This window comes from Somniosus microcephalus, chromosome 3 (assembly GCF_052327205.1).
Source record: "Somniosus microcephalus isolate GS21.2 chromosome 3, FLI_Smic_1.0, whole genome shotgun sequence".
NCBI lineage: Eukaryota > Metazoa > Chordata > Chondrichthyes > Squaliformes > Somniosidae > Somniosus > Somniosus microcephalus.
The window spans coordinates 174,563,732-174,635,820 of NC_140989.1; the positions used below are offsets into that span (position 1 = coordinate 174,563,732).

The 72,089-nt window shown below is 46.0% G+C and overlaps 1 protein-coding gene across 3 annotated transcripts; it reads left to right on the forward strand.

Moving 5' to 3' along the window:
• The first annotated feature begins 896 nt into the window (after nt 1–896).
• On the forward strand, nt 897–53,709 carry LOC147121590 (solute carrier family 22 member 3-like). Of its 3 annotated transcripts, XM_085981951.1 has the most exons (11): nt 915–1,484; nt 8,076–8,179; nt 8,263–8,417; nt 17,939–18,107; nt 18,212–18,329; nt 28,122–28,228; nt 36,571–36,785; nt 41,760–41,868; nt 43,140–43,252; nt 52,639–52,738; nt 52,832–53,709. In XM_085981951.1, exons 1-11 carry the CDS (start codon nt 1,074–1,076, stop codon nt 52,890–52,892), a joined length of 1,662 nt encoding a protein of 553 aa, XP_085838077.1. In that variant the 5' UTR covers nt 915–1,073; the 3' UTR covers nt 52,893–53,709. The 3 variants fall into 3 exon arrangements, 2 of the variants coding, with proteins under 2 accessions (XP_085838079.1, XP_085838077.1); XR_015077577.1 differs by lacking the exon at nt 43,140–43,252 and having other exon boundaries at nt 897–1,484; XM_085981953.1 differs by lacking the exons at nt 41,760–41,868; nt 43,140–43,252 and having other exon boundaries at nt 906–1,484.
• Nucleotides 53,710–72,089: the final 18,380 nt, after the last annotated feature.

A 72,089-nucleotide genomic window follows, 5' to 3' on the forward strand; every position in this document is an offset into this window, starting at 1 on the left:
ACTTACAGCACAAATGGCAATATAAAGTTGGCCATGGTCCCTTTAAGGAAACCGGCTGATGACGCGTCATGAAATGACGTCACCAGACCCGCTTCCTCTAATTGGCCCGGGAAACGCACTGGGTGGGCTTAACAAGCTCCATCAAGGGAAAATCATTTCACAGAGCGGGATGGAGCCAGCAGCGGGGTCGGGACCCGCTACCGACGTCGCCCGCCATGGACCCGCCAAGGTAAGTAAAATCGCGGCCTCCGTTTCTATGTCCCACTGCACTCTCAATGTAACTACTTGTTGTCACATCATTGACATGGCTTTTGGGTTTCAGTTTTCACAGAAGAATGAAGCAAATTGTGAAATGTGGTCCCCAAATTGAAGGTAAAAATTTTGAAATTCAATGTAACAAAAACTGAATTTAACTTATCCACCGGCTTAAACATCCATTCCCTCCACCATTGGCGTACCATGGCTGCAGTGTGTACTATCTACAGAATGCAGTGTAGCGACTCACCAATGCTCCTTCGGCAGCACCTCCCAAACCCGTGACCTTCACCACCTATAAGTTAAAGGGCAGCAGGTCCATGGGAACACTATCCCCTCCAAATTCCTGCTCAAGTCACACATCATCCCAACTTGGAATATATTGCCGTTCCTTCATCATCGCTGGGTCAAAATCCTGGAACACCCTCCCTAACAGCACTGCGGGAGCACCTTCACCACATGGACTGCAGCTTCAAGAAGGCGGCTGACTATCACCTTCTCAAGGCCAGCTAGGGATGGGCAAGAAATGCTGGCCTTGCCAGAGATGCCACATCCCGATAATTAACATTTTAAACAGCTTGGTGCAGTGGACTATATTCAAGGCTGTTTCTGAATTTTGATTGCTTTTCTGAGTTGTCAGCTGTTTTTGAAGCTATTCATCAGAGTTTTCTAAGATGGTGTGCATGTGTACTCTGCACTAGTTTCACTCTGTACCAATGAACCGTGACAGCCCATGACAAGGAACGTGACCCTGCAAAGCTGGCGAGCAGTAAATCTTTGTCTCTTCACACAAGACACTCTGCTACACAGCCAGCATAATGTTAACATTTGATGACGTTTTCAAGGACATCGGAGAGTTTGGAAGATGTCAGAAGTGGATTATCCTGCTTTTGTCTTTAAATGGGGTAACATTTTCATTCCTGATTGTTGTTTTTGTTTTTCTGGGAGTGATTCCAAATCACTGGTGCAGGGGCCCTCCTGGCACTTTGGAGCTAAGAGAAGAGTGTGGGTGGTCTCTGGAAGAGGAAAGGAATTACACGGTGCCTGTGGAAAAACCTGGCAGCTCCTCATACAGTCGGTGTGAAAGATATGATATAGACTGGAATGCGACTTTTCTCAGCTGTGAATACCCAGTGTCATTAATCACAAATAGTTCTGGTGATGTACTACGCACAACTTGTAAGAATGGTTGGTTTTTTGATGGTTCACGTACAACAATCGTAAGCGAGGTAAATAAGATCACATTTGCTTCACTAATGTATGGCAGGATGTACATTATTATACTGGTAATATTCTCGCTTGTTCCTTACAGTCCATATATGGTTAATCATGAAAGTGCACCTTTCTAAGGCTGACTAAAACTAAATATAATAGGAAACTTCATAGAATCATAGAATTTTACAACACAGAAGGCTATTCAGCCCGTTGTGCCTGTGCCGGCTCTGTGAAAGAGCTGTCCAATTTAGTCCCACACCACAGCTTTTTCCCCATAGCCCTGCAAATTAGTCATCTTCAAGCTCATGTCCAATTGCAATTTGAAAGTTCCTCTGGACTCTGCTTCCACCATTCTTTCAGGTAGTGCATTCCAGATCTTAACAACACTCTGTGAAAAAATTCTCATGTTCCCTCTGGTTCTTTTGCCAATTATTTTAAATATGTGACCTCTGGTTACCAACTCACTTCCAGAGAAAACAGTTTCTTCCTACTTGCTCTAACCAAACCCCTCATAATTTTGAATACCTCTATTAGGTCGCCTCTTAACAATCTCTGCTCTAAGGAGAAAAATCACAGCTTCTCAAATCTCTCCACATAACTGAAGTCCATCATCCCTGGTATCACCCTGGTAAACCATTGACAGTAGGTCCTGAAAAAAAGTATAAGTAACAAAGACTGTCCATTTTTCCTTCTGGTGTGAGATAATACTTACAGTCTCATTTACAACTGTGAATAATTTATAGAAATCCCAATAAACCATCATAACTCATACACTCTGCAATCTGTACGTGCTATTTCCCAAGCCATGGAAAGTAGCTGTCCTTTTGTCCCCACTTCTGGTTAGGTAGAAGAAAAGTACAGAGTGCAGATCCTTCAACTTTCTCCTGACAATAAACAGTCTTGGGTAACTTTATTACCCTGGCAGAGTTCCAATGAGTTGTTTTCTTCTCTTTTTATACTGAGTCCTACAGTAGAATTCTGGCTGTGATTGATTCTCATTCATGTTTAGTTCTCTCCTCCCTTTCTATCTGATATCCTGCATTTTGCAGAAATCTTGGGAAGACTTTGTAATCTAAATTGTGACTGAGAATGAGAATGAAAAAGGATGGATCAGTAGGTGTGTATCCAGCTGTGCAAACACCATTGCCTAGATTGGCTAGTTGACCTTTAAAGACTCCATCCTCTGTCTAAGATTGCTAGCGGCAAATAACCAGCTAAATTAATGAATTTTCTTTAAAAGGATTAGCTAGTTACAGACTTAACCCTTAGGAACATCAGTTACTGACTCCTTGCCAAAGATGTCTCCCATAATGGCTCTGAATCCTCCTCTCCATTTTAGTGGTACAGTTGCTAACTCTCTTGAAGAGAAAGTTGGTCTTTTTTGGCTCACAGTTCCTCTCCAATTTATTTTAATGATCTTGGTAAAGAACCTTTCTCCATTGCTCCATTCTGTTTAGTCCAACAATCTTCAGCTACTTTATTAATGGCTTTCCCTCATAATAATATCATGAGTGGGGCTGTTCGCTGACAATTCCACGGTGTTCAGTTTCATTCACGACTCCTTTGAGAATGAAGCAGCTCATTGCGGCCTACAACAGGACCTGAATAACTTCCATGCTTGTGCTGATAAGTAGCAGGTACCATTCACACCATCTCGAAAAGGAGAAAGCAGAGTCCTCCCCCTGACCTTCCATGGCACCATCTAATTCACCACCATGAACATTTTTGGGATCACCACTGGCCAGCCATATTAAAACTGTGGCTCCAAGAGCAGGGCAGAGGCTGAGTACTCTTATCATAAAGATCAAGAGTGGGCAGCAAGTACTATTTCTGATGCATATACATACCCACAGTATATGGTTCTTTATCCATCCTGTAATGTGCTATTCCATTCGCTTCACACATAAGGCCAGATTTAGTTTCATAGGAAATGCAGACTTGCTTGTTGAAACTGACTTTTGCAGTGAGGGTATAGGGAGATGAGCTTGAATAGTAACACGGGGTAATGGCTGTGCGAGCTTTCTATAGGATGGGGCACAGGCCACAGGGTTCTGGATGAGATGGAGTTTATGCAGGTGGGGAGATTGACAAATATGGCTTTGGAAACATTGAGGTGACAAAAACGTAGAATCAAAGAATTCTACAGCACAGACGGAAGCTTTTCAGCCCATCATTTCTGCACTGGCTCTCTGAAAGAGCTCTCCACTTAGTCACGCTCCCCTGTCCTTTCCTTACACCCTTTTAAAATTCTCTTTTTCAAATATTTATCCACTCCCCTTTTAAAAGCTAGTATGGATTCTGCTTCCACTGTTGTTTCTGGTAGGGCATTCAATGTCCTAACAACCCACACATAGAGGAGTCAGCCTTGGCTAAGTTGGTAGCACCCTCACATTTGAATTAGAAGGTTGTGGGTTCAAGTCCTACTCCAGAGATTTTGACCATAAAAATCTAGGCTGACATTCCAGTGCAGTGCTGAGGGAGCGCTGCACTGTCAGAGGTGCTGCCTTTTGGATGAGATGTTAAACTGAGGCCCTGTCTGCCCTCTCAGGTAGGTGAAAAAGATCCCATGGCACTATTCGAAGAAGAGCAGGAGAGTTTTCCCCAAAGTCCTGGCCAATATTTATACCTCAACTAACATCACTAAAATAGATTATCTGGTCATTATGTTTGTGGGAGCTTGCTGTGCACAAATTGGCCACCGTATTTCCTACATCACAACAGTGACTACACTTCAAAAGTACTTCATTGGCTGTAAAGCGCTTTGGGACTTCCGATGGTCGTGAAAAGTGTTATATAAATGCAAGTCTTTCTTTTTTGTGTAAAAAAAAATTTCTCCTAACCTCTCCCTTCATTCCTTTGTTGATGATCTTACAGTTATGCCATCACTGACCAGTGGAAATCATTTTTTTCCCTGTTTACTTTATTGCAACTCTTCATTATTGATGGATGAGGGATTTGGCAATGGCAGGGGAAAGTAGGGGTATAAGCGGGCAAAATTCCAGAGAAGCTCTTGAGGTGCAAGCAAGTGATCTCGGCGCGGAGTTTGAAGCTCAGCTCATTGACCCTATGTTTATGGATCATGCTGCTGAGGGACAGCAAATAGGGGAGGAGCAGGATGGTGTTGAAGATGGGGGTGACACTTGGGACCTGCTGGAGGTGACACAGCAGACAAAGCTGTTGAAAGTCATGTACTGATTATGTTCAAACTCAGAGCTAGGTCAAGCAGCAAGTAGTAAGTGTCATAGAGGTTATTCATCTGATAAGCGGTTGGAGGTTGAAGATAGCAAGGCAACCACAGTGTTTGGATTGGAGAGTGGGGACTGGGAACATTAGGACGGAAGCAGCTGCCCGTGTCCTAACTCGCACTAAGCCCCATTCCCCCATCACCCCTGTGCTCACTGACCTACATTGACTCCCGGTTCACAAAGCCTCAATTTTAAAATTCTCATCCTTGTCTTCAAATCCCTCCATGGCCTTGCCCCTCCGTATCTCTGTAACCTCCTGCAGCCCTACAAGCCTTTGAGGTCTCTACGCTCCTCCAATTCTGGTCTCTTGCGCATTCTCGATTTAAATTTCTCCACCATTGGTGACCGTGCCTTCTGTTGCCTAGGCCCTAGGCTCTAGAATTCCCTCCCTAAACCTCTCCACCTCACTACCTCTCTCTCCTCCTTTAAGTTGCTCCTTAAAAGCTCTCTCGTCATCTGTCCTAATATCACCTTTTGTGGCTCGGTGTTAAATTTTGTCTGACAACACTCTTGTGAAGCGCCTTGGGATATTTTACGATGTTAAAACTTGCTATATAAATGCAAGCCGTTGTTGAACAGATAATCTCAATTTTGAGAGACAGAGTCCATGAGCCCCTCACATCGGATGTCAGAGGGGAGGATGGAGGAGGTGGGAAAGAGGTTCAGAGGAGACGATTTGTGGTGTCCTTTCCCTCCAAGGTGACCCTGGAGTAGTTGGAGGTTTTGACTGCAGAGAGGGAGAAGTGATACAGCTATAGTTGATCCAAGGTGATGTAGGCCCAGATTTTGCTAGAGTGGGGAATCTAGCGGCGTGTCCTGTTAGATTTGTTCATGCATGTTTAGATTTTAACAATTTTTGCTCACAAAATTGCTGGAAGTGCGAGCTGATAACGGTGCAGCGTGGGAAACAGGGCATCTGGGACCTTGGTGAACAACAGGATAAACTGTATCTCCTTAACCAATGAGATTTAAGGATTAAGAAATAAACAAAGGACTGAGAAGGAGGGTGAACTAGAGTGGGTGAATTCAATGTAAAATCAGATACAGAAAGAGAAATAAAGTGAGGGAAAGTAAGCGTGAATTAAGAGAGAGAAATAAGACTGAAATGAAAAGTAAGAAAAAAATGTAAAATTTAAAATTTGACATTTTTGTAATCTCCGACAATTCACAACCTGAAGGAAAGAGACTCCACATTTATAATTGTTCACTTTCTGGGCAAAAGAAGTTGATTGACAGTCATTAATAATTATCACGCTGTTAATTACTAGACTTGACTTTCAGTGTCAAGTTTAATGGGCAATGAATGGGCAACTGCAGAAACTTCATGAAATCACGTGGAGGTTACGGGCAAAATGCTGTTTTCATGAAGCAAATTGTCCAGCAACTTGTGCTGAATTGCAATTCACAGGGTATCTCTTCCTCGCCACAAGTTGCTGGCCGATTTGCACATTACTAACAGACGCCGTTATTTTTTCAGCATAATTTGGGCTTTAGTGATGGACTGTCAGGCTGGTCTTGAGCTGTGTACGCAGCATAAGATAATTGCCAAAAGACCAGAGGGGAAATGAGGAGAATTTTATTTTACGCAGTGAGTTGTTATGATCTGGGATGCACTGCCTGAATTGGTGGTGGAAGCAGATTCAATAGTAACTTTATAAAGGGAATTGGATAAATACTTGAAAAGGAAACATTTCAGGGCTATGGGGGAAGAGCAGGAGAGTGGGACTAACTGGATAGCTCTTTCAAAGAGCTGGTACATTCACGATGGGCTGAGTGGCCTCCTTCTGTGTTGCATGATTCTATGATTTCTAAGCCTGCAATTGATTTGAGGTTGCAGACTTAAAGAATTGACCCTCAATCAACATCTCTCAGCACATGAAAGAAGAAAGAACTCCCATTTATATAGCGCTTTTCAGATCCCCAGGACATCCCAAAGCATTTCATGGCCAATGAATTAGCTTTGGGGTGTAGTCAAGGTTGCTCTGACACAAATGTGGCAGCCAATTTGCACATCAAGGTAAGATAAATAACCAGTTAATCTTTATTTTCTGATGGTATTAGGTTTGCGATGAATGTTGACCAAGAAACCTGACTAGAACTTTGTGCTCTTCGTCAAATAGTACCATGGAATCTTTTACCCCTACCTGAAAAAATAGATGGAACCTTGGTTTAATGTGTCACCTGAAAGACATGGGAATAAAATTATATTTCATGCCTTGATTTTAAAAGGTTATTTGATAAAGTTCCATACAAGGGACTTCTGGCTGAAAGGGATTCAAGGAAGAAGCTGTCAATTAGTTAAACTATTTGGATGGATAATGGGAAACAGTGTTAATAATTCTAATTGTGTGACTATAACTGACTGAGTCCTTAGGTATTGCTCATTCATAATAGACTAATAATTGCTGTGGGGAATTTCAGTGGATGAACAATGAATATGCTCAAATGACATTCCTCTTTTTGCTCTTTATCACAGGTATTAACTTGTTTAGCCTATGCTAAAGGAATGACATTAAGCATACATTAAGGCCTAGAAATTGGGTTTTGGCGCAGCGACGGCTTTAGCGCCGGAAGTTAGTGCCGGAGCTAAGTCACGCTGGGCGGGCCAAAAATTCACTACTTCTGCGCCCAAACGGCTGCCGGCGCTGCTGAAAGCTGTTAGCGCCTGAAAACTGGCGCTATGCGCTGAATTTCGGCGCTATTCCGGCGCTGCGGCGCCCGCTGCGGTGCGGCAGGTTTGGGAAGTGCAGGCCTCCTCCTTCCCTTAAGGAGGAGCTGCCTGCACCCGGCCGTGGCCCGCGATAATCTTTTTAAAAATGAGCCCGGCACCTCGGACAAGTGCCGGGCTTGCTTCTGTTCCGGGGGGGGGGGGGGGGGAAGTCCGGGGAGGGAGCTGCGGCCAGGCGGGCGGCGGGAAAGCGGCCGGCCGCCGCGGGGCCTTTAATGCGCCGGCGCAACGTTCTGTAAGGCACCTCTGCCAGAACGTTGCTTGCGGCTGCCACGGGCGAGGCGGCCGCAACTCAATTTCCGAGTTCGGGCGGGTTACCATGGCAACCGGGACGCTGCGCACACCGATGACGTCATCGGTGCCGGCGCAGCGCTACCGGCCTAACGCCGATTTAGGGCCCCTGTCAATTTCAAAACTGGCCATAACTTCGCCGCTAGGCCCTCTAGCGCCTCAAAAGCGGCGCTAAGGCCAGTGAATTTCTAGGCCTAAGTGTTTATCTGCTAATATCACCAACAGTAATTTCTAGACTTATGTGTACTGTATTTATAACTCCTGAGACTTGTAAAGGCATTGAAAACCCATACAATTAATAAACCATCTCCTTTGTCTCCCTGTATTTACTTCTTCCAAAGTATGAACTTGTATGTGAAGATGCCTGGAAGGTGGATATGTCTCAAGCCTGTATTGAAATAGGCTTTTTCCTTGGAGCACTGATCACAGGCTATGCTGCAGATAGGTACGTGACAGCCACAGTCTGATCATTCAATTGTCTTCTTGACTCCTTCCTTGCCTAAGCGAAAAAATTCTTTCCATTTGCAGGTTTGGCCGAAAGCTTTGTTTACTGGCTTGTCTGGTTGGAACAGGAGTTGCTGGGATTGTTGTCGCAGTTGCACCAGTTTACCCAGTGTTTGTGATTTTTCGAATCCTGCAGGGCTTGTTTGGAAGAGGGATATGCGTGATCAATGCTGTCATTGGTAAGTCTTAAACCAGAATGTGACTTAATGTAGCGAATGCCTTTTAAAGAAACAATTTTGCGTTCGTGATTGCACACACAATGCTATTCAGAATTCTTAAAGCCGTAATAGCCTTTCTACTGGACCGTATAAATTATTCAAAAAGAAAATGTCCTCTAAATCAACAATATTCCATTCATTTTTTTCCTCGTCAAATGTTATTTAAGTGCATTGATCCAGGTACAGGAAACTTTGGTTTATCTGGAGGTTGTATGTCCGGAAACCTCGATCTAACGGCAGAAATCAGCAGCCGTTTTGGTTAGGTTTTTTTTCTTCTCCTAGCATTTTTTTAACAGTCAGGCTCTGGAAAGCATCTCTGTAGCTTAGCAACAGCTTCAGAGATGCTTCCAAGGTACAGGCCGAGTGTTTACAAGCTGTTGCTAAGCAACAGTGTTTGTTGTCAGATACGGAGATGAAAACCTCCGTATCCTTCAACATTAGCGCTGGTCTATCCGGAAGTTTTGATAGATCAGCAGCAGCTCGGTTCCGTCGGTGCTGGATATCGCGAAGTTTCCTGTACTACCACATAGAAGGCTGATTAACAAAATTGAGGCTCATGGAATAGGTGGGTCAGTGGCACCTTGGATAAGGAATTGGCTTAAGGACAGAAAACAGTGAGTTGTGGTAAATGGCTGTTTTTCAGACTGGAGGATGGTAGACAGTGGTGTTCCCCAAGGGTCAGTGCTGGGGCCACTGCTTTTTTTGATATATATAAATGACCTGGATATTGGAATACAGAGTAGAATTTCTAAGTTTGCCAATGACACCAAACTTGGGGGTGTGGCAAACAGTGAGGATGATACCAAACGACTGCAACAGGACATAGACAGGCTAGTAGAGTGGGCAGACAAGTGGCAGATGGAATTTAATACAGAGAAGTGTGAGGTGATGCATTTTGGCAGAAGAAACAGGGAGAGGCAATATACACTTAATGGCACAGTTTTAAAGAGTGTGCAGGGACAGAGGGACCTGGGAGTTAATGTGCATAGGTCCCTGAAGGTGGCGGGATATATTGAGAGAGTAGTCAGCAAAGCATATGGGATCTTGGGCTTCATAAATAGAGGTATTGAGTAAAAAAGTAGAGAAGTTATGCTGAACCTTTATAAAGCGCTGGTTAGGCCACAACTGGAATACTGCATCCAGTTCTGGTCACCACACTTTAGGAAGGATGTGAAGGCACTTGAGAGGGTGCAGAGCAGATTTACTAGAATGGTTCTGGGGATGGGGGATCTTAGCTACAAGGACAGGTTGGAGAAGCTGGATTTGTTTTCATTAGAGCAAAGGAGGTTGAGGGGTGATTTGATAGAGGTGTACAAGATTATGACGGGTTTGGATAGGCTAGACAGGGAAAGGCTGTTCCCACTAGTTGATGGTACAAGGACTAGGGGACACAGATTTAAGGTTTTGGGCAAGAGATACGGGGGGGGTGGATGTGAGGAAAAAAAAATTTACGCTGCAAGTGGTGATGACCTGGAACTCGCTACCGACGGAAGTGGTGGAAGCGGAAACACTCAATGCTTTCAAGGGGAGACTGGATAGGCACTTGAGGGAAATAAACTTGTAGGGCTACAGGGATAGAACGGGGGAATGGGACTGACTGGAATGCTCTACAGAGAGCCAGCACAGACTCGATGGGCCAAATGGCCTCCTTCTATGCCGTTATGACTCTATGACTCTAGCCAGTCAGCATAAAATCACAGCAATTATCAGATGATGGAGGAGAAACTAGCATGCGTTGCACCTGTTTTTTGGGTGCCTTCAAATTCCGGCACATTCTGGCCTTGTAAAACGGGCCCAGACAAAAATCTACCCATTGTTACTGCCGGACTCGATGACTGCTCCAGTGTATTCCACTCACCATCTTTGATAATGATTGACCCCATTGACCAGGGGAATATGGCGATGGGTGAATCTAGTGCCATATTTTGGCTCTTCATGGCTCAAGAGTATTTATGAATAAAAGGTTTTGGTGGTGACAACTCACCATATTTGAAAACAGCTTCACACCATAAGAACATAAGAATTAGGAGCAAAAGTAGGCCATACAGCCCTTTGAGCCTGCTCCGCCATTCGATAAGATCATGGCTGATCTTCGACCTCAATTCCACTTTCCCACCCAATCCCCATATCCCTTGATTCCCCTAGAGTCCAAAAATCTATCTATCTCAGCCTTGAATATACTCAACGATTCAGCATCCACAACCCTCTGGGGCAGAGAATTCCAAAGATTCACAATCCTCTGAGTGAAGAAATTCCTCCTCATCTCAGTCCTAAATGGCCAACCCCTTATCCTGAGACTATGCCCCCTAGTTCTAGTCTCTCCAGCCAGGGGAAACAACCTCTCAGCAGCTACCCTGTCAATCCCCCTCAGAATCGTATATATTTCAATGAGATCACCTCTCATTCTTCTAAAGTCCAAAGAGCATAGGTACAATCTACTCAATCTCTCCTCATAGGAAAACCTCTCATCCCAGGGATCAATCTAGTGAACCTTTGTTGCACCGCCTCTAAGGCAAGTATATCCTTTCTCAGATAAGGAGACCAAAACTGTGCACAGTACTCCAGGTGTAGTCTCACCAAAGCCCTGTACAATTGTAGCAAGACTTCCTTACTCGTACTCCAACCCCCTTGCAATAAAAGCCAACATGCCATTTACCTTCCTAATTGCTTGTTGTACCTGCTTGCTAACTTTCTGTGTTTCCTGTACGAGGACACTTAAATCTCTCTGAACACCAACATTTAATAGTTTTTCACCATTTAAAAAAGTGAATAACCTCACATTTCCCCACATTATACTCCATCTGCCACCTTATTGCCCACTCACTTAACCTGTCTATATCCCTTTGCAGGCTTTTATGTCCTCCTTGCAGCTTACTTTCCCACCTAGCTTTGTATCGTCAGCAAACTTGGATACATTGCACTCGGTCCCTTCATCTAAGTCATTAATATAGATTGTAAATAGCTGAGGCCCAAGCACTGATCTATAAAGTAACAGTGGCAACTTAAAATAAAACATGAGGGTACATCAGTAGATACATACTGATCAAGACAATGATACTCATTACATTTTTCATTTTTTTACGCTACATATTCTCCTTCGGCTGAGCATCATTGATAACTCCTGTAAATGAACCTCATGTCCCCTCTGAACCAGAGTGCATCTTTACTTGCCCAATATCTAGTAATTCAACAACACCTGGGGGGGTGGAGCAGAGAACCCTTGCTACTATATTCTGACTTAGTGGAATATGTGTCAGCCGTGGCTCAGTGGGTATCACTCTCGCCTCTGAGTCAAAAGGTTATAAGTTTAAGTCCCACTCCAGGGACTTGAGCACAAAAACCTAGGCCGACAATCCAGTGCAGTGCTGAGGGAGTGCTGCACTGTCGGAGGTGCCGTCTTTCAGATGCGACGTCAAAACGAGGCCCTGTCTGCTCACTCAGGTGGATGCAAAAGATCTTATGGCACTATTTTGAAGAAGAGCAGGGGAGTTATCCCCGATGTCCTGGCCAATATTTATCCCTCAACCAACATAACAAAAACATATTGTCTGGTTATCACATTACTGTTTGTGGGACCTTGCTGTGTGCAAATTAGCTGCTGCGTTTCCTACATTACAACTGTGACTACACTTCAAAAGTACTTCATTGGCTGTAAAGCGTCCTGAGATCGTGAAAGGCGCTATATAAATGCAAGTCTTTTTTTTCTTTTTTATATCACGCCACCACATGATCTCACCTTCAGCAGTCGGGAAAGTATAAAGGAGGAATTTCCTCTTGAATTATCTAAATAGGCTGGGATCAGCAGTGCAACTGTTGGGCAGTGGATTCATGAGCAATGTATCTGGAGTGCCAGAAAATTATGCCAATGTGCTAACCTGACACAATCCAAAGAGGTCAGCTTTTTGTGCCAGTGGTGATCTTCCACGTTATCAGCACCATAAGATAATGCAATGCTGACCCAACTAACCTGTGGGTCTGCAGCTTTGGAAAGGATGATTATTGGTGCTGTTACATCATGGGTGGATACATCCTAGATCAGAACACCAATAAGCACCCAGATAGCCTTTAACATACTGTTTTACATTATGTTAAAGGTTATCTAGGTGGTGTTTGAGGTTATGCTGAAAACTTGTTTGTCAAATGTAGGCAAATACATACAAATTAATAAAGCCCTTCTATTAATTTTTGTAAGCATCATAATTGGGTCCCCAAGGAAAATAATACAATAGAAGTGTATAAGCAGTTTGTGATATACACAAACTAAACGTGGAGTTAAACTTTGCAAGTAGACCTGAAGCTCCATGTTTTGCACCCATATGGTCTATGAAGACAAAGATTTTGGACACTCTGAATATGGATTGAGTACTAGGACAAGGATGGGATAAAAATGAACCACATGGGTTTTAAAGGTGGGCTTAAATGACAGGATAACTTGCATCATATTGCCTTTTCCAGGATGCCGAAGGTTCCTTTGCTCCTGTGCCTTTGTGTACCTCATTGTACTTGTGCTCAGTGGTGTCAGGACCCAGGGTTAGAGATCCTAACCATGATCACTCAAAAGCTAGCCATGCATTTGGTCACCTCTTTCAAAAAGACAAGGTACAGCAAACAATCGCAAGGTGGAAGGACCAGGTATTGAACACCAGAAATTTGCCATTACCTGCTGAATATCAATTTGAATGTTTCATAACTTTCTCATTCCTGAGGTTTATTTTATGGTCTCATGTGCCAGCGATCCTACTTTGTAAGAATTTGTGAGAGGGCCATTCAGCTTCCTGGCTTGAAATATCATCAAGGTCTTGTTGCAGGAGCTGAACCGGCCATTTTAATTCTTTTTCTAACCCCTCCCCCCCCTGTTGAGCCAAGAATTAGTTTAATTCCCTTTTGAATACTTCAACAGCTCCACAGTATTCATTGAGTTAGTGCCAATCTATTCCATAAGTCAATTGCTTTAAATGTGAAGATGTTATCCCCTATGTTTACTCTGTAGCTTCATCAGCTTACAGTTCCACATTCCAGTTCTGTTAAAATTGTATAAAATATCTGTTGTATAAAGTGGGCTTTGTATAAAATATCTGTCGTCATTCACATTATCAATTCCCCATATTGTTTAAAAAGCTTGGATCGTGATCCTTCCAATCTTGTTTTTTTCCAACACAAATAGGGTAGTTCCTTAATTTCTCTTCAGGCTCAGGGTATCAAATGCTTTCACAATAACATAATGTTAAAACTCTTGTTAATCTTTAGCAATACTGTTTCGCATTATGTTAAAGACTATCTAGGTGGTGTTTGAGATTATGCTGAAAACTTGTTTGTCAAATGTAGGCAAGTACATACAAATGAATAAAGCCCTTCTATTAATTTTTGTAAGCATCATAATTGGGTCCCCAAGGAAAATAATGCAATAGAAGGGTATAACAGAACTTTTGGCTTGTTGGTTTGACTCAAGCAATTTTGTAATGTTGGTTATTAGTTAAACAGAATAAAATGTTAAAAATGTGCTGATTCAAACAATATGAAAATGTTTGTAATTTATTCTTATTGCTGTTTCCACTGATTCTTTGGCCAGGATGATGAAGTGGGGGAGGTGGGTGAAGTTGGAGCTATTGATGCGCACTGTAAATGTGAGGTGTGAGTAAAGGGCTCTGATCCAATTCTGCGATGTCTCAGGGTGTAAGGTGTGAGTAAAGGGCTTTCATCCATTTGCAGAATGCCTTCCCAAAGGACATTTTCACAAGCATGGGGAGAAAGATGCCCCACTCTGCACATTTGAATGCTTTCTCTGCTTGATCTGAGAGCATGTGAGTGGAGGTTCAGTGTCACTGTAGTGGAGGACCATGATAAATAGCTGCCTGGTGTTTCTTGATTAGACAACTACCCGAAGCCCATTTCATCTGGGTAGATGTGGGACCATAAATTTTTGTCTGTATTTTATAGTTGTTACTGAGGAGGGATATGGGTCTGTTGAAAAGACATGAAGTGGACGTTTCCCTTTCTTGTGTATTAATGTGGCTGCCTTGAACATGCCTGCGAGGGATGCTTTCACCTCATATGTTGTGGAAAAGTTTCAGTAGTACAGCCCTACCCACTTAATCTTGAGCCTGTTTATTTCAACATTCCATTTATGTTGATAATAAAGAGTCCCATTCCCTTTGTGCACTTAAATGTCAACATCGACATAAACTCTGACCCTCTTGGCGACAAATTTTTAAAGTCCCGAACAGCATTAAAGGATTATGTCACTTACTGCTTCTGTCAACACCATGTTCAATGACTGGTAGTGTTCTTGTGAGAGCGAGATTCACTAGCTGGTGCTTGGTTTCTTGTTGAATGGCTAGGATCCTGAGGTATACAGTGAGTGATAGATACCCGATTGATTAAGGTGGTATCAGAGGTTAGGCTACTATTTGCATGTAAATGGATTTTCCGCCAAAGTTACGGCAGTGGAGCAGGAGAAGCCACGAGAAAATTCACCCCTAAGACACCTTACCTTGGCCAATGCAAACTTAAACACTAAAACTGGAATGCCTCTCTGAGCCAATTTGATTCTTTGTGAAATCAAAATACAATTCCACAGACTTTTTTCGATACCCAAAAGAACTGAAGCTACAGTATATAATATTAACACCGTTAATTCTATTATATGATATAAATATAATGGATTCTAGTATATGATATTGACATAAATCGAGTATATGATATTAACACTATGATTTCAAGTATATTGTGGCGGAGCCACCAAAGGACTCAGAGCAGTTGTACATAATTCCTTTAACAGCAATGTAGTTACTGTCTGTGCCTGTACCTTTAATTACACTGTTTGACTGAACAATGCCTAGTTACCTTTACAGCACGGTTTCAACGTGATGACGTCATGCCGTGAGTCACGTGATGCCCCAATGGCGGGAAGAATGTGATGACGTCATGACGTCACTCTCCTGATCAGGGGATCAGTCCTCATGGAGCCCTCAAGGAGAGCAGACCTGTTATTGATGTGTTCTAGCAGTTTCCAGTTTAAACTCGTTTGTTTTCATTAAAGTTCATTAATTTAATTACCTGAGTCGAACTCAGTCTTTTTGCTAGGAACCTCCGTTCCTACAATATTATTAAATTAACACCCATAAATTCTAGTATATTTATAGTAACACCATGGATTCTAGTATACAACAACAGCAATTTGCATTTATATAGCGCCTTTAATGTAGTAAAATGTCCCAAGATGCTTCACAAGGGCATTATCAGGCAAAATTTGACACTGAGCCACATAAGAAGATATTAGGACAGGTGACCAAAAGCTTGGTAGGTTTTAAGGTGTGTCTTAAAAGAGGAGAGAGAGGTAGAGAGACGGAGAGGTTTAGGAAGGAAATTCCAGAGCTTAGGACCGAGGCAGTTGAAGGCACAGCCGTCAATGGTGGAGCAGTGAAAATTGGGGATGCACAAGAGGCCAGAATTGGAGGAGCGCAGAGATCACGGGGTGTTGTAGGGCTGGAGGAGGTTACAGAGATAGGGAGGGGTGAGGCCATGGAAGCATTTGAAACAAGGATGAGAATTTTAAACTAAAGGCATTGCCGGAGTGGGAGTCAATGTAGGTCAACAAGCACAGGGGTGTTGGGTGAATGGGACTTGGTGCAAGTTAGGTCACGGGCAACAACGTTTTGGATGAGCTCAAGTTTATGAAGGGTGCAAGGTGGGAGGCCGGCCAGGAGTGCGTTGGAATAGTCGAGTCTGGAGGTAACAAAGGTATGGATGAGGGTTTCAGCAGCAGATAGGCTGAGGCTGGGGCAGAGGCAGGTGATGTTACGGAGACGGAAGTAGCCGGTCTTGGTGATTCAGCTGATTTGGGGTCGGAAGCTCATCTCAGGGTCAAATAGAACACCAAGGTTGTGAACGGTGTGGTTCAGCCTCAGAGGCTGGCCAGGGAGTGGATTGAAGTCAGATGGAATATATAGTAACACCCATAAATTCTAGTATATAGTAACACCCATAAATTCTAGTATATAGTAACACCCATAAATTCTAGTATATAGTAACACACATAAATTCTAGTATATAGTAACACCCATGAATTCTAGTATATAGTAACACCCATAAATTCTAGTATATAGTAACACCCATAAATTCTAGTATATAGTAACACCCATAAATTCTAGTATATAGTAACACCCATAAATTCTAGTATATAGTAACACCCATAAATTCTAGTATATAGTAACACCCATAAATTCTAGTATATATTAACACCCATAAATTCTAGTATATATTAACACCCATAAATTCTAATATATATTAACACCCATAAATTCTAGTATATAGTAACACCCATAAATTCTAGTATATATTAACACCCATAAATTCTAGTATATAGTAACACCCATAAATTCTAGTATATAGTAACACCCATAAATTCTAGTATATAGTAACACCCATAAATTCTAGTATATATTAACACCCATAAATTCTAGTATATATTAACACCCATAAATTCTAATATATATTAACACCCATAAATTCTAATATATATTAACACCCATAAATTCTAGTATATATTAACACCCATAAATTCTAGTATATAGTAACACCCATAAATTCTAGTATATATTAACACCCATAAATTCTAATATATATTAACACCCATAAATTCTAATGAATTTATAGTAACACCCATGAATTCCAGTATATATTAACACCCATGAATTCTAGTATATATTAACACCCATGAATTCTAGTATATATTAACACCCATGAATTCTAATATATATTAACACCCATGAATTCTAGTATATGATATTAACACCCATGAATTCTAGTATATATTAACACCCATGAATTCTAGTATATATTAACACCCATAAATTCTAATGAATTTATAGTAACACCCATGAATTCTAGTATATATTAACACCCATAAATTCTAATGAATTTATAGTAACACCCATGAATTCTAGTATATGATAGTAACACCCATGAATTCTAGTATATATTAACACCCATAAATTCTAATGAATTTATAGTAACACCCATGAATTCTAGTATATGATATTAACACCCATGAATTCTAGTATATATTAACACCCATGAGTTCTAGTTTATGATATTAACACCCATGTATTCTACTTTATGATATCAACACCCATGTATTCTAGTATATGATATTAACACCCATGAATTCTAATGTATGATATTAACACCATGAATTCTTGTGGTGCTGCAGCATTGAACAGGGTTTTTCTAAGTGTAGCAAAAGTGGTGCATTTTCCATACACAAATCCCTTCCTGCTGACGTAATAACGCAACCAAGTTTCACTCATCCCTCAGATGGGCTACCATGAACAGAAGTCTTCTACCATGCTTCTGTCATTGGCAGCCCTAAGGACAACCTCCTTCAGTTATTGTCAAATGCAAATAACCATACATATTTGATGTTTTATTGTGTACCTACCATTATAATCTTTGGAGCAAATTACACTGTTATCTCTTTTCAGCCACAGAACTGGTTGGGTCAAGATACAGACGAGTTGTTATTGTTGTAACACAAGCGGTTTTCTCGTTGGGTATAATGTTACTTCCTGGTTTTGCATACTTGATTAAATCCTGGAAAGGAATCCAAATGGCCATTACCGTCCCAAACTTTGTCTTGCTGCTTTACTGCTGGTAATTTAAATTTACTGCAAACTTTCCCATTGATTAATACTGTACAGCACTCACTTACTGCATGGCAGAATTAATTTTACAAATTTGGCCCTTTCCACTTTTAGCTTAATCCCAGAATCTCCTCGGTGGTTGTTATCTCGCAAGAAAATCAAAGAAGCATTGAAAATTGCTCAGGATATTGCAGAACAGAATGGAAAGTGTCTCCCATCAACTTACAAAGAGGTAATAGATTGTGTTTGATACTAGGAATATTGGAAAGCCATCACTGGATTTCAAATGCCCCAATGTTGATGCTATTTAGAACATAAACTCTACAAGGTTAAAGGTTTTGGGACACATGTATGTAAAAAAAGTTTACCTTTTGGTTGTAGTTTGAATGAGGAAACATGAGTTTGAATGAGAAAGAACTCTTGTATCCAATTAACAAATGTTATAATGAAACAAACCCAATACCGAATGAAACTTTCAGCATGGGCATGTCTGGCCTTGAATACACTTTGGGGGATATTTTGGTGTCGCTACTGCTCTGTTTCCATCTAAAAATGATCAGTAGTGGGACCAAAATACCGAGTAGAGTTGAAGCACTGACTTACCACTTAGTGACACCCCACCCCCCTCCCTTTCCAATTTTTGGGTGACTTCAATCTAGGTGGCTGGAGCTCCAAGCGTGGGGTCTCATGAATATCTGGTCATCAGGGTCGATGATGTCTCTGCCTGTGTGGCTACCACCAGTTCCTGCTCCCACCCACCAAACATGGGTGGTTGAAGTTGGGAGGCAGCCATTTTGAGCATCCATTAAAGAGATCCTTAGCAGTCAGTTAAGCTGCAAACAGCATTGGCACTCATTTTTACTGCAGTCGCTCATGGGTTTTGTGTTTTAAAGCTAAAGGGATCAAGGGATATGGGGAGAAAGCAGGGACAGGGTACTGAATTTGGATGATCAGCCATGATCTCATTAAATGGCGGAACAGGCTCGAGGGGCCGAATGGCCTACTCCTGCTCCTATCTTCTATGTTTGTATGTTTCAAAAGGCTTCTGATAGTTCATCTCCATGCTGCTTTGAGGCAGCAAAGAGTTTGTCTGGTGTTGAAAACTGCTGCTCCCTTTCACACCTGATGCTTCCATTCCTTATAGGGTGTTGCTGCAGGACCATCAAAATCATCCGCCTCACCAGGTTTCCCATCCCCAGATCAGCAAGCTGCCTTTAAGAAATGCTTTTCACACCGTCAGCTCACCAGATTAATGCAAATGAGGACCGAACACAAAAATGGATCAGGGCCAACACTGGCACCTTCAGGCGGGCGCAGGGCACATCTTGCCAATGCCCAGCTGAGTTACAATGAAACCAAAAATTGCCCCCTTTATGGTCCGACAATTCCCACCATTTTGTCTTCCATCAAGGCACATAGAGCGGAGATAAGGGGAAACCTTAGAGCAAGAGTGGAATGGGGTACTCCAAGTCACGTAGAGCGGAGGTGATGGGACACACCAAGTCACACAGAGCGGAGATGATGGGACACTCCAAGTCACACAGAGCGGAGATGATGGGACACTCCAAGGCACATAGAGCAGAGATGATGGGACACTCCAAGTCACATAGAGCAGAGATGATGGGACACTCCAAGTCACATAGAGCAGAGATGATGTGACATACTAAGTCACGTAGAGAGATGATGGGACACTCCAAGTCACACAGAGCGGGGATGATGGGACACTCCAAGTCACATAGAGTGGAGATGATGGGACACTCCAAGTCACATAGAGCAGAGATGATGTGACATACTAAGTCACGTAGAGAGATGATGGGACACTCCAAGTCACACAGAGCGGGGATGATGGGACACTCCAAGTCACACAGAGCGGAGATGATGGGACACTCCAAGTCACACAGAGCGGAGATGATGTGACACTCCAAGTCACAGAGCGGAGATGATGGGACACTCCAAGTCACACAGAGCGAAGATGATGTGACACTCCAAGTCATAGAGCGGAGATGATGTGACACTCCAAGTCATAGAGCGGAGATGATGAGACACTCCAAGTCACAGAGCGGAGATGATGGGACGCTCCAAGTCACACAGAGCGGAGATAATGGGACACTCCAAGGCACATGGAGAGCTGAGATGATGGGACACTCCAAGTCACACAGAGCGGAGATGATGGGACACTCCAAGTCACATAGAGCGGAGATAATGTGGCACTCCAAGTCACATAGAGCGGAGATGATGGGACTCTCCAAGCTACATAGAGCGGAGATAATGGGACACTCCAAGTCACACAGAGCGGAGATGATGGGACATGCTAAGTCACGTAGAGAGATGATGAGACACTCCAAGTCATAGAGCGGAGATTGTCAAAGTCTCAACTTCCGAGTAAGACTCTTTAAACACAAAGTATCGTCAAAGGAAGACTTTATTAGTTCTTGTATACAAGGGAAGCGGACATGTAGACAATGGCTACGCTGACCACTTCTAAGATCATAGGCAAAAGGTAACATATTTATAGTTGAAGCTAGCCTTCAGAATCACATGATCGAAGTCTGAGATCATAATTAGTAACAAGAAAAATATAGTGTTAGTAAAACTGTAATCAAGGATAAAAAGGACTGGAACAAAAAAAGGAATGCCTATAGATAGGGTTATCTAATCAATAAGTTCTGTTCTTCTTTGACTCCCTATCCTGGTTTATACATGACTCAAGGACTCTCTTCATCTAGCTATGAGAAAGAGATAGGGAGGCTTACAGTATGTACCTTTGAAGGTCTTTGTTCTAATTAACAGTTGAGGTCATTTTGTTAATTGGAGAGTTCTGCTTTTTCAGCAGAACTAGCAATTACTAATCTATGGAAGCCATTTTGTGTTTTCTATTCTGTACCTTGTGAAGCCATTTTGTAGACTAAAAGTACACTTCCTCATTATGATGTGACACTCCAAGTCATAGAGCGGAGATGATGAGGCACTCCAAGTCACACAGAGCGGAGATAATGGGACACTCCAAGGCACATGGAGAGCTGAGATGATGGGACACTCCAAGTCACATAGAGCGGAGATAATGGGACACTCCAAGTCACGTAGAGTGGAGATGATGTGACACTCCAAGTCACATAGAGTGGAGATGACGGGACACTCCAAGTCACATAGAGTGGAGATGGTGAGACACTCCAAGTCACATAGAGCGGAGATGATGGGACACTCCAAGTCACACAGAGCGGAGATGACGGGACACTCCAAGTCACAGAGCGGAGATAATGGGACACTCCAAGTCACATAGAGCAGAGATGATGGGACACTCCAAGTCACATAGAGTGGAGATGATGTGACACGCCAAGTCACATAGAGCGGAGATGATGAGACACTCCAAGTCACGTGGACAGCGGAGATGTTGAGACACTCTGAGTCACGTAGAGTGGAGATGATGAGACACTCCAAGTCACACAGAGCGGAGATGATGAGACACTCCAAGACACATAGAGTGGAGATGATGAGACACTCCAAGACACATAGAGTGGAGATGATGAGACACTCCAAGTCACACAGAGCGGAGATGATGGGACACTCCAAGACACATAGAGCGGAGATGATGAGACACGCCAAGTCACACAGAGCGGAGATGATGGGACACTCCAAGACACATAGAGCGGAGATGATGAGACACGCCAAGTCACATAGAGCGGAGATGATGGGACACGCCAAGTCACGTGGACAGCGGAGATGTTGAGACACTCTGAGTCACGTAGAGTGGAGATGATGAGACACTCCAAGTCACATAGAGTGGAGATGATGTGACATGCTAAGTCACGTAGAGAGATGATGAAACACTCCAAGTCAAAGAGCGGAGATGATGGAACACTCCAAGTCACATAGAGCGGAGATGATGGGACACTCCAAGACACATAGAGCGGAGATGCTGAGACACTCCAAGTCACATAGGGCGGAGATGATGGGACACTCCAAGTCACATAGAGCGGAGATGATGGGACACTCCAAGTCACATAGAGCGGAGATGATGAGACACTCCAAGTCACATAGAGCGGAGATGATGAGACACGCCAAGTCACACAGAGCGGAGATGATGGGATACTACAAGTCACATAGAGCGGAAATGATGAGACACTCCAGGGGAAAAAATTCGGTTGCTTTGCGCCTCCCGTTAGCACCCTAAGAGGGCACTAATGGAGCGCAAAGCAACTAGCGCCTGGGCACGGCGAGGTTTGCTCCGCTCGCAAAATTGACCAGACATTTTGTGGCGGCGTTAAACACTACCGCCATGATCTCCTGCGCCCGCAGATTGTGACATCAGTCGAGCGTGCAATGCCCCGGTAGCGGGTGATGCCCCCTGTCTTACCGCCTGCCGCTAGCAATGACAGGTTGAGGGGAGCATTTTGCAGTCAGGAAGGGACTGGGGGAGCGCTATTTAAAGGTGACGGCTTCCTGCCTTTTTTTGTCGGTGACATTTTTGCACCACGCATTCTGAGAGAGAGACTTCTGGAGAGAGTCAATGTGTGTGAAGGAGTTTTGAGCACTGAGCAGCACTTTGAAGTTTCTTTTTGATTTGACCTTCGTTGCATCGATTTAGAAGAGACTATGGGGGCTGCACGCTGAACTCTTTCCGTGGGCCTCTCTGTTGTTCTTTCCAGCAGGTTTGATGTACAGATCTCTCCAGGCCGAGATTCAAGGCTGCAATGAGCAGAGTGTGGACAGCAAGATCCACCCTCCCCTTTAAGAACAGGCCGACGCCAGTGTGTCTGTGTTTCATTGCTGACTGACATCACATGAGCTTCGTCGGCCCTCTGAGGAAGCGCCTCGCTCCTCGCCGTTCGAACCTTAAGAGAGGTGTGTAGCGGCTGATTTAGCGCTCCATTCACCGCCAGGGGCGATAGAAGCCAAGTTTGCAGTTGGAGGCGATAATTAGCGCCAGGTGTTAAACCTTGCGCCCGGCCGATAATTGCCCTCCAATCGGAGCGATACTGAATTTCTCCCCCTCCAAGTCACATAGAGCGGAGGTGATGAGACGCTCCAAGTCACATAGAGCAGAGGTGATGAGACACTCCAAGTCATATAGAGCGGAGAATATGAGAAATGCTAAGTCACATAGAGCGGAGATGACGGGACATTCTAAGTCACATAGAGCGGAGATGATGGGACACTCCAAGTCATATAGAGCGGAGAATATGAGAAATGCTAAGACACATAGAGCGGAGATGACGGGACACTCCAAGTCATATAGAGCGGAGAATATGAGAAACGCTAAGTCACATAGAGCGGAGATGATGGGACACTCCAAGTCACAGAGTGGAGATGATGGGACACTCCAAGTCACACAGAGCGGAGATGATGGGACACGCCAAGTCATATAGAGCGGAGAATATGAGAAATGCTAAGTCACATAGAGCGGAGATGACGGGACATTCTAAGTCACAGAGCGGAGATGACGGGACATTCTAAGTCACATAGAGCGGTGATGACGGGACATTCTAAGTCAGAGTGGAGATGATGGGACATTCTAAGTCACATAGAGCGGAGCTGACGGGACATTCTAAGTCACATAGAGCGGTGATGATGGGACATTCTAAGTCACATAGAGCGGTGATGACGGGACATTCTAAGTCACATAGAGCGGAGATGACGGGACATTCTAAGTCACATAGAGCGGAGATGACGGGACATTCTAAGTCACATAGAGCGGTGATGACGGGACATTCTAAGTCACATAGAGCGGAGATGACGGGACATTCTAAGTCACAGAGCGGAGATGACGGGACATTCTAAGTCACATAGAGCGGAGATGACGGGACATTCTAAGTCACAGAGCGGAGATGACGGAACATTCTAAGTCACATAGAGCGGAGATGACGGAACATTCTAAGTCACATAGAGCGGAGATGACGGGACATTCTAAGTCACACAGCAGAGATGACGGGACATTCTAAGTCATAGAGCGGTGATGACGGGACATTCTAAGTCACAGAGCGGAGATGACGGGACATTCTAAGTCACAGAGCGGAGATGACGGGACATTCTAAGTCACATAGAGCGGCGATGACGGGACATTCTAAGTCACAGAGCGGAGATGACGGGACATGCTAAGTCACATAGAGCGGCGATGACGGGACATTCTAAGTCACAGAGCGGTGATGATGGGACATGCTAAGTCACATAGAGCGGCAATGATGGGACATTCTAAGTCACAGAGCGGTGATGACGGGACATTCTAAGTCACATAGAGCGGTGATGATGGGACATTCTAAGTCACAGAGCGGAGATGACGGGACATTCTAAGTCACACAGAGCGGTGATGACGGGACATTCTAAGTCAGATAGAGCGGTGATGACGGGACATTCTAAGTCACATAGAGCGGAGATGATGGGACATTCTAAGTCACAGAGCGGAGATGACGGGACATTCTAAGTCACATAGAGTGGAGATGACGGGACATTCTAAGTCACATAGAGCGGAGATGACGGGACATTCTAAGTCACAGAGCGGAGATGACGGGACATTCTAAGTCACAGAGTGGAGATGACGGGACATTCTAAGTCACAGAGCGGAGATGACGGGATATTCTAAGTCACATAGAGCGGAGATGACGGGACATTCTAAGTCACATAGAGCGGTGATGACAGGACATTCTAAGTCACAGAGCGGAGATGACGGGACATTCGAAGTCACAGAGCAGAGATGACGGGACATTCTAAATCACATAGAGCGGTGATGACAGGACATTCTAAGTCACAGAGCGGAGATGATGGGACATTCTAAGTCACATAGAGCAGAGATGACGGGACATTCTAAGTCACATAGAGTGGAGATGATGGGACATTCTAAGTCACATAGAGCGGAGATGACGGGACATTCTAAGTCACATAGAGCGGAGATGACGGGACATTCTAAGTCACAGAGCGGAGATGACGGGACATTCTAAGTCACATAGTGCGGAGATGACGGGACATTCTAAGTCACATAGTGCGGAGATGACGGGACATTCTAAGTCATAGAGTGGAGATGACGGGACATTCTAAGTCACATAGAGCGGAGATGACGGGACATTCTAAGTCACATAGAGTGGAGATGACGGGACATTCTAAGTCATAGAGCGGTGATGACGGGACATTCTAAGTCACAGAGCGGAGATGACGGGACATTCTAAGTCACAGAGCGGAGATGACGGGACATTCTAAGTCACATAGAGCGGCGATGACGGGACATTCTAAGTCACAGAGCGGAGATGACGGGACATGCTAAGTCACATAGAGCGGCGATGACGGGACATTCTAAGTCACACAGAGCGGAGATGATGGGACATGCTAAGTCACATAGAGCGGCAATGATGGGACATTCTAAGTCACAGAGCGGTGATGACGGGACATTCTAAGTCACATAGAGCGGTGATGATGGGACATTCTAAGTCACAGAGCGGAGATGACGGGACATTCTAAGTCACACAGAGCGGTGATGACGGGACATTCTAAGTCAGATAGAGCGGTGATGACGGGACATTCTAAGTCACATAGAGCGGAGATGATGGGACATTCTAAGTCACAGAGCGGAGATGACGGGACATTCTAAGTCACATAGAGTGGAGATGACGGGACATTCTAAGTCACATAGAGCGGAGATGACGGGACATTCTAAGTCACAGAGCGGAGATGACGGGACATTCTAAGTCACAGAGTGGAGATGACGGGACATTCTAAGTCACAGAGCGGAGATGACGGGACATTCTAAGTCACATAGAGCGGAGATGACGGGACATTCTAAGTCACATAGAGCGGAGATGACGGGACATTCTAAGTCACATAGAGCGGTGATGACAGGACATTCTAAGTCACAGAGCGGAGATGACGGGACATTCGAAGTCACAGAGCAGAGATGACGGGACATTCTAAGTCACATAAAGCGGTGATGACAGGACATTCTAAGTCACATAGAGCGGAGATGACGGGACATTCTAAGTCACATAGAGCGGAGATGACGGGACATTCTAAGTCACATAGAGCGGTGATGACGGGACATTCTAAGTCACATAGAGCGGTGATGACGGGACATTCTAAGTCACATAGAGCGGTGATGACGGGACATTCTAAGTCACATACTGCGGTGATGACGGGACATTCTAAGTCACATAGAGGGGACGTGGTGGGAAACCCTAAGTCACGTAGAATGAATGGGCAAGGAAAGTTAGAGGCATACAATATGGGGAAGAGAGTATACATAAACACACTTTATGTATGCATGTATGCTTATAAGTATGTTGAGAGCAAGGGGAGAACCCATGCAGGGAGCTGGGAAGCGGATTCTGAGGTATATAAAACTGATGCTGTTTGGGGGATCAGAGGTATGCACTGAGAGGGGAACTGGAAAAGGAGGTGTCAGGGACATGGTTAGAGGGAGAGGGAAGAGATCAGAGTCATACAGCAGAAAATATTACAGCAACATGTTTTTCCTAATTAATTAATTCATAGGAAGAATTCCCCTGCTCTTCTTCTAAAACATGCTATGGGGTCTTTCACGTCCACCTGATTAAGCTGACAAAGCCTCAGTTTAACATCTCATCTGAAGGATGACATCATTGAAAGGACAAGTTGATAAAGTTGTCAAAAAAGCATCCTTGCAATTGTGTCCAATTCTGGGCACCACAGTTTAGAAAGGATGTCAAGGCCTCAAAGAGGGTGCAGAGAGATTTACCCAAATGGCACAAGGGATGAGAGAATTCAGTTATTTGGAGAGACTGAAGAAGCTGGGCTTGTTCTCCTTCGAGCAGAGAAGGTTAAGAGGAGATTTAATAGAGGTGTTCAAAATTATCGAGTAGATAGGGAGAAACTGTTTCCACTGACAGGAGGTTCAGTAACCAAAGGACACAGATTTAAGATAATTGGCAAAAAAAGCCAAGGGTGGGGAGGGGGGTGGGATGAGGAGAATTGTTTTAAATCAGTGAGTGGTTGTGATCTGGAATGTATTGCCTGAAAGGGTGGTGGAAGCAGATTCAATAGTAACTTTCAAAAGGGAATTGGATACATACTTAAAAATGAAAAAATTACAAGGCTATGGGGACAGAGTAGGAGAGTAGAACTAATTGGTAGCTTTTTCAGAGAGTTGGCACAGGCATGATCACCTCCTTCTGTGCTGTGTGATTCTATCTCTGGCAATGCAGCACTCCCTCAGTACTGCATTGAAGTGTCAGCCTAGATTATGTGCTAAAGTCTCTGGAGTGGGGTTTGAAGCTAAAAGCTTCTAATTTAGAGGCGAGAGTGCTACCAACCAGAGCCAAACTGACACTTGTAGGAAAAAGGGGCAATGGTTTGGGGTGTGTCAATAACCCTGAAATTCCATGGGAGCTCTCCCAATCTCCCACCATAACTCCAGATTGGCGGAACCTCCAAAAAAATGAAGACGTAGTGTAACTCGTTTATGCTGTATCTCCGCCATTTTTTGGGGGTTCTACTGCAGAGATATGGCAGATCATCAGAAGAATCCCTGCAGAATTTATAGGCCAATTGATCAATAGCTACTTAGTTGAGATACAGAAAATGCAATACTCCCTGTGGACCCTACCCAGACCTTCCCTCCCCCCACCCCCAAGAGTACCAGGAATCAGATGAGCATGCTAAAATGTTCAGTATCTGCATCAACTAGAAAGAGCAAAAATGTATGCCTTTATAATAGTAGCTGCTGCAAGAAAACATCTTGCTGATTTAAACCAGACTCTAATTTCTCTCCACGGATGTTGCCTGGCCTGATGAGTTTTTCCAGCATTTTCTGTTGTTATTTCGGATTTCCAGCATCTGCAGTATTTTGCTATCGTTAAACCAGAGTGTGTTCGTTATCACTCAGATCTACTCAGAACTGGTATTTCGTTGCCTCGGAATCTCCTTATGTAAAACTGGTAGTCGGGCAGCAAACTGCACTGCAGGCGATAAGTGTGGAATTTTGTAGTATTTGTCTCACAACTACAAATCACCGCCCTATGTAAAACTAAGTTTTATTCCAATGACATGACTTTCTGGTGTTTTTCAGATGATAATAGGAGAGAACAGTTCTGTGAAGGTAAAGAATCCTTCCTTACTGGATTTGTTTAGGAGACCACAGATGAGAAAGCACACACTTATTTTAATGTACACCTGGTAAGATCACAAATTAAGACTATATGTGGTTAAGTTGAATGTATTACTGGATGTTTAAGACACTTTGGATCTCTTAAGTACAACAGTGCTCTAGCTTTGTATACTATTTGTATAATCCTTGGACTTGGATCACTTTGAACACCATTGAATAAAAAAACCCATGCCACGTTCAGCTCCAAGACTTCTCAATTTACCATTGCAGGAGGGTTAGGCAGTGGAAAATCAGCCAGTCTCCACTCTTGATCACTAAACAATGGCCCAGAAATTTGGGTCTCCACGGGTGAGTACGTACGGGGTACTCACCCGTAGGCCGAATGGAAGTGCCGGTTTTCTGCATGCACTGCGCATGCGCGGGAAACCGGCACTTCCGATCCTCTGAACGAAGGGGTTCAGAGGTCGAACGCACGCACAGGAGAGGCTGCGTGTGCGCTTTGAACTTAGTTTTTTTTTACAGGTTTTCCCAGGAGGGTAAGCCTACAGGATTTACACATTTAAAAAGCAGGCGTAAGGCCTGCTTTTTGCAAGGTAAGTGGTCAATTAATTAAAATTAAAACATTTTTTCCACAGGTTTATTATTTTTAAATATTTTAAGGTAAGTTTATTTTTAGCCCCGTTAGAATATAAAATAATTTTTTCAAAAATTTAAATTACTGTTTAAAATAGTTATTTAATGTAATTTATAGTTTAATTTAAAAAGTGTGATTTAAAAAAAAAATTATTTGAAGGTTTACTGCTATTTTGGGGCCCGTAGTATTTATAAGTTTTGACAGGTCTGCCTGTCAATCTTATGAATGGGCTTTTCCCTCCTCCGATTGGCTGCCCATGGCTCACGTGATCCCAGGGGACGCATCGCACTAACTGCGCCCCTGGGACACGCAAGCACAGCGCGGCGGCAGCTGGGCCAGGCCCCGGAGCGTAATTCCACGGGGCCCTACAGCTCAACTGCCGGCGCGCAAGGTAAGTGCAGGTCGGGGGCTTACACCCGCGGGAAGCCCCCGACCCGAATTTCTGGGCCATTGTATCCTGTTGGAAGTGTACATGTGTGGATGTTGGGGAGGACAGAATCAAGCTGTGGTGAGTGAGCAATCTTGATAATATCAACACATTGGATTTGATTGGAGTCCAATCAGTATTGATGAAATTAAAATAAATGGGACGGGAGGAATATTATTGAATACGAACAAGTGAAGATGTTTCTCAATCATGCATGCAGAAATATTTGTGTAGATATTCGATTAAAATAAATGTGTGGATAGCTCTGATCAGGTAATTTGCATATCATGCAAAAGAGTGCAATTTGTTACTGGAAACCATTTATCTATTCAGGTGTTATTGTATGATATCTATGTGGCTTACTGCAGTGTGACTCTTTTTACCACTCAATTTTGGGTGGTTTTGCGGTGGTAAAGCTTATCACCACAATCTTGCCCCAAAATAGTGTTACACCAGAATTCTCCTGGTGAAAGATTGCCAGTCCAGTTAGCACCCGCCCAGCCGTAACTGGACATGACCTTGCTTTCTGGATCATATCCCCCAATTAGTGTCTCCAAACTTGACCTCTGAGAACACCACCACTACATAAGAGACTATATGAGCAGCACACTGCTATCCCTGAGGCAGATAGCACATTGAGGAGACATTTCTTGGTTGTGATAAAGCTTTGCTGTTTGGTGCTTTGGAGCTTCTCTGAAGACTTCTACTGCCATTCACAATGAGCACTGGAGAAAGCTAATATTTTGGACCGGGGGAAATGCCATTCCCAATGGGAATCCCTCTCTTCCTGTGTTATGAAGAGGAAGAAATTGAAGAGGATAGGTTGGAGGAATTAGAGTGAGGCATCACAAAATACATTTATTTCCAACATATAAATACCTACTCCACAGGGTTTACAGATCTAGAAGGTTTTATTTAGATTTCTCTGCCCATTGACACCTCAGAAGGCTATGCTTCCCCCAGGGGCTATTGGAGAGTTATACCAGCTCTAGCTGAAGACCTGCAACCCCTTCCATTAAGAAAATAACACTGTCAATAGCAGTGAAAGAGACCACTGCTTTAATTTTTTTTTGCCACTGGCTCCTTTCCAGGTGGTCTTGGGGCACCTCCGTCACATCAGTCAAGCTTGAAGAGCTGCGGACTGCCTAGTTTGGAATGATTTTTTATATTTTTTCAGAAGGCAGTTCAACTTTTAAGAGAATTTGTGGTATTTGTAGCTTTAAGGAAATTTGGGCCTCCTGCAGAGGGTACAGCCTGTCATCAGCGCAATAGTCGCTGGGCTGTACGCTAAAATCATTTAAATTAGGAGGCAGTACCAAATTGGTGTGCTCCCGGCGCTTCCTAAATGGGTGCAAGTCTTGTATCACGGTGTCCACGACCATTTTCGGGCCTTATCGAATTTCCCAGCCTTTCAGTCAATAAATGTCCAGCCAGGGTGTGACGCCAATAACCTTATCATGAATATTAATACCTAGGAAGCTGTCATGATACTTTCTACCATACAGTCTTGGTGACTCAGAATCATGCTTAGGATGGTTAACTGGTGATTAGGGTTTACCCCTCCCTTCGTGGCTTATGACTCCAGTAAGGCATCAGCAGATAAATATGGACCAACAGATGAAGATGGAAAACGTCGTCTATGCCCACATCAGGAGGAAGATGCGAGGGAAGGAGAGGAGGTGGAGCAAGAGAGTCATCAACCTTCAACCAGAGAAAGGAGCCTGAAACTTATAGCTCAGTGTTATCAGTAAATAAACATTAACTAACCAAATAACCACCCCCCCACCCCTGCTGTTGCTCCTCCATTCCCAACTGTTTCACAAAGATCTGCATTCCCAAAGGCTTCTGTAGCTTGCCTCTACAATAAAGAAGTCGCACTCTCATGTCATCATCCAAGTCTGCTAAATTGCAAACATCTGCAGAAATGAATTCTAAAGCATATGTCCAGAACAAAATTCAATAAAGGATTCTAATAATTTCCTACACTCTAACTGTAACTATTTCTTACCACCATGTCAACCCTTTGTGCCAGCTTCTTATTTGCTCTAGCTTCTAATGCCCTCCTTGTAAGAGGTGCTCCGTGAGTGATACAATATTAAGAAGTGGGTAACTGGGAAGATTCCTCTAGAACCTTTCAGGGCTGAGGTGACTCTTTTCTCAATTAAGTTGATGTTCCTGAGGGATCTGCTTCTGTCAATGGGTACTGGGCCCAGTCTGAAGCTCAAGGAAGTGGGCTTATGGTCATTGTCATGAGAAACAGCAACATCTGTTGCGACTCATTGCAGCCCACTGGTGCAGTACACAGGCTCAGCTATGCTTACTGGTCAGTGGCATTGCAGACCGAATAGTGCCAGTCAAGTCTTGCAAGTGCTGTGAAAGTTTCATGTTCAAGCTCACCCTCAAAGCATCGCTAGCTGCCACTCTGGAATCCACCAATATCCTTAGAACCTCCTTTTGCTGCCTTGTTTTACTGCTTCTTCTCTTTGTCTACAAGTTGACAAGCTTCCTCCTTGTGCGTACTCAAAATTTTCAGGATACTTGTTCCTGTCAAAGCCTTCTGCATAAAACTATGCATACACAACAAAGTTGTCAATATTTCCACATAAATTTCTTCCTCTAATTGCAGTTCTTTGGAGCTGCTTAAGCTGCCCATTTCCTTGTGACGAGAGAAGTGTTGGAGGAATCTGATTGCCATTCATGCTTCTTTTCAGAGAGGTGTCTGCATGCATCCCATAATTTTAATGCTTGCTGGTGCTGGCTCCCTTTAAACGCCTCTCCTTCCGCAGTAGCACTACCACTTCATGCCAGGCAATATTTTCACGGTGGTTTGAGTTAACATAGTGCACTGTTGTTTCCAGAGGTGTCCTGTGAATAGGTCAATTTTTTGCCACTCAGGTAATGACACCAGGAGGGCATGAGCAGGGGAAGACTGGGTCCCCCGAAAGGTAAAAGGGGCTTGCCAATAACACATCGCTATGGAACCATTCGTGGGGGCACTTTCTCAAGATTTCCCATTTGGCCATTCTGCCATGAGAGATAAGGTGGTGAGTCATGTGCCTATCATTCCTACAGGAAGTGCATGGTAAGTGCCTTCACTTACTTTGGCCAACCTTGAAAGGACATTGGTCCACTTCCTATGTTGGCTGGCAGTTCTTTGGGCGTTGGAGGTTGCACGAACGGCCTCTGCCACCTCCCTCCAGAGTCTGGACCACCCTCTTGTGGGCCTTCCTGCCTCAGTCCCCAGGACTCTTTCTATTCTGAATCTTATTTCTGCTAGAAGGGCTTCCAACACAGCATCAGTAAATCCTACTGATGATGCCCCCAATATTGCTCATTCCTCACTCATTGCTGCACTGTTCTGCTGCCTCCTGTCAAAAAATGTGTGCCCCTTTAATCTGCAACATTTTAAACACTGCAACACCGCTGAATTTCCTTACCCACCCCCCCCCACCCGCCCAAGTGGCAGTCAACCAATTGGCCAGTCCAGGAAATTTGAGCAGTTTAGTAGTGAACTCACGGGGAGAGGTGGAAATCTTATGCCGCCTGCCAACAGGAGAATAATCCAGCCTTCGGACCCTCGCTGGTTCGTTTGTTAAGTTTAAGCATGATATAATTGCCAATCTCCTCTGTGTCCAGTGTTGAGAAGTTCACTAAGCTTCTGATCAGCAGCCACTTCCCAAAACTCTCTCCAAGACTGTCACATATGTCACAAGGTGACTTGGAATATTTTCATCCCTCCCTAGTATGAGCAGAAAAAAAGTCAGTGTGGGCCTAATCCAGAAAAACCCATTTTATACTGGCATTGACTTTTTTTTACTCACATTAGCAATTGGGGCAAAAGTATCCTGAGAATAAAGAGTCCAAGTTCTACACCAGATTAATTGTGAGAGAACCTCCAGAGAGTTATGTCACTCAACAGTTCCATTCTTCCAAGTTTCTGCCCAATCTGCAAAAGTTATTACAAAACTTCAGAATTTCTATGCATCTCTATATCTCCCCCCCCATTTAATCCTAGCTGGTTGCTTTCCATATACGATATTCATTGGCCAGTGACCAAAATCGTCATGTTATATGGGATCAATGATTACGTTTGTCCATAATTATCTCCATGTGACTGAGCGGTACTTGAATGTATGCTCCTGAACTATTCAGTGTTAACGTGACAATAACAATTAAAAAGAACTTGTATTATGGGTTCTCTTTATTCTTATACAGAAACCAAGGTGATGCGCCAGTCTCTATAGTACAGGACAGCCCCAAAGTTGGAAAGAGGATGAGGTTAATCGGGAAGTAATAATTAGGTGATGCCAAGATTGGGTCTTAATCGCACGCAGACTGTAGGGGATGGGGCAGACTTTGGGAGGTAAAGAGTTCCATGATGTTCTTCTTCTCTTCTTCTTAGGCAGTCCCTCGGAACCGAGGGTGACTTGCTTCTACATTAAAAATGAGCTCGCAGGTGACTGATTAGTCCAATGCAGGACCTACAGTCTCTGTCACAGGTGGGGCAGATGGTGGTTGAAGGAGCGGGTGGGTGGGGTGCTTGGGTTGACGTGCGCTCCTTGCGCTGCCTGCGCTTGGCTTCCGCTTGCTCCCGGCGAAGAGACTCGAGGTGTTCGGCGCCTTCCCGGAGGCTTCTCCTCCACTGTGTGTGGTCTTGGGCCAGGGATTCCCAGGTGTCGGTGGGGATGTTACACTTTTTCAAGGAGGCTTTGAGGGTGTCCTTGAAACGTTTCCTCTGCTCACCTGGGGCTCTCTTGTCGTGCCGGAGCTCCGAGTAAAGCGCTTGCTTTGGGAGTCTCGTATCGGGCATGCGGACATGTGACCCATCCATCGGAGCTGACTGAGCGTGGTCAGAGCTTTGATGCTGGGGATGTTGGCCTGAGCAAGAGCACTGATGTTGGTACGCCTATCCTGCCAATGGATTTGCAGGATCTTGTGGAGGCAGCGTTGGTGGTACCTCTCCAGTGCTTTGAGGTGCCTGCTGTACATGGTCCATGTCTCTGAGGCATACAGCAGGGCAGGTATCACTGCTGCCCTGTAGACCATGAGCTTAGTGCCGGGTTTGAGGTCCTGGTCTTCAAACACTCTCTTCCTCAGGCGACCGAAGGCTGCACTGGCACACTGAAGGCGGTGTTGGACTTCATCGTCAACGTCTGCCCTTGTTGACAGTAGGCTCCCAAGGTATGGAAAGTGATCCACGTTGTCTAAGGCCTTGTCATGGATTTTGATCATCGGGGGGCAGCACTGTGTGGCGGGGGCAGGTTGGTAGAGGACCTTTGTCTTACGGATGTTTAGTGTAAGGCCCATGCTCTCGTATGCTTCGGTGAAGGTGTTTACGATGATTTGGAGTTCGACCTCCGAGTGAGTGCAGACGCAAGCATCGTCTGCATACTGTAATTCGACGACAGGGGATGGGACTGGAGGCGACGGAGGTTGAACAGTTTCCCGTTTGTTCTGTAAATTAGCTCCACTCCAGTGGGGAGCTTACTGAGGGTGAGATGGAGCATTGCAGCAAGGAAGATTGAGAAGAGCGTTGGTGCGATGACACAGCCCTGCTTGACCTCGGTTCGTACGTGAATTGGGTCTGTGGTGGAACCGTTGGTCAGGATCACGGCTTGCATGTCGTCGTGAAGCAGGCGGAGGATAGTGACAAACTTTTGAGGGCAGCCGAATTTGAGGAGGACACTCCATAATCCCTCACGGTTGACAGTGTTGAAGGCCTTTGTGAGATCAAAGAAGGTTCGACGAGAATGACCAGGAGATCCAGGAGCTAATAAGCCGCAAGCGCAAGGCATTTCTGATCTGGAAACAGCAACAGAACTCGAGAGCAAGAAAGCAGCTCTACAGAAGCCTGAAGGCCGAGGTCCAACAAAAAAATTGCGACCTAAAGAACAGATGGTGGGTGGAGAAAGCGCAGGAGATCCAGCAGCTAGCCGACAACCACGACGTGTGTGGATTCTTTAGCGCAGTCAAGACCATCTACGGCCCAAGCACCCAAGGCCCTTCCCCACTGCGGGCCAAGAACAGAGAGGTACTCATTAAGGACAGGGAAGCAGTCAGTGCCCACTGGAAGGAGCACTTCGAAGATCTCCTTAACCACGACTCTGTCTTCGACACGAGTGTCCTCAACTCCATCCTACAGCATGCTACCCGCCACCATCTCAGCACTACCCCAGCCCGACATGAGGTTGAAAAGGCCATCCGACAACTGAAGAACAACAAGGCCTCAGGAGCAGATGGAATCCCCGCCGAGGCACTAAAGCATGGCAGAGAAGCACTACTGGTGCGAATTCATTAACTCATTTCTCTTATCTGGAAGGTGGAGAGCATGCCAGGGGATCTCAGAGATGCCGTAATTGTGACCATCTTCAAGAAAGGTGACAAGTCCGATTGCGGTAATTACAGAGGAGTTTCCCTGCTATCTGCCACAGGGAAAGTCATCGCAAGAATCCTCCTCAATCGCCTTCTCCCAGTGGCCGAAGAGCTCCTCCCAGAGTCGCAATGTGGATTCCGCCCACTAAGGGGCACAATGGACATGATCTTCACTGCACATCAATTACAAGAGAAATGCAGGGAACAGCACCAACCACTGTACATGGCCCGGGAAAGAATTCCCAGTTAGAGAAGGAAACACCGGGGAAGATTTTGGTCTCCGAGCAGTAAATGGGCAGGAGCTGAACGGGACGAGAGAGGCAACCGCCCAGCGGACTTGGCGAGAGACCCGTCCCAGTTTCTGGCTCGCAACACATGCGGATGATTGGGGCAGGCGGCCAGTGCCAAACAAACTCCCCATCAGCGGCTCACCAAAGGCAGGGGGTCAGACGCTGCAGCAAGTTCTTCAGAGCCAGCAGTAGCAACCACTGCGAGTACTTTCAAACCCTTTAAGGTCAAAACAACATGCAAGCTACGTCGAGAATTTCCCACCTAAAAAAAAAGCCCGATCCAACTTTACCTGAGAGCAGCCGAGGGGCCCATGAACTATCGCTCAAAATGGCCGGCCGCCTGTGGCCTTCCGCCCTCGGTCGATGAGTTGGTGCTGAGGGGGGGGTGGGGGGGGGCGGAAATGGCGCTAGGGGTCTAACTGACCCCCTTATTTACATTAATTCCTGGGGTTCCCACTGTTTCAGACAGAGGCTCTGGAGGCCAGCGTTAATGACCCTCTAAATATAAGGGGATAAATGGGCAGGACAAAGAGCCGCTTTATTTTCCGCCATCATTGAGTGTAAATGGGGGCTTTAAAGAGCTGAAAAATCACCGCCCTGCCCCGGTCCAGCCGTTGTGTGTGGGGCCTGGGCGGACGGAGAGACGCGGCTACCGCGGTTTCTTTGATGGTGTTCCCTTTCTTTCAGGTTGACGAGCAGTGTGGTGTACCTTGGGCTTATCTTGCGTCTGGGAATCCAGGGCGGGGACAGTCACACTGATATTTTCGTAGCTGGGGCGGTGGAGCTGCCAGCAACGATTCTCAGCATCCTGCTAGTCGACCGTGTGGGACGGCGCAGTCCCTTTGCGGTCTCCAACGTCCTGGCGGGAGCGCTTTGTCTCCTGGCCGCCTGTATTCCAGAAGGTAAGTGCTGATCTGTTCTCTCTGGGGGCAGAACCCAGCCCGGTAACCGGTGAGAGAAAGGTTGAGTCTGAACTCTGGCCAAAATCTGGCTCCCCTCGCTGGTGGGTCCCAACCCCGCTGCCGGCTCTGGCTCCAGCTCCAGCCCGCTGTCCAAATTGATCTGACGTTGATTGGGCTTGTTAAGCCCCGCCCAGCGCGTTTCCCGGCCAATTAAAGGAAGCAGGCTTGGTGACGTCATTTGACGCGTCATCAGCCGGTTTCCTTCAAGGGACCATGCGCAAATTGATTTTGACATTTGTGCTGTCAGTGTTCTACAGCATTCAGGTGCTGCAAACACTGACCAGAGGTGCACAGCTGCACCCAGGCTCACCCATGACTCCCTCCATATGCTTATGGAAGGAGTCACAGCCCGCAGGGAGGTTCTCTTCCCTTCCCATGGGCGGAACAGACCTCCCCAGGAGCCCAAAGCAGCCTGGTTGCACATTGCACAGGAGGGCACAAGCAGAGATGTGGTCAGGAAGACCAGGCTGCAGTGGCGCAAACCTTTCAATGGTCTCAGTAGATCACGAAACATTACTACAAAGCCACACTCATCCTGCTGTGCCTCTCATCACATCCCCATCATTCTGCCTTCCCCACCCTACTCCTGCACATCCGTACACCAACTTACCTTGCACCTCCACCCATCCCTCTCTTTCTACATTATCACTTCCCCATCCCACTAGGCACCCCTCACGCTCGCCCTCATCCTAGTGCAATCATAGAAACATAGAAGATTGGAGCAGGAGCAGGCCATTCGGCCCCTCGAGCCTGTTCTGCCATTTAATGAGATCATGGCTGATCATTCAAATTCAGTACCCTGTCCCTGCTTTCGCCCCATATCCCTTGATCCCTTTAGCCTTAAGAAATATATCCAACTCCTTCTTGAATATATTTAATGAATTGGCCTCAACTGCCTTCTGTGGTAGAGAATTCCACAGGTTCACCACTCTCTGGGTGAAGAAATTCCTCCTCATCTCAGTCCTAAATGGCTTACCCCTTATCCTTAGACTGTGACCCCTGGTTCTGGACTCCCCCGCCATCGGGAACATCCTTCCTGCAACTAGTCTGTCTAGTCCTGTTAGAATTTTATAAGTTTCAATGAGATGCCCTCTCACTCTTCTAAACTCTAGCGAATATAAGCCTAATCGACCCAATCTCTCCCCATACATCATTCCTGCCATCCCAGGTATCAGTCTGGTGAATCTTCGCTGCACTCTCTCCATGGCAAGAACATCCTTCCTCAGATAAGGTGACCAAAGCTCAAGGTGTGGTCTCACCAAGACCCTGTACAACTGCAGCAAGACATCCTTGCTCCTGTACTCGAATCCTCTCGCTATGAAGACCAACATACCATTTGCCTTCTTAACCGCCTGCATGCTTACCTTCAGTGACTGGTGCACAAGGACACCCAGGTCTCATTGCACTTCCCCTTTTCCCAATTTATTGCCGTTCAGATAATAATCTGTCTTCCTGTTTTTGCCACCAAAGTGGATAACCTCGCATTTATCCACGTTATGCTGCATCTGCCATGCATCTGCCCAATCACCCAACCTGTCGAAATCATACTGGAGTTTCTCTGCATCCTCCTCACAGCACACACGCCCACCCAGCTTTGTGTCATCTGCAAACTTGGAGATATTACATCTAGTTCCCTCGTCTAGATCATTAACATATATTGTGAATAGCTGGGATCCTAGCACCGATCCCTGTGGTGCCCCGCTAGTCACTGCCTGCCACTCATAAAAAGACCCGTTTATTCCAACTCTTTGCTTCCTGTCTGCCAACCAGTTCACTATCCAAGTCAGTACTTTACCCCCAATCTCGTGTGCCTTAATTTTGCAAGCTAATCTCTTATGCGGGACCTTATTGAAAGCCTTCTGAAAGTCCAAATACACGACATCCACTGGTTCTCCCTTATCTATTGTACCAGTTACATCAATTCCAGTAGATTAGTCAAGCATGATTTACCTTTTGTAAATCCATGTTGACTTCGTCCAATCCTGTCACTGTTTTCCAAGTGCTCTGCTATTACATAATGGACTCTAGCATTTTCCCCACTACCGATGTCAGGCTTACCGGTCTATAATTCCCCGTTTTCTCTCTACCACCTTTTTTAAATAGTGGGGTTACATTAGCTATCCTCCAATCTAGGGGCACTGTTCCAGAGTCTATAGAATTTCGGAAGATGACCAGCAATGCATCTACTATTTCTAGGGCCACTTCCTTAAGTACCCTAGGATGTAGATCATCAGGCCCTGGGGATTTATCGGCCTTCAATCCCATCAATTTCCCTAACACCATTTCCCTACAAGTACAATCATACCAAGTAACAAGACACAAGGGTAGGCATTTGGGTGTTTTAGCCAATGTTCATGTGAAGTTTCTGTTAATGTGCTGTCAAACATTGAAATCTTTATTTTCAACACTTTGCGTTCTTGGACAGATTGCGCACCTTTGGAAGTGGCTTAGTGAGTTGCAGTGAATGGTGACACATAACAGTACCCCCCGCAATGGTGATGAGTGTGAAAGGAATGGCTTGGGCATTGTAGGGATGCTTTATGGTGTTGGTGTGAGGTGGTGCCAACCTGGTGCATCACGTGGCAGCCAGGCAGGGGTTTGGGGACCCACTAACAGATGCCAATCTCTCTCTGCTGGTATGGATTGTCTTTTCCTTCAAAAAGAACACAAAAAGTGAGAAGAACCCCTGGTTGCCAATCAGGTGCCAACAAGTAAAGTATAATGGGGATAATGACAGTTGTAGGGACCAATCAATGGCATTTCATGTGAAGCTTTTAGTGCAGTCAAAACATACAAGGATGTGAGTAAGGGAATGCTTGCAGGTGAAGGCTGATCTGTAAAGGACTTGCATTACCTCATGGACATTGATGGTTAAACTACTCGAGCACGTTAACAATGACAGACATGGTTAGTTCCATGCATTCTTGGAAAATATGGCTGACTCCTCTTACTGTGCCAGATCTGGTAAGGTGATTAAACTTTTTCGGGCACTGAGTTGTTGGCGCATGGGGTTGTATAGTTGGCTCTGTCTGCCCTGGCCACCTTCCTGTCACTGATACCCTGCTGCTTTCCTTGCAGGACAATGGTGCAGGTTTCCAAACAATGCCTCCATCTTTTGCCTAACTGTACTGACAGGCACTTCTACAGTCTCACTGGTGTACCTGTTAAAATCCAAGATTTTTGTCATGCAGGCCTTTAAATCTTGCAGCAGCTAGCAGCTTTCCACCCCACCGACCCCCCTAAATAGTGAGTTCCTGATAAGTGGTGTTCCTAATACTAGGAGCTAGCTGTCATTATGTTAATTTGCTTGATAACAGGATCTCTGGTGGGATCAACCTACTTCTCACGGGCAGATGCCAATCTCATTCTGTTATTTTTCTGTTTGATGTTTTTGTCTGAATGGAAAATTTTGACTTCTTAGTCTAAATCAGCTTTTCGAAAATCTCTTGGTCAAAATTCTCTAAAATGTATCAATGTAGAATGTGGCTGCTACATGAGAATGGAGTATAAAAGTAGGGAAGTCCTGTTACAACTGCACAGGGCGTTGGTGAGACCACACCTGGAGTACTGCGTACAGTTTTGGTCTCCTTATTTAAGGAAGGATATACTTACATTGGAGGCAGTTCAGAGAAGGTTCATGAGGTTGATTCCGGAGATGAAGGGGCTGTCTTATGAAGAAAGGTTGAGCAGTTTGGGCCTATACTTATTGGAGTTTAGAAGAATGAGAGGGGATCTTATTGAAACATATAAGATTCTGAAGGAGCTTGACAGAGTAGATGCAGAGAGGCTGTTTCCCCTAATATAATATAAAATAACAGAAAATGTTGAACTGATGAAGGGTCCCAGACCTGAAACGTTAACTCTGTTTCTCTCTCCACAGATGCTGCCTGGCCTGCTGAGTATTTCCAGCATTTTCTGTTGTTATTTCAGATTTCCAGCATCTGCAGTATTTTGCTATTATATGGCTGTTTCCCCTCGTGGGGGAATCTAGAACTAGGGGGCATAATTTCAGAATAAGGGGGCACCCATTTAAAATGGAAATGAGGAGGAATTTCTTCTCTGAGGGTCGTGAATCTTTGGAATTCTCTTCCCCAGAGAGCTGTGGAGGTTGGGTCATTGAATATATTTAAGGTGGAGATAGACAGATTTTTGAATGATAAGGGACTCCAGGGTTATGGGGAGCAGGCAGGGAAGTGGAGTTGAGGCAAAGATCAGATCAGCCATGGTCTTATTGAATGGCGGAGCAGGCTCGAGGGGCCAAATGACCTACTCCTGTTCCTACATCTTATGTTCTTATGCTGAGGTAAAGTGAATTCTGGTTATTAAGGGGTAAAGCCAGCTCCTGGTACATGCTGGGAGTGCACATTGGCAAACTGCACACTCCCAGCCCAGTGCCATGTTGCTGAGTACAAGCCTCACTTTTCTCAGGACCTGCTACTTCAGTCTCTTGTAACTGTTTAAGTACAATAAATAATTAGATGAAAATAGTGGATATATTTCCTGTAGGAAAACTTCCAGGTTTGTTCATTGTAGGGCCTAGAGTTGCTATATTTTGCTGAGTCCAAAACCAGGCAGAAGGCAGGTTAGGGTTGGGCCACTTGACTTCCTGTCATCTTTGCTGCTGATGAAAATTAATCAAAAACCTAGTGATTAATGTCTCCACCGCATGCAACAAAAAACTAAGTGGGAAGAAAACTGACTACTTTTTAAAAATCAGACATTTTGGTGGTTGGTTTACCTTTTTGAAATTTATTGACTGTCCAGTCTAGGGGTATCCCTTTAAAGGCATGACCTGATTTAAAGCGTGGGTTTAGTATTTGGTGGAAGTCTTGTACCAGATGCAAGTGATTGCTCTCCTATGTTAGTATTCTGTATGTCTGCACCTTACATTAGCTTTGTTTTCTCCTCTCAAAGATATGCACTGGCTCAAAACTGCTGTCGCCACATTGGGCAGATTTGGAATAACTATGTCACTCAGTATACTTTTTCTTGTGACCAATGAGCTGCATCCCACATCAATAAGGTAACTAATAAAACATTTTCAATGATCTTAAATCATATGAAGAGAGGGTGGATCTACCATCCCAGTACCAATGATGGCTGGTAATTACTCTGAAGAACCCATCACTGACATTACCATGGAAACAATTGAAGATTATCAGATTGATGGTAGTTTATTGGCATGAATCGTAATATCTTATGGCACAGAAGGAGGCCACTCAGCCCATCGTGTCTGTGCTGGTTCTTTTGAAAGAGCTATCCAATTAGTCCCACTCCCCTGCTCTTTCTCCATAGCCCTGCAAATTTTTACTTTTCAAGAATTTATCCAATTCCCTTATGAAAGTTGCCATTGAATCTGCTTGTACCACCCTTTCAGGCAGTGCATTCCAGATCATAACAGCCCCCTGATTCTTTTGCCAATTAATTTCCATCTGTGTCCTCCTGTTACTGCCTCTCCTGCCAGTGGAAACATTTTCTTCCTATCTACTCTATCAAGTAGAGAGAGAGCAAAAGCTGGACAGAGAGGGAAACAGAAGGTGTCTGTGAGACAAGCAGAAGAGAACAGAGACAGAAAGAACAAGAGGAGGAAGGAGAGTAAGAGAACCAGCAACATAAAGATGGCAGAGACAGGTGAAGGCAGAGAGTATACAACTCTGACTTACCATGATCAAAACAGGTCCTCTTATTTAAAAATAAAGTTAATCTATTGTACCCATCTATTAATATTCTAAACTGTACTCCTACCTTATTTCCTTTTTTCCCCAGCAAAATCTCAAACTCGTCCCTTGCCTCTCCCCCACCACACTCCACTGTGCCCCCGCCACCCCCCACCCCCCCTCGACCCTCAGATTTACCCTAGGAGATCCGTTAGTTACAAATGATATTATATGTGGTTCTGCCCCCACCACAAATATGCTCTGAACACATCCATTATGTTGTATTTACTGTTCTTTTTTATCTCCGATGCTACATTCTGTTGATTCACTTCAGTTATGTGGAGAGACCAGAGAAGCTGGGATTGTTCTCCATAGAGCAGAGAAGGTTAAGGGGAGATTTAAAAAGGTGTTCAAAATCATGAGGGGTTTTGATAGAGTAGATAGGGAGACACTGTTTCCACTGGCAGGAGGGGCAGTAACTAAAGGACACGGATGTAAATTAATTGGCAAAAGAACCAGGGGAAGATGAGGAGAGTTACGATCTGTAATGCACTGCCTTGTTCTTTTGTCTGCTCTATCTTCTTTTCTCAGTGGATGGCGTAAGTGCCAGTTAGTGAATTAATCTTTTTTTTAACAGGACTTTTGGCGTCTCGGTATGTTCATCCTTGAGTGACATTGGTGGGATTGCAGCACCATTTGTGCTCTTCAGGTTAACAACCATTTGGACTGAACTTCCTCTGGTAATTTTTGGTGAGTTTTTAAAAGCACTTAAATGAATACGTGAAAAATATATATTTTATCCACCCCTTGGAGAATAGTACTATTGAATTATTTTTTTCCTGACAAGTTATATTTAAAGAAACAGCACTGAGGTGCCCCCAAAAAGCTGCTGAGGCTCGGTCAATTGAAAATTTCAAAACTGAGATTGATAGATTTTTGTTAAGCAAGGGTATTAAGGGTTACGGAACCGGGGTGGGTAGATGGAGTTAAAATACAGATCAGCCATGATGTAATTGAATAGCGGAACAGGATCCAGGGGCTGAATGGCCTGCTGCTGTTCCTATGTACTTGGGGGCTGAAATTCCAGTCTGGGCACATTTTCCACTTGCAGTGGGTGGCTGTGCAGCTGCAGGAGTGCCCTTTGTCCCAGCACACAGCACTAGCCCAATACCAAGGGCACAATATTTAGACAGATTAAATCCCGGTTGTGTTGGTGATTTTGTTCAGATTTTGTAAGCTTAATGGATGTAAACATAATGGATGTGTCGTAACCAGGCAGTATCGTTAGTTCAAATCTCCCAGTGGCAATTTTCAACATCACCAGTTGGGCAGTACCCTAGTGGAATGGATCACCCACACATTGTAGAACCTGCTTGATTGACCTCAACGTAACAACATCGGCAGGTTCTGTAAAGGGCTGGCGAAGGTGAAAATGACCCCTCGTTAAAGTGTCCATTCACTTCAATTCCCATCGAACTTCTATAGTTTCTGTCATTCTGACGTCACAATTTTAACACCACACGAGCATACTATATTTGAACACATGGGGTACAATAAGAACATAAGAACATAAGAAATAGGAGCAGGAGTAGGTCAATCGGCCCCTCGAGCCTGCTCCACCATTCAATAAGATCATGGCTGATCTGATCCTAACCTCAAATCTACTATCACTCTACATCCCTCCTGAACCCATGTGATCTCCTGGGAGAGGCGAAAAACCAGATAAAAAACCCAATGGCCAATTTGGGAGAAAAAAATCTGGGAAATTCCTCTCCGACCCATCTAGGCGATCGAAACTCGTCCAGGAGATCACTGCTCCTATATTTTCTACAGTACTTACCTTCTGTAAAAGGTGATCTCTGCCCTAGCCAGGAACAGGAATAGAACCATCTCCTGAAATCTAACACATAATTAGAACACAAGAAGTAGGAGCAGAACCAGGCTACACGGCCCCTGGGCCCGCTCCGTTACCCACAGGGCCATGACCGTTCCGAACATAGACTCATGTCCAATTTCCTGCCCACTCCCCGTAACCCCTAATTCCCTTTACTTCTAAGAAACTGTCTATTTCTGTTTTAAATTTATTTAATGATGTAGCTTCCACAGCTTTCTGGGGCAGCAAATTCCACAGACCTACTACCCTCTGAGTGAAGAAGTTTCTCCTCATCTCAGTTTTGAAAGAGCAGCCCCTTATTCTAAGATTATGCCCCCAAGTTCTAGTTTCACCCATCATTGGGAACATCCTTACCGCATCCACTCGATCAAGCCCCTTCACAATCTTATATGTTTCAATAAGATCGCCTCTCATTCTTCTGAACTCCAATGAGTAGAGTCCCAATCTACTCAACCTCTCCTCATATGTCCACCCCCTCATTTCCAGGATTAACCGAGTGAACCTTCTTTGTACTGACTCGAGAGCAAGTATGTCTTTTCTTAAGTATGGACACCAAAACTGTATGCAGTATTCCAGGTGCGGTCTCACCAATACCTTGTACAACTGCAACAATACCTCCCTGTTTTTATATTCTATCCCCCTAGCAATAAAAGCCAACATTCCATTGGCCTTCTTGATCACTTGCTGCACCTGCATACTAACTTTTTGAGTTTCGTGCACCAGGACCCCCAGATCCCTTTGTACTACAGTACTTTCCAGTTTCTTGCCATTAAGATAATAACTTGCTCTATGATTTTTCCTGCCAAAGTGCATAACCTCACACTTTCCAGTATTGTATTCCATCTGCCAAATCTCTGCCCACTTACTTAGCCTGTCTATGTCCCTTTGCAGGATTTTTATGTCCTCCTTACTCACTACTTTCCTTCCCATCTTTGTATCATCTGCAAACTTTGATATGTTACACTCGGTCCCCTCCTCCAAATCATTAATATAGATTGTAAAGAGTTGGGGACCCAGCACTGACCCCTGCAGAACACCACTAGTTACTGATTGCCAGTCTGAGAACGAACCATTTATCCCAATGCTCTGCTTTCTGTTAGATAGCCAATCCTCCACCCATGCCAGAATATTACCCCCAATCCCATGATTTTTTATCTTGAGCAATAATCTTTTGTGTGGCACCTTGTCAAATGCCTTTTGGAAGTCTAAATACACTACGTCCACTGGTTCCCCTTTATCCACCCTGTATGTTACTTCCTCAAAGAACTCAAGCAAATTTGTCAAACATGACTTCCCCTTCATAAAACCATGCTGACTTTGTCCTATTAAATTATGTTTATCCAAATGTCCCGTTACTGTCTCCTTAATAATGGACTCTAAAATTTTACCAACCACAGATGTTAGGCTAACAGGTCTATAGTTTCCAGCCTTCTGCCTACTACCCTTTTTAAATAAGGGTGTTACATTAGCAGTTTTCCAATCTGCCGGGACCTTTGCTGAGTCCAGGGAGTTTTGGAAAATTATTACCAATGCATCCACAATCCCTACCGCCACTTCCCTCAAGACCCTAGGATGTAAGCCATCAGGTCCAGGGGATTTATCCGCCTTGAGTCCCATTATTTTACCAAGTGCCACTTCCTTAGTGATTTTAATCGTATTTAGCTCCTCCCCCCCTAGAGCACCCTGTTTGTCCAGTGTTGGAATATTCTTAGTGTCCTCTACCGTAAAGACTGACACAAAATAATTGTTCAGCGTTTTTGCCATCTCCATGTTTCCCACCATTAATTTCCCGGTCTCATCCTCTAAGGGACCAACATTTACTTTAGCCACCCTTTTTCTTTTTATATAACACAGAAACTTTTGCTATCTGTTTTTATATTTTTTGCGAATTTACTTTCATAATCTATCTTCCCTTTCTTAATCAATCTTTTAGTTATTTTTTGCTGTCTTTTAAAGACTTCCCAATCTTCTATCCTCCCACTAGATTTGGCTACCTTATATGCCCTTGTTTTTAGTCGGATACTATCCTTAATTACTTTACTTAGCCACGGATGGCTGTCTTTTCTTTTACACCCTTTTTTCCTCAGTGGAATATATATTTTTTGGAAGTTGTAAAATAACTCCTTAAATGTACACCACTGATCATGTACCGTCTTACCCTTTAATCTATTTTCCCAGTCCACTCTCATCAATTCCGCTCTCATACCTTCATGGTCTCCTTTATTCAAGCTCAGCACGCTTGTTTGAGGTCCAACCTTCTCACCCTCTAATTGAATATGGAATTCAACCATGTTATGGTCACTCATTCCAAGGGGATCCTTTATGAGGACATTTTTAATTAACCCTGTCTCATTACACAGGACCAAATCTAATGTTGTTTGCCCCCTGGTCGGTTCAGTTACATACTGCTCAAGAAACCCATCCCTAATACACTCAATGAACTCATCCTCAAGGCTGCCCTGCCCAATTTGATTTGTCCAGTTAATATGATAGTTAAAATCCCCCATAATTATAGCTGTTCCCTTATTACAAGCCTCAACTATTTCCTGATTAATACTCTGCCCAACAGAGTTGCAACTGTTTGGAGGCCTATAGACTACTCCCACTAGTGTTTTTTTCCCCTTATTATTCTGTATCTCCACCCAAACTGTTTCACTATCCTGATCCTTTGACCCAATATCATTTCTCTGTATTACAGTGATTCCTTCCTTTATTAACATAGCCACCCCACCTCCCCTTCCTTCCTGCCTGTCCTTCCTGATTGTTAAATAACCTGGTATATTTAATTCCCAGTCATGGTCACCCTGCAGCCATGTTTCTGTAATGGCCACAAGACCATACCCATATGTAGTTATTTGTGCTGTTAACTCGTCCATTTTGTTACGAATGCTACGTGCATTCAGATAAAGAACTTTCAAATATGTTTTGTGACACTTAGTTCCTGCTTTTTCCCCTTTTACTACTTTACCTTTTACTCCATACCTTCTGTCCCTTCCTGACACGCTCTGTTTTTTAATTCCCCCACTGCTACCTAAGTCTATGACCTTCTCCGTAGTCATTTTTATTATTTGTTCTCTAGAAACCTCCCCCCCACTAATTAGTTTAAAGCCCTCTCTACAGCCCTAGTTATATGATTCGCCAGGATTCTAGTCCCAGCACTGGCCAAGTGAAGTCCGTCCCAACGGAACAGCTCCCTCTTGTCCCAGTACTGGTGCCTGTGTCCCAAGAAGGAAAACCCATTTTTCCCACACCAGTCTTGGAGCCACGCATTTAACTCTCTAATTTTATTTATCCGAGCCAAATTCGCTCGTGGCTCAGAGATTATTACCCTTGAGGTTCTGTTTTTTAATTTGACCCCTAGCTGTTCATACTCCTTTAACAGAACCTTCTTCCTTGTCCTATCTACGTCGTTTGTACCAACATGGACCACGACAACTGGATCCTCCCCCTCCCGCTCCAAGTTTCTTTCTGGCCCAGAAGAGATGTCCTTAACCCTGGCACCGGGCAGATAACACAGCCTTCGGGACTCCCGCTCTCGACTGCGGAGAACCCTATCTATCCCCCTAATGATACTATCCCCTACCACTACAACATTTCTTTTTAATCCCCCCACTTGAATGGCCCCCTGTTCCATGGTGCTGTGGCCAGGTTGCTCATCCTCCCTGCAGTCCCCGCTCCCGCCCTCACAGGGAGAAAGAATCTCAAAACTGTTTGACAAGAGCAAGGGCTGCGGCTCCTCCAACACTACCTCCTGGTTCCCCGTACCTGCCTCACTCATAGTCACACCGTCCTGTCCCTGACCACGGACTACATCTGAATTAATTAATTTCATAGGTGTGACTACCTCCTGAAACATAGAGTCCAGGAACTTCTCCCCCTCCCTGGTGTGTCGCAGTGTCTGAAGCTCAGTCTCAAGCACCTCAATATGGAGCCGGAGTTCCTCTAGCAGCAAACACTTGTCGCAGACGTAATCACCGTGAGCCTCAATAGGGTCCACCGGCTCCCACATCTCGCAACAGTAACACATCACCTGCTCCATTCTATATAATTAATTAAATTTCTTATTATTAGTTATGAAGACCCTGCCCGGATAGCGATGATAATATCACACCACTATTCAATAGGACTTACCAACTTAAAGGTATAAAAGAGAAGGAAGAAAACCTACCAACCAGCTGATCACCAACCTCCTCTTTGAATACTGTCTGTGGGGCCTGTTTGGTTGATTTAAAAGAATTAATTCCCTTCATTTTCTCCTTTTTTTTTTACTTTCACTGCATCACGCACAGTTCCCCAAATGAGAGTCTGTAAGAGGTGTCGCCCTAGATTTAGTAATGAGTAATTAACCAGTCTTAGTTAATAATCTAACAGTGAAGCAATATTTATATAACAGTGATCATAATATGATCGAATTCAATGTTAGGTTTGAAAAGGAGAAATGTATCACAGGTACTAAGATTCTAGATTTTGGTGAGGTTAACTTTAACAGGATGAGACAGAGACTGATGACAGCAAACTGTTCGAAACTTTTTGATTATTGGGTAAAACTACAGATGAACAGTGGGAGGTGTTCAAAAAAGAATTTTGCTTAATACAGGACCAGTGTATACCCCTAAGGGGCAAGAGCTCTACTTATACCAAATAAAACAGCATTGGTCGACAAAAGAGGTGAGAGAGAACATAAAACTAAAGGAAAGAGCATTTAAAAGTGCAAAGAATGGTGTAGATCCAGAGAACTGGGAGAGGTATAAAGAACAGCAAAAGAAGACAAAAAAGATAGTAAGAGCTGCAAAAAGGAATACGAAAAGAAACTTGCGAGGGATATCAAGATTAACACAACATTTTTACAATTATGTTAGAAGAAAAAGGGTAGTCAAGGGTAATGTGGGCCCTTTAAAAACAAATGGGGGTAATATTGCAAATGAAAATAGGAAATGGCAGACTTGTTGATTAATTACTTTGTGTCAGCCTTCACAGTATAGGAAGAGGATAATATACCTGACATTCCAGGGAAATTAATAATGAATCAAGGACCCAACTCACTAAAATTAATATAAGCAGGAAAACAGCATTAGAAAAAGTAATGGCACTAAAGACTGACAAATCCCCAGACCTGATGGTTTCCACCCCAGGGTTTTAAAGGAAATAGGTGAGGAAATTGCAGATGCTTCAGCCATAATTTTCCAAAGCGCTCTCGCTTCAGGAATTGCCCCATTAGATTGGTAAATTGCAAATCCAATATTGAAGAAGGGTGAGAGTGAGAAACCAGGAAATTATAGACCTGCTAGTCTAACATCTGGTGTGCGGAAGTTATTATAATCTATAATTAGGACAGAGGGACTGTGCACTTAGAGAAATTTGAGAGAGATAGCATAGATTTGTAAAGGGTAGGTCATGTCTAATGAACCTAATCAAGTTTTTGAGGAAGTAACTTAAGTAGTGGACAGGGGGCTGTCTATGGATGTAGTTTATCTGGACTTCCAGAGGGCATTCGATAAGGTTCCATATAAGAGACTGTAGCTAAAATTAAAGCTCATGGAATTGAAGGCAAATTATTGACCTGGCTAGGAGATTGGTTAAACAGTAGAAATCAGAGAGTAGGGATAATGGGTATGTACTCGAATTGGAAGGAAGTGACTAGTGATGTCTCACAAGGATTTATGCTGGGGCCTCAACTATTTTTGACTTGGATACCACAATAGAGAGCCATATACCATGTTTGCTGATGACACGAAGATTGGTGGCATGGTAAGTAGTGTAGACAGGAGCATAAAATTACAAAGAGACATTGATAGATTAAGGCCGGAATTTTGCCGGTGCTCAGGGGGCGGGTTTGGAGGCAGGACATCTGGCAAAATCACAAAGATTGACAGTGGGTCAGAAACCAGCTGTCATCCCGCCTCCAATCAATCTTCCTGGGTGTCGGGTCCCCGATTTGCACATGGACCCGACAGCTAGCGACAGGGAGAGGGTTATAGGCACTTAACTGCTTGTTAACAGGTTGTTAACAGGCAGTTAAGAGGCTTTTTGTAATTTTGACAGATCTACTGCCGGCTTCCCGACGTCTGGACACCACGCCAGGGTAAGTGTGGCATGCTGTGGGTCTACTGTAATGTTTCTTCATTGATGACAGCTACAGAAGTGGTGTGAAGGATCCAATTGTACACTGGTGAGTTTCAGAGGTAAGAAAATGTTGGGAAAATCATTTTTAATGCATTTAGACTTTTATGTAGGTAACAAGTTTTGAAATGTTTGGGAGAACCTCTCTCACCAGTGACAGATCGCTTCTGTAATCTCACCTGCAGCTGCCATTTGTTCTAGTCTAAGGAGGGAGTCACTGGAGAGCCTGGGTGCAAGGACTCCCCTTTGTATAGTGATTGTCAGTGTTTGCAGCACCTCAATGCTGTCAAACACTGAAAAATCACCTGTAAAAAAAAAATTGATCATGGCCCCTTTAAGAAAACCGGCAGATGACGCGTCATCAACTGACGTCATCTGACACCGGCTTTCTACTAATTGGCCGGCAAGCCCGCAGGGTAGGCTTAACAAGGCCAATTGACGCAAAATAGCGTCTGGACGTCGTTGGGGGCGGGATCGGAACCCGGGAGGAAGCTGTCCCGCCCCTAGGCCGCACCGAAAGGTAAAATCCAGCCCTTAGTGAGTGGGCAAATCTGTGGCAGATGGATTTCATTTTGGGCTAATAAAGGATAGATTCGAGTATTTTTTAAATGATGAAAAGCTAGCAACAGTGGAGGTCTAAAGAGATTTAAAATGTCGTGGTCAGGTACAAAAATTAATCGGAAAGGCTAATGGAATGTTGGCCTTTATATCTAGATGGCTAGAATATAAAGGGGAGGAGGTTTTCCTACAGATATACTGGTTAGACAACATCTGGAGTACTGTGTTCATTTCTGGGCACTGTACCCGAGAAAGGACATACTGGCCTTGGAAGGAGTGCAGTGTAGATTCACCAGAATGTTACCAGGGCTCCAAGGATTAAATTATGAGGAAAGATTACATAAACTGGGATTATATTCCCTGGAGTATATAAGGTTAAAGGGTGATTTGATTGAGTTTTTTAGGATTTTGAAAGGAATTGATAGGGTAGGTAGAGAGAATCTCTTTCCGCTGGTGGAGGAGTCTAGGACAAGGGGACATAACCTTAAAATCAGAACCAGGCCATTCAGGAGAGAAGTTAGGAAACACGTCTTCACACACAGGGTGGTAGAAGTGTGGAACTCTCTCTCAAAAAGCAGTAGATGCTAACTCAATTAATAATTTTAAATCTGAGATTGGATAGATTTTTGCTAGCCAAGGGTATTAAGAGATATGGAGCCAAGGTGGGTGGATGGAGTTAAGATACAGATCAGCCATGGTCTCATTGAATGGCAGAACAGGCTCAAGGGGCTGAATGGCCTCCTCCTGCTCCTAAGTCCCAGCCCTCCACTAATAACTGGCTGCAATACAGGAAAGAACAGCGTGGGCTGACATACCTCTTCCTTCTCCCTCTCGACCCAGTTCACATCCTGAATACACTGCTTGGAGCATACCAGGAGAAAGCTTCATCTCACATCCCACAGTACACCACAAAGTCCCGACAGCATCTTCTATACAAATGCAAACAATAAGAATAAGGCACATAATGCCCATAAAAGATTTACAAAGTATTGAGATCAAAATAAAAAAAGACTAATTTTAGAAATCTGAAATGAAAGCAGAAATTGGTGGAAACATCCAACGTGTCAGACAGCATCTGAAACACATGAGATAATCCACAGTGGTGCTGTCTACTGTGGCTGATGGCTAATGTTTCAGGTGGGACACACAGAAGGGTTCCGCACAAACTGGGGGCTGCATGTTATTCTTTATTCATTCTTGGGCTCTGGGTGTCACTGGCAAGCCTGGCATTTATTGCCCATCCCTAGTTGCCCTGAGAAGGTGGTGGTGAGCCACCTTCTTCTTGAACCTCTGCAATTGTTTTGATACAACTGTCTGGCTTGCTAGGCCACTTCAGAGGACAGTTAAGAGTCAGCCATGTTGACCCATTTCCATCATTTTCTGTTGTTACCTGCAATGTATACTTTATTTAACCTGTGACAGCCAAGGTTAGGTTTGCATCTTCTGTACATTCAACTTGTCAATAAATGATGGAAGTTTCCTAACCTAGGCCTGACCAATTATGGTCAATGGAGAATACTGTAGCAAATAAAGTGCATTGTAATTGTTCTCTATTTTGCTCTAGGTGTACTTGCTCTCATAGCTGGTGGCTTGGTGCTGCTTTTGCCTGAAACAAGGGGCATGAGGTTACCGGAAACGGTGGACGATGTGGAAAACATTATGAGGTAACTGAATGCAGAGCCTGTACTGAGCAGGTAGCTGTGCTTCCTTTCAAACTGTGACAAAGTTTCACACTCTGTTCCACTTTATATCTGCAGGCTTTATGAACATGACCGGGGTGAATGTAAAGAGATGATCAACCTCCGCACTTCGACCTAGGGAATGGCAAGAAACGTATCGGAGAAAGAAGCAGTGGCCTTGGTATGCCGGTTCTGATATTGTTGAGTTCTGAATCAGGGCCTTGAACCAAAAACAAACATACTTAATCATATTACAACCAATTATCTTCATTCAGGTGGTAGAGTTTCGTGTGAAGAGAAAATTGAAGGAATAATAGGCATAATTTTCAACTTTTTAATGTAGCAACTGGACGCCTGTTGTGTATTATTCTAATGAAAGTAAGAAATCAATGTTTCCATGTTTATTATAATAATGTTTGAAGTGGATGGTGGTCTTAGCGTCAGGAATTTTATCATGTGATTTGGACAGCAGAGATGATCCATCCTGCAGTGCTGTTTTATCTTGTGGTTCATTCTCCAATAAAATACACTGGGGGTGGGGTAAAATACAACATCGGCGGAGGTGCAAAACAGGCGGTAGTGGATCGGCCGCTATTACTGATATGGTAAACGTTAGTAAATATGTAAATTCACAGTTATAACACACTAATGAGCACATGAAGTTTAATTGTCAAGTTGAACAATTTCTCAAGTATAAGGAGAACCCAATGAAAAAATGACAGTAGTAAATTTTAAAATGACAGTGCTTTACGTTTTGGTAAGGAAAATAGCTGGCAAAAAAGACACAATGAAAATGGTTCTAAAATCAAATAATATTAGAAGACACGTAAATCAAAAATAAAAGGAATGAAACATTTGAAGGCATCAAAATAGAGAAACCTATCAAAACTAAGGTAAACATTTTGTACATGTTAAAATTAAATGTATTTGTTTTACTAACAAAATATTGCACTATTGTTTTTCTACTTGTTTTAATTTGGGCACAGAATTCTGTAGACATTTACACAGCAAAACAAATCAGGGCACACTAGGGTTGTGTTTCCACATTATTTCCGCCCAGGGAACAGTGGAATCTGGGCAGAATGAAATGAAACAGCACAAAAAGCGCAGAATTTTAAACATGAGTAAGCTGTGCCCATAAACACTTTACACCCGAGTATCCTCGATCTTTTACGCAGTCCCCGTGCACAAAACTGGTCTCCTCCCCGCCCCCCCCACCCCCCCAGGTCAGCATGAAGCCAATTAAAAAGTAAGACCAAGAGCATTAATCAGTCAGTTGAAGAATGGCTCATTTCTTGACAATCCCACTCCCTTGTGGTGCTGGAGAATGCCTTGTTCAAGTCACAAATCGAATATGATCAATTACGTTGCTTGATTGCGCTGATTGTGGGGAGATTTTTACATTTGGGCTAATGCTAATGGGTTTGTGCAGAAATTTGAGCCTAACTTCACCTCAGCAAAACCGACGCAGTGTCCAGCGCATTCTGGGTGTATTTTGCAGATTGCGCCATCTAGCGGAAACTCCATGCCACTGATGTTATCATATGAGAATGCACTGCAAAAAGTAACAGCAATAGATCTTACCCCACCCCCATTGCAATGTTTCTGCATAGATTTATACACGGGTCAAGTTCTGTCACTTGGAACACCAGTTAGAGTTATTGAAAACTGCCAAATTTAAATAGGGTGCACTACAACAGCGTTTAAGTTAAACAATAGTTCATTCAAAAATTTGAAAACAAAATCCTGTGCCAATTTAGTGCCATTCATTCCATCACACTGAGTGTGATTGAAAACCTGGTGCCAGAGATTTAAGGGTGGTATGTCAACCCACTGGAGGCGAAATTGGGCTTTGGTGAAAGCGCGATAGACAGCCTGAACTTGGGCCTCGGCCCTCATTTCAATCATCTGGGCAAGGTGCCGGAGCCTGAGGTGCCTCCACAGGCAGCTCCCCCATCTCAGAGAGAGAATTTCGGGCTGCTTGTCTCCCCAGCAGCCCTCGGGTAAGTGCCGGGGTGGGGGAGGACAGTGGAAGGGGGACTGATTACGGCTGCCAGGGATTGTCAGGAGTGCTGTGGAGACCCAGGAGGAGCGCTTCTGCTCCTTCTGGCTCTGTGAATCTAAAAGAATAATAATTTTACATACATTTGGGTGGTGACCGTTAGGTAGGGTGCATCCACGTCTTGAAAACCTGACGCCTGCTACACACAGGGCAGCTCAATTGCCCTGAGGGGCCTTAAAACAGGTGTTACGGCCCTCATTGGCACATGGAAGAGGCCTAACAACTGTTTTAGGTGGCCTTTCCAGACACCTGGAAAATGGTCCAACCCAATTTCGGGTTGGACACTTCTCCGGCGTCTTTGGGGCACAGGAAGTAGGTCTCTGAAATTGGGCCTTGTTGTGTCCGTTTTACACAGCACCACACAAGTGCCAGGCAATGACTATCTCTGACAAGTGAGCGTCTAACCACCGCCCCTTAACATTCAACGGCATTACCATCGCCAAATCCCCCACCATCAACATCCTGGGGATCACCATTGACCAGAAACTTAACTGGACTAGCCACATAAATACTGTGGCAACAAGAGCAGGTCAGAGGCTGGGTATTCTGCGGCGAGTGTCTCACCTCCTGACTCCCCAAAGCCTTTCCACCATCTACAAGGCACAAGTAAGGAGTGTGATGGAATACTCCCCACTCGCCTGGATGAGTGCAGCTCCAACAACACTCAAGAAGCTCGACACCATCCAGAACAAAGCAGCCTGCTTGATTGGCACCCTATCCATCACCTTAAACATTCACTCCCTCCACCACCGGCGTACCGTGGCTGCAGTGTGTACCATCTGCAGCAACTCGCCAAGACCTCTTCGGCAGCACCTCCCAAACCTGTGACCTCTTCTACCCAGAAGGACAAGGGCTTCAGGCGCATGGGAACACCACCACCTCCAGTTTCCCTCCAAGTCACACACCATCCTGACTTAGAAGTATATTGGCGATCCTTCATCGTCGCTGGGTCAAAATCCTGGTACTCCCCCCCGCCTAACAGCACTGTGGGAGTACCATCACCACATGGACTGCAGCGGTTTAAGAAAGCGGCTCACCACCACCTTCTCCAGGGCAATAAATGCTGGGCTTGCCAGCGACGCCCACATCCCAGGAACGAATAAAAAAAAACTCCTGTAAAACAGGTGCAACGCGGTCCAATTTCTATCCATAACAGACACGCTAAATTCACATAGACACTAACACACACAGGAAATTTCCCCCACTCTCTCTTCCAAGTAGGCCTTAGAAGCCATTGAAGAGATTCCAAAAATAAAAATGTAAACCTACAGTCTCAGAAGAGGCTTAAAACATCAAAGATTATCAAGACAAGAGCGAGGAAAAGCACGCTTGTAAGGGGTTTTCTCTCTCTAGAGGTTCGCAGAGGTTACTCTCTCTCAGAGGCCTCTCTCTCTCTCTCTCTCTCTTTTGCACAGATAAACCTTGAGTGGTTCGACCCACTCACCCCTTAGATTCTAGACACTGGAGTTAGGTGCAGGAACTACAATGTAGAGAATACTCTTACAGACCAGGTTTAATGAAACGAAAGGATATTTTATTGCATAAGGAAAAACAAATCAAATGCAAGCAAATAAGAGGGTACATGGGAGGGAAAAACAAATCATAACTAAAATGGATACAGGCATATTATACCTTACAAAGATCATCATAAAATGGGGAAACACACGGAACATCGAGGGACAACAACTCATGTTAATTATACCCAAAATGACCACCCCCTTAAACCTATCTAGGTCCGATTATGAAGGGCCAGAAACATGCTCACCAATCCAGTTGGAAAAGTATAGAGTTTTGAAACCGGTCTGCGTTTTGATCCTTTCAGGCATCCTGACTCCACGTGGTTCGTGGAGCCCCAGCGAACTGCGCCACACCTCTCTCCTGAGGTGGGGGTCGGGGACGGCTGGACACCAGCTGGCCTGGATGTCGGCGGGGTCGGGGATCGTCTGCTCGACCCCGGTCATAGGAGCCTCGAGCTGGCCCTCATTTTCCTGCAGCTTTCTTCTGTAGGTTTTATTTGTCTCTTCGGTATGGCTACGGCCCTTTTCGTCTCGTCAATGGCCCGGGGTTGGTCGATGATCTCCCGATGTTTTACCCCGGGGCGGGACGCCGGCTCGAACCGTCTTCTTCTCCGAACTCCAGCTGCTATCGAAGGTAACGGCTATTACCGAAGATCCCACGAAGATGATGAAGAAAGGAACCTCTCTCTTCCCAATATCTAAGATGAAGCTTTCTTTTTTTTTTTTGCTACCCCCGGTGTCTCCCAATTATACTTCTCAGCAGAAGCCCTTATCTCGCGCCAAATCAGGTTAGTCTTTTGTTTTAATTTTGGCGGGCTGGTTGCACAACGGGGTAGATATTATATTTTAAACTGTTCTTGGATGGCCGGTAACAGGCCATCTCTGGTCTGGAATGACCTTCATTGTTTTTAATGTCTTCTTGATGTCTTTAACGGGTCCTTGATGCGTTATTTATGAATATGGAACTGTTCCCCTTTGTCTGGGTAAATATTTAGATGGCCTTTATCTACAGGCCGATCTGACTGGATCTGCATCCAATCTTTATGTATGTGTGGGTGTCTGGTTTCGTTCTCTCAGAAACGGCTTCCAGAACCTGCTATGGGTTGAATCCACAAAGCTGTCTGAGGACTGCAGGAACCATTTTAAAGTGTCCCAATAAGCTGGTCACGGGGTCTGGCGGCCATTTTGAATGCCCCTTTTTCCTCGGCTTCTTTTAAAGCAGTCTTTAAAATCATGGCCTCTTCTGCCATTCGACCCTTATTAATACAATATCAATTTTGCGAACCTTACAGTCCCCCCCTGATGATACTATAACTTGCTTGAAGTATCATAATTCTGGGTGAGCCAAATTTTCTGACCTTCCACAGTCAAACCATCCCCCATATTTACCTATCTGCGATCCCACGACACATGCATTTCCCATTTCAGAAAACCTACAGTGTACATAAAGCATCTATAGGTGGCAATACATTGGGTTTAAAAGTTTGAAACACATTCTTCCAGGTGTGGAGGGGGGCCTAATACCCCTACACCACCTGGTTCAAACACCTTATTATCTTTAATAATCACAACTTACTTAATATACTTCAACAATAAAGAGCAAAATACACAAAATCTCACACGAATATTATCAAATAGAGGAGGGAGGGAAACTTTAACTTTATACATAGCAGCATAAATCTAAAGAGGTGTCTCTTCTTCTACCCGCACATAATGCTCCCTCCATTCTCCCCTGTTCTCGTACCTCTGTGAATGTTTTACCTTTTTACAGTGTACAAACAGTAAATAAATCAAAATAAAAATCTGACACACTACTAGGATATGAGAGGCTATCCTAATCCAAGAAGGGACTTCTATATTAGTGAACAGGTTCCACCACGGTGGGGTCACTATGTCCAATATGTCTGCCCCTATTTCTAAGGTCTTCTGCTCCAGTGTGTAAAAATGTTTCTGTGAAACGACAACGGCCTTTAATATCTTGGTGAGGTGTTCAGGGAGAGGGGGGATGATATATCCAAAATGTGCAACGAATCATTGCAGGTCGGTGAAATTCTCTTTGACAGTGATGTGAACAGTGGAAGGTTCAGGAATGGGGACAATTTGCTCTTGGGCCACTTGAACTTCTGCCTTGGGTTTGAAGCAGAAACTGCTGTCACTCACCGGACACCAGCCGTGCTGTCCATGTTGGTAGTGGGGCACTGCAGTGGTGACACAGTATGTCCCACCTCCTATATATTCCACCTGCGGGGGCACATGGCCTTGTGCCATTGCTTCCATGGTGCAATTTATAGGCTTCGCGCCAGCAGTTCTGAACTCGCACTGTGGCTTCGAATAGGCATTCAAGTGCTGGGGACACAGGATGATGTGTGCTCCCCGGCTCCGGCACCCCGAGAGGTCGGTACCCGTCATTGCATGCTCCCATCGAATGACGTAAGGTGGGACCGCTGTGTAGCGAATGTGTGCACCCCCCTGAATGACTCCAATGTTCTCCACCCTGTATACCGGGGCAAGTTTAGCTGTCTTACCCATAACCGGCATTCTTACCACTATACCCATAATTGTGTGATTAGACCGTTCACAGTCCACTGGGACTGGGTAGGCCTCTGAAGCTAGTCTGAGCTGGCACGGACTCAATGCGTTCTCAAAAGGGTGGAGGGCTGCGAGGTGCTTGTTGCTGATCCAGGGGGGGACTAAACCTTGTTTTAGATCCTCCAGATTACTGCGGCCCTCGCCCAGTAACCACGCCCCGTACAGCACACAAGCTTCGCTCTGCGCAGCCTGATCGGATGCATTCCGATCCTCCCTGATGAGAGCATTTACTGTTTTAGCGTGTTTCTCCAGCTCAGCTATTATTTCCTTTAAGTGTAGTGTCATGGCCTGGTCCTCATGTAACTCAGAACCCACTACCTTATTCTCATCAGTCAGTATCTTTCATAACTGTGTTTTTAAACCATTGATCTGGGTCTGCAGCTCCACGTCATCCAGAGTGTTGATGACGGAAGTCCCTGTGTTAAAAGCTGTGAAAATATCATTTACTGCACCCCTTCTTTGTCTCCCTATCCTGCCCAAGACCTCATGTGGTGTGGTGTACAATTCGGCTCTGTCGACATCGGCAAAGTCGAATTCATAAAATTTCTGAACATGTTTGTTAACAGGACCTGGTACAATTGCTCCGTTTCCTTGGGGCACCACTCTGGCAATCGCACATCGGTGAGGTTTAAAATCACCGAAGCTACCACGTAGTGCACCCCTTGGTACAGCACCTGACCTGTGGGCACTAACACCAATCCATTCCCGGGTCCCTTGGTAGTGGTGGGGCACCCTTCCTTGCGGATTTTGGCTACCGGAATCGTGGGCAGGGACTTGCGTGGGCGGGTAATGAGCTCGGTGGCATTTACTGGGATCTGAGAATATGGGACTCCGCACGCCCGTGTGCTGACGTCCCATCTCATCCCTTGTCCAGCATCCTGCCATTGCCTTTGGAAAAAGATGGAGATACCTGTGGGGCAAGCGTGTTCTGAACCCCACATACAGATGTAAATCCCTTCATCTGGTTCCCATCATTTGTCCCAACAGACACTCAATCCCCCATGAGTCCCCATAATAGTCCAATGGGTATTGTTACCCAGTCTCTCCCACTCGACTGTGGAGTTCTTCATGGTCTTACTCAGCTTCCTGAGCCACCACCAACGGTCCAAAGGAACATGTCCGGAACACACAAGGCAAATCCTTTTCCCAACGGTGACGCTGACTCTGGGCGCGATGATCCTTACTCGAGGGCACGGCAAAAAGGCTTCCTGGTAATTAAAACCGAACTGACTGGAATATTCCATAGAGTTCGACCCCAGCCATCCTGGCCACCTTCCTTCGTGGAAGTAGCTGGCTGTCTCCTTGACCTCCCGGGTGCCCATCCCATCGGTCGTGGTGGGGGCTGTGTATCCCGAGCACCCGTAGATCGTGGAGTCCTTAGTGCGGCCCCGGTAGGCCATGCCGTACCTGATCACCACGAACGCGACGAGAATCCTTCTCATCTTTCTGGTTCCTGTAACAAAATTAAATGATGTAGCCAGGCTCCCGAGAGATTCTGGCTTAGGTGAAGGCATGATCGGGTCTTTCGACCTCGATCCAAAACAACACACATACTGGGCAGGTTCCAAAACTACTTGCAACACTAATCACTTTAATATACACACCTTAACTTAATTAAACTTAAACTTAACTAAATTATGTACAGCGCTGCCCGTCCCCGGGCGGCTTTCCTAATCCCTGTGTGGACTGCAGCTCACCGCTCCCTGTGGCGGGGCTGTAGTGACCTGTGGCTTGGGTTCCCCGCAGTCTTCTGCTGTCGGTTGGGGACTGCGTTCTGCTGGGGATTTCCCAAGCCTGCGTTTACTGAAGTTGGGGGGATTGGGCCAAGGTTTCTTTGGCTGAGGCATTCGGGACGGCCTGCGAAGGAGTACTTTGGGCGTGGCTCCCATCGCGAGTGGACCTTCGGTTGGGACTTCAGCCCTCACAGCCCGTGGCACCTCCACGACTGCCGGCTTCGGCTCCCTTCCCTCAGGTTCTGCCCCTTTGGGATTTGGGTCTGTGGCAGACGACGACTCCTCACCTGTCCTTACAGGTGGAGGATCTCCGCCCCCAATCTCTACCTCCCCTAAGCTTGAGTCGAGGGCTCCGACTCCACCTCCTCCAGAATCGTGTCGAGGGTGGGGCCTTGCTGTTGGGCTCCCCCTCCTGTTCGGGTTCCCCCCCGATGGCGTTCGGATAAGGGGGAGGGCCTTGATCTTCGGGCTCCTCCTCGTCCGAGTCCCAGGCCATAGGGGAAACCTCCCAGGTGGGCGGGACAGTTTCTCCCTCCATGGAGGCTGTGGTTCCAGCCTGTGTGATCTGTGACTTACCGCACGCCTCAGGCTGAGGATTTTCACCCTCAGACCTTGCTTCAGTTGCCGGCTCTTTTGCACCCGGCTTAAACAGTTTGCACTGCTTGATGTGAAACCATTTAGTATGCCGGGGTACCTTCATTACGCGACTGGCAGGGACCGGTGGACCTTGCACCGATTCCCGTCTATCCTGGTTTGTGTCTGTCTCACCAGCGTGGAGGGTCAGACCCAGGAATTTGACTTCCCGCCGGCCGACCCGTGCTGTCGTTGGGTTGGCCGTGGCATCCTCTATCCCTTTCACACTCGTACCCGTTCCCCAGAGACAGTGATTTCTTAGATCCACGAGGATCCCGTGTGCTACCAAGAAATCAGACCCAAGGACTCCTTTTCCACTGCCCCCCCCTTCCCACCTCATCAGGGTACACTTCCACGTGGTGCAGAGTGATCCTAGATGAATGGAGAGAGGGATGGAGAACGCGCCAGCCTGTTCTTTGCCTGTGAAGCCCGATAGCATATATGGAACCCCGGTGGACAGAGGTGAGGTGGTAGGGCTATCTGTGTGGAGTACGGTGCACGATGCCCCCGTATCCACCAGATAGGTCCCCTTCTCCCGCTCTACCTCCATCTCCACGAGGGGTCTCCTCCATACATCATATTGCAGCGCACACAGGTAGACGGGCTGCGCCGACTCTAGTCATGTGGGTACAACTGTCGGGGTTGCGGGAACGGCAGGACCGATGGCGACTGCTATCTTCCCCTGTGCGATCATAAGAGACCGCATTGTCTCTAAAATTGATTCTATTGCAGCGGGATCCATAGCTGCACTGGCTCCCATAGCTGGGACAGGAGCTGCGGCTTGGGTTTGGGCTGGTGCTGGGGCAGTGGTCTGGGCTTGGGTTTGGGCTGTGGGAGATTTCCCTTTATTATCCTTCCACGGATTTTTACAGTCCTTGCGCCAATGTCCATCCTTCCCACACCCGTAGCAATTGAGCTTGGATTGGGCAGGGCGATTCCCCTCCTGACGCCACTCATTCTTACTTGGGGCTGCGGGTTTTGCCTCATGCACTTTTCCCTTAGAAGGAGGTGTCTCCTGACCTCTACAATTCTTGTAAGCTACGGTGAGCTGGCGGAGCACCGTCTCCTCCGTGATGCCGGGACCTTGGGGGTCAAACCAGGACCTGGCTAAGGCCTGTATCTGAGGCAAGCTGTTAGCAACCAGGCAACGGAGCCAATAAACCCACTGTTCGGCGCTCATTGCAACCCGTTCAGGCATGCCCGGACAACTGCGTCGATACACTGGCCACAGCCTTTCTGCGAAAACCCGCAGGGGTTCTCCAGCTAGCTGCACAGTCCCTTCCACCCATTGGAACGGATTACCGTCGCCCACTCCCAAGACCTCATCCCTGAGATCCGCATGCCCTTTTCGCCCCCTCTTACTCTCGTCTGCGAGGCACTGAAGGATTGTGCTATCCAGGGAGAAGAGCAGCATCTTTGCCTGTTCAAGATCATCACAATCATTGATGGCGGCTGTTTCCTCTACCTCCCTGAAATGAACTGACGGATCTCCCTTTACTGTGAGTCTTGGGAGGTGGCTCACCATGGATCTTAGTTGTGGGGCAGCGTAGGGCACCACGATCTGGTTTACGTGGGGTCCGGCATCGCCATTTGCGGCGTTGGGACCAAACCTCTGGTGCCAAGCAGGACACATTGGTGCTGGCTCCGGCTTTGCTACCAGGGGCTGTTCCTCCTCCTGTACCATCTCGGCTACCTCCTGTTTTACCACCCCCGCTGGTTCCTGCCAAGCCTCGCTATAGCTCGGCGGGGCTGAGAGTTCAGTGGCTGGTGCCATAACTACGTCGCAAGGAACCGAATGTTTGGATTCCTGCAAAAAGTCAATCTGACTTGCTTTTGGGCTTACGAGGCATACAATGCCTTTTGCCTTAACCAGGGCTGTTCTCAGGTCCTCTATGGTCTTTTGGCAGGGGCCGTGGTCTGTGCTCTCAAACCCATGTTCAAGGGATAGCTTGTAAGCTGCCTTGACTTCCACTACTCTCTCCTCCTGCGCTCTTAGCTGTTGTGCGAGGCGGACGTTTTTCTCCCGTATTCTCGCCTCATGGATCTTTGCCTCAGTAACCTGGCACTCCAGGTACTCTATCCTAGCCTGATGTTGACTAGCTACAACTTGGCGTTCCTGATTCAGCGCGTGAAGCGCTGTGATGAGTTTTTCCCCACCCATGGCCTTTTCCTCTATCTCTGCTGCCTGGGTTGTGATCTTGGCTGCCTGTGCCGCAACGACCTGGTCCAAAATCTGGACTTGTTTCTTGTAACACATCAGCCACACTGCCTTTTCCACTGACTTCTTATGCTCTTTGCTCTCTGTCCACCTGATGGCTGCGTCTACCAGACGCCCATCCAGTAAGAGATCGGAAATCCACTGCTTAGTGAGATTTACCTTGCCAAAGACATAATCCGCTATCCTCTCATCCATAACATTTCGCCCATTCAAACCTGGGTCTAAACCATTGCAATCCTGCTGCCAGTGTCCTGCCGCGGTCGCCATTTTCTGTAAGGGGTTTTCTCTCTCTTTTGCACAGATAAACCTTGAGTGGTTCAACCCACTCACCCCTTAGATTCTAGACACTGGACTTAGGTGCAGGAACTACAATGTAGAGAATACTCTTACAGACCAGGTTTAATGAAACAAAAGGATATTTTATTGCATAAGGAAAAACAAATCAAATGCAAGCAAATAAGAGGGTACATGGGAGGGAAAAACAAATCATAACAATACAGTACTAACTAAAAAGGATACAGGCATATTATACCTTACAAAGATCATCATAAAATGGGGAAACACACGGGACATCGAGCGACAACAACTCATGTTAATTATACCCAAAATGGCCACCCCTTAAACCTATCTAGATCCGATTATGAAGGGCCAGAAATATGCTCACCAATCCAGTTGGAAAAGTATAGAGTTTTGAAACAGGTCTGCATTTTGATCCTTTCAGGCATCCTGACTCCACGTGGTTCGTGGAGCCCCAGCGAACTGCGCCACACCTCTCTCCTGAGGTGGGGGTCGGGGACGGCTGGACACCGGCTGGCCTGGATGTCGGTGGGGTCGGGGATCGTCTGCTCGACCCCGGTCATAGGAGCCTCGAGCTGGCCCTCATTTTCCTGCAGCTTTCTTCTGTAGGTTTTATTTGTCTCTTCGGTAGGGCTACGGCCCTTTTCGTCTCGTCAATGGCCCGGGGTTGGTCGATGATCTCCCGATGTTTTACCCCGGGGCGGGACGCCGGCTCGAACCGTCTTCTTCTCTGAACTCCAGCTGCTATCGAAGGTAACGGCTATTACCGAAGATCCCACGAAGATGATGAAGAAAGGAACCTCTCTCTTCCCAATATCTAAGATGAAGCTTTCTTTTTTTTTTTTGCTACCCCCGGTGTCTCCCAATTATACTTCTCAGCAGAAGCCCTTATCTCGCGCCAAATCAGGTTAGTCTTTTGTTTTAATTTTGGCGGGCTGGTTGCACAACGGGGTAGATATTATATTTTAAACTGTTCTTGGATGGCCGGTAACAGGCCATCTCTGGTCTGGAATGACCTTCATTGTTTTTAATGTCTTCTTGATGTCTTTAACGGGTCCTTGATGCGTTATTTATGAATATGGAACTGTTCCCCTTTGTCTGGGTAAATATTTAGATGGCCTTTATCTACAGGCCGATCTGACTGGATCTGCATCCAATCTTTATGTATGTGTGGGTGTCTGGTTTCGTTCTCTCAGAAAAGCCTTCCAGAACCTACTATGGGTTGAATCCACAAAGCTGTCTGAGGACTGCAGGAACCATTTTAAAGTGTCCCAATAAGCTGGTCACGGGGTCTGGCGGCCATTTTGAATGCCCCTTTTTCCTAGGCTTCTTTTAAAGCAGTCTTTAAAATCATGGCCTCTTCTGCCATTCGACCCTTATTAATACAATATCAATTTTGCAAATCTTACACGCTTGACAATGACATTTTAAATTGCCGTACCTCTTGCGTACTATGCCCACTCTGACTGCTGTGCTGTCTATTTATTGATCATGGGAGGGTATCTCAAGACTACCACTGGATCACTTGGTGCTTGGTTTATGGGAGTGGAATCTGATACTGAGCATAAGGAAACAATCTGAGTATAACCTAAAAATATCATGCTCTTTGTGTGTACAGTGGTAGTGTATCACCTGATGACTTATGGGCACGATAATGGGTGCTTTAAGCATTTGAGGAGTGCTGTGGTTTAAGTGCTCACCTGACCCATTGCTACAAAATAATTGGAGGTTTTGCAGTGTGAGGTAGCCAGTAGAGGGAGCCCACATAGTTGCAGTGTGTGATTCAAGGCTGCAGTAACCCTCTCATACTTTATTTTTAGTGCCACATTCAGGTTTGCAATGGATCATCATCTCCATAAGGTGGGGAGTGTATTGATTTCTTTGTGGGTTCAATGACGAGACATTTATGAAAGAGAATGACTTTTTATCTAAAGTATGTTAAACTCAGTTAACAGCATTTACAGGAGACATCATGTTAGAAATCCATCTAAAGCGAAACTGAAACTAAACTAAACTCTGCCTCTGTCACATGCCCTCTGCTGGTCAGGCATAAGTAATCAATACATGCAAATATGCTGGTAAGGCATCATAATCAAACAGGCAAATATCATCACTATCTGCTGATATCATTACATCTCCCTTTCTTAAAACAAACGTATTTTACTTTTAACTAACAACATGTTTTCTTTGTATTAATCTGCATTTTAACTGTAACACTTAATGAACTTACATTAACATTATCATGATCAAGGTTTTTTAACCTTGCTTTGTGTGTTCACATGAAATATGTAAATACACTAGAACTTGAAGAAAGAATAAGATAACATTACTTCCTTCTATAACAATAGTCCTTAAATTTGCTCAATGAGTCTCTCAGGAGGCTTCATGCGTCTTGAGGATTTTCTGATTGATTGTCCTTGAATCTGAGTTGTTGCCTAAGATGATGTGTTCTCAGCTGTGTGATCAGGTTGTTCAACAGTATCAGTCTTTTGACTTGCTGTGGCTGGTCCCATGAGAAGATCTCGACGACTTCTTCTCAGAACAGCACCCTCATCTGTCTGAATGGTGTATGATCTTGGTTGAACTTCACTCAGGACAGTTCCCTTCTGAGTCCATGTGTTTGTTTTGTCTTTGAACCTTACTTGGTCACCAGTGTGGAGTTCAGGTAGGTTTTGTGTTCCTCTGTCATAGTAGTACTTTTGCTTTTCCTTCTGTTGTTCTTTGAACTTCCTCACTTTCTCTCCCTCTTTTGTTTTCAGGAGGTTCTCCGGGATGGGTAGGTTTGACCTTAGCATACATCCCATAAGGAGTTGGGCTGGTGACATACCACACTCGAGCGGCGTTGTGCGGTATGCAAGCATGCTCTGGTAGAAGTCAGTTCCACTGTCTTTTGCCTTGTACATCAGTCTTTTCACTGTCTGGACCGATTTTTCCACTAGACCATTGGACTGTGGAAAGTGAGGACTTGACGTTGTGTGGACAAAGTCCCACTCTTTGGCAAAGTGTCGGAAACTTGCATTGTAAAACTGGGGTCCGTTGTCTGTGAAGACCTCGCTTGCCACGCCATGTCTGGAGAATATGGCTTTCATACCAGCAGCGAATGTGAAGTTATTATACACCTCCAGTGCTTCATCACCCACGACATGTAAGAACACTGGCGATTTCTTTTTATCACCTTTCTCGTCAGCTCCGATTGCCGCTAAATACAACCCCACACGTTGTTTGAACCTCCTCCAATTTTCAGCCACATTACTTGTCAACTGAAGCTTCGCCGGTGGGTGCAAACCTTCCATTTTTTCACTTCGTTAGCTATTCTTCAATGGTAAGTAATGATGTTTTCTTTTGGCTTGCTAATATGTGGAGAGCTGTTTTAACTTCAGATTTTTCCTCTTCATCTCTTTCAATCACTTCTGACACCATGGGCTAGATTTTCAGTTGCTAGCGCCAGCAGTTAGCGCCTTAAGAGAAGCGATTTTCGGGCGCTATGCGTGTAGCGCCCGTGCGCAGCGCTGTTTGTGCCCCGCCCCAAATTAAGTTGCCCGTTAGCGCCGGCGCAAAGTTTAGCGCCCGGCCGGATGCGCGCGCAGAAAATGACGTCACATCCTCGTGCAACGCCCTTTGGCCGCCCCGATTCCAAACTTCAGTCGGACCGCCCCATTGTGCGGCTGGCGGCCGGAGCGTTTGGAAAAAGGAACGCAACACAACCAGCGCGGGCCCCGGGGGGCGCAAATTAAAGGGGACGTGCTCTCCAGTATAAAGGCCAGCCTTTTTTCAGAAAACACTCTTGTGCAACGCATTTCTGGAGACACAACAAGGAGGATAGCTAACTGGTTTCAAGCAGCAAGAGCTCAGGTATTTTTGGACTCAGGCCAGAGCGCTGCAAGTGGCCTTTTGGAAATTTGAGTGTTTGCCAGGATTTGATGGGGGTTGCATGGGGTGCCAACGCGGAGCTGCAGCTCCATGTCTGTAGGGCTCGCAGACGCATTGTGAGAGGGGCAGCCCTGGCTAGAGGCAGAGGGGGCTACATGCGTCGGCCACGTAGGCCTTACCCAGTCAGGCTATACCGCCAGCAGCGCTCCTACCTAAACATGAGTGCCGCGCGATGTGTTAAAAGGCTCCGATTTTGAAAGGAGGTGATTGCAGAGATCTGCCACCTGCTTCGCCGAGATCTGCGGCCAAAGCTCAGGTGCAGGACGTCTCTGTCGGTGGAAGTGAAGGTGACGGTGGCATTGAACTTCTATGCCACCGGCTCCTTCCAATACGCTGCTGGGGACATAGCAAACATCTCCCAGGACGGCGCGCATCGCTGCATCCGCCAGGTGACCGAAGCACTGTTCAGAAGGAGAAGCCAATTCATCTCCTTCCCCATGGCCCTGGAGAGCCAGCATCAGCGCGCATTGGGATTTTCCAGACTCGGGGAATTCCCCTTGGTGCAGGGCGCCATTGACTGTACGCATGTGGCTTTGCGGGCCCCTCTGGAGCATGGCGAGCAGTATCGCAACAGGAAGGGCTACCATTCTCTGAATGTGCAGCTGGTGTGTGACCACAAGCAGCGCATCATGGCAGTCAATGCCAGCTTCCCAGGCAGCAGCCACGATGCCTTTATCCTGCGGCAGAGTACTGTGCATGACATGTTCCAGGCACAGCCTCCCCCAAGAGGATGGCTACTCGGGGACAAAGGCTATCCTTTGTGCACCTGGCTCATGACCCCGCTCCGCGCGCCCAGGACCGCTGCTGAAGAGGCCTACAACGAGAGCCATCAAACCACCCGCAACATCATCGAGCAAACTATTGGGGTCCTCAAGCAGCGGTTCCGCTGCCTTGATCGCTCCGGAGGAGCTCTCCAGTATTCGCCGGACCGGGTCTCCCAATTTGTGGTGGTTTGCTGCATGCTACACAACCTGGCTATCCGCAGGACTCAGGCATTGCCACCTGACATTGGACCAGCACCTCAGGAGGAGGAGCAGGAGGAGCATGAGGAGGAGGAGGAGGAGGAGCAGGAGTACGTTCCCAGGAGGGAGCGACCAGGGCCAAGGGCCGCACGACGCCACCTTATTACACGGTACTTCTAAGCCCCCTGTCAGGGAATGGCCAGGGGCCATGAGGGAAGATGAATGCAGCCGCTCCGCAAGCCCTCAGCCGGCGAAGCCAACAAACACTAAGAAGAACAACCATGGAGACTGCATGAATAAAGATAATTATTTATTACACAAAAATGAAAAGCCCTTCCCACATGAATCCCCAAAAACAATAAACGGGCCCCACAAAAAGCCCAACAAACGACTCACTCCCACAAACTGGGGAGGAGTCACTCCACATTTCTTCAAACCGGGCCTCAACGTCGGCCTAACGCAAAAAATAAGCCCTCCAACAACACAACCATGGGCAAAATAAAGATGGCCACCGCCATATAAAAGGAAAGCTGGCCACACCCTCTACTGAGTGGCCCGCGAGGGCGAGACCTTGCCCAGCCTTTTGCCTCCCCTGCCCGGCCTGCTGCTCCTTCGCAAGCTCTGCCCAGTGGCTGCTGCGAGGCTGGGGGAAGGCGCCTGAGGCTCAGATGCCCTTCCGCCAGATGCCGCTGGGGGGCGGCCTACACGGCATTTGGGCCTCGAGGGGCCGTCTGCTGAGTGGCGCACCTGAGCCTGGCCACCATCAGCTGCAGCCGCTTGCCCTTGACGCCCCAGTGGGGGAATGGCGGCGACGGATGGCGCAATGTGGGCCAGCTGGCGTCTGGGATGCGCTGGCTGGTGCTGTGGCGCGGTGGCACTCGGCCGGGCCCGCACTGCAGGATCCGCAACAATCAGCCGAGGGGCGGCTTGCTGGGATGGTCCAGCGCGGCGGCTGCCCTGGCGATGCCTGCCTGAGACAGCGCGTGTGGCAGCAGTGAGTGCCCCTGTTGTCCTGGTGTGCGCCCGCATCACATCCGCCAGGGTCTTGATGGCATCAGTCAGCATGCGGCCACTCGCGGCAGTTGCTGCCCCGAACTCACGCACACTGGTCGCCAGCGACTCGATGGCCTCAGGCATGCGCCCCACCACGCTCATGAGCTCCGTGTGGCGCCGGTCCGAATCCTCGGCCATCTTATCCAGCTTCCGCACCTCCTCCGAGGTGAAGGTGTCCGGACTGGAGTCGCGACTCTCCCGCTGGGGAGGAGGGGGCCGAACTAGGGGACCCTTGCCACGTTGGTGGCGGCGAGTGTGCCGATCAGCAGCACTCCCCTCTGATCCTTGCCCCCTTTGGGGGGAAGGCCGCGGGCCACGCGCACGGCTCCTGGGTGGCTGGACGCCACTGGTCCCAGAAGCTGCATTGCCCTGCGACAGTTCCTCCAGGCACTCGTCCAGTGAGGAGGTGTCAAGCATTTCCTCCTCTCCTGCGGGACGTGACTGTTCCCCCGATGGTCCGGCTTGCTCCTCCTCCTCCTCCTGCTCGGAGGTGCTGTCACTGGCAGCTTCAGGGTCCTGGTCATCACCAGCTGAAAGCAGGAATGCACAAGAGTAGCTTCAGAGTGAGGAGACGGCATCAGCGAGGGAGTTAGGACTGGTGGCATTCAGCGCATTGGTGGGACAGCGGCAAAGGAGGTAGCTCGGATGGGCCAGTGCGACGCGAGAGGGCCAAAAGGCGAGGTCCTTACCATTGCCGGGCAGTGGAGGGTCGGCTACTCCGCACGCTGTGGGGACGAGCACACGGGCTCCCATGAGCACACACACACGCTCCTCCAGCCGAGTGAGCTTCTGCAGCTTGGCGCGGCCACCCCTGGCACGGGCCTGGCGATTAAAGGCTACTTTAGCCTGCAAGAGAAAGGACGGGCTGTAAGTGTGCAGTGTAGCCCTGATGTAGTGTGCACTGCCTCCCATGGTGGAATAGCTTGGCCAGAGTGAAGCCCTGATGTAGTGTGCACTGCCTCCCATGGTAGAATAGCTTGGCCAGAGTGAAGCCCTGATGTAGTGTGCACTGCCTCCCATGGTGGAATAGCTTGGACAGAGTGAAGCCCTGATGTAGTGTGCACAGCCTCCCATGGTGGAATAGCTTGGCCAGAGTGTAGAGTGCCGAATGGCCAATTGATGCTCATGACTGTCCCAATGCTGTTGGCTGAGGGCTGGCCAATAGGACTTTCAGCTCCCTTTGCCCATCATGTCAGGTGTACATGCAAGAATGAGGAGGAGACTGGAAAGGGTACTCACCCTGACAATCCTGGTCAGGTCGTTGTATTTTTTACGACATTGTTTGTGGGTCCTGGGGGCATCGCCGGTGAACGTCACCCTCTGGGCGATCTGCTTCCAGGCTTTGGTGTAGTCGTGGTGGGTTGGATTCCTCCCACTCTCTGGGAACAAGATCTTGCGCCTCACCTCCAGAGCTGTGACCATTATGTCCAGATCACCCTCTGAGAAGCGCAGGGCACGCTGACGCGCCTTCTCTGGCGTTGCCATGACTCCCTGGGGCTGAGCAGCAGTGTTGAGGCCTCTTTGCAAGGCTGCAGTGTGCAGGGCGTGGCAGCAGACCAATTCGTCCCTTCCCCCTTTAAGAGCTGGTCGGCGCCACGGGGTCTGCTGTCAGTCCAAAAATGACCGCACCCGCGCTGCGCCCCGCCTGGGCGCTATCCCTCTGGACCGCCGGCTTAGCGCCTAAAGATAGTAGTGGAACGCCTCTTTTAGCGCTCCACCAACCTCTTAGGGCGAAGCCACTGAATTTCCGGCAACGGGGCGCTACTTTGGGGCGGGCGCTAACTTCGGGCGGGCGCTAAGGTTAGCGCCCCAAAACTGCCTATACTGAAAATCTAGCCCAAAGTACCCAACCAAGACTTTACTCTGTATCTCTAACGGAGAAAAGAGGGTACTTTACTCAGACAACTCCACCACCGTGCCCTGGGACCACGTGACGATGGCAGGCCCCAAAGGACACAAAGAGCGAACCCCAAAATTGCAACCGGCTTAATTGACTGGATTCAACCTGTCCAGAAACCCTTATTGGTGAGCATAATCCCTGGCCCCTTATAGCACAATTTAGTTAGATATTGGGGGTGGGACAAGGGTAGGGGGATTATTAATGTGATTTTTCCCTCGATGTGCCGTGTGTTCCCCATTCCTAATTAAGTGTACTCTTGTATGCCTGTAACTATTCCAGTAATTTTTCAGTGTTGTAATTTTATTGTGCCTTTAATAAAATACAGTTTTCTTGTACCAAACCAGTTGTCTACTCCAATTCTGTATCGCCGCCTGTATCTAAGTCCGGTGTCTAGAACCCAGGGGTGTGGGAGCGATTCGAACCGCTCAAAACAGTCAGGGGC

Bases quoted from the DNA above. Each gene is read 5' to 3' on its own strand.
- LOC147121590 (XM_085981951.1), top strand. From the start codon at position 1,074: ATGTTAACATTTGATGACGTTTTCAAGGACATCGGAGAGTTTGGAAGA. The intron at 36,786-41,759 runs GTAAGTGCTGAT...CTCCTCTCAAAG, and splicing joins GGCCGCCTGTATTCCAGAAG to ATATGCACTGGCTCAAAACT. The intron at 41,869-43,139 runs GTAACTAATAAA...TTTTTTTAACAG, and splicing joins CTGCATCCCACATCAATAAG to GACTTTTGGCGTCTCGGTAT.